At 47.2% G+C, this 53,955-nt stretch overlaps 1 protein-coding gene across 1 annotated transcript; it reads right to left on the reverse strand.

Annotated features, from left to right (window-relative positions):
* Nucleotides 1–7,693: 7,693 nt before the first annotated feature.
* On the reverse strand, nt 7,694–29,089 carry Yy1 (YY1 transcription factor). Its single transcript, XM_041633069.1, has 5 exons — nt 27,962–29,089; nt 16,529–16,691; nt 11,357–11,417; nt 9,529–9,687; nt 7,694–8,854 (listed from the first exon to the last, which is right to left on the reverse strand). The coding sequence occupies exons 1-5, from the start codon at nt 28,626–28,628 to the stop codon at nt 8,672–8,674; spliced, it is 1,233 nt and encodes a 410-aa protein (XP_041489003.1). The 5' UTR covers nt 28,629–29,089; the 3' UTR covers nt 7,694–8,671.
* Between the last annotated feature and the right edge of the window lie 24,866 nt (nt 29,090–53,955).

A 53,955-nucleotide genomic window follows, 5' to 3' on the forward strand; every position in this document is an offset into this window, starting at 1 on the left:
GTGCATGGTTTAAGACACAAATGTAGGCAAAACATTCATATACCTAAAGTAAATAGAGCTTAAAAAAAAGCTGAAACAAAAGATTGGTGGCTATCAAGCACAGTTGAGATTTACTCGACAAATACTTGTGAATTTATTTTCTGTTTCAAACACGGTCTCAGGTAGCCTCGGCTAGCTTGGAACTCACTATATAGTCAAGATTGCCTTTGAACTCCTTGCTGATGCCATGCTGGAATCAGAGGTGTGTGCCCAACTAGTAATTTATTGCAATTTAATAAATTCTGACACAGGGAGACACAATGTGTCCTCTAATGTTTCTGCCTGGGCTATTCCTGGCTGTTGGGTTTTTCTGCTCTCCTGTGAAGGATGGTGGGGTGCTGTAAGGCCTGGGAGCCCCAAATAGCCCCCCCCCCAAAGATGACCTTCCTGCAAAACCAGACTGTGACACCTTGTAAAGCTGTTGAGAGAATATCACATGCCAAGCTGCTGCTCCTACCGTCCAGAACTCGCTAGTGTGGGGTCCTATGAATAGCTTGCTTGCATGGCACAAGGAGGTTATGATTGGTTTTCATGAGAAACTACTCATTGTAGGCCAAGGCACAGGGCAGGCGGCTCCAGTGCTCCCTGAGCCAAGGCAGGGAGACATAGGGCAGGATGCTCCAGTCTTTCCTTGGCCTAGCCCTTCTGCTCTCTGCTCTCCAGACTTTGTCTCTCAAATCATTTCTCTAAGAGATCTGGGCTACAGCCTTGCCCTTTCATGGCCCTTTAACTCATAGGACCGAGGAAGGAACTGCACAGAAGTTTCCAGATTCTGTCAGTTAGTTTTGCTCCCTTTTTTTGACTGCACCCAACACTTCCAGGGTTGCTGCTTAACATCTGAAGCATTTTCCTGCCCTGGAGCCTTTCATTTCTGGATGCTGGGAACACTGTCTGCCCTGAAGCATTCTAGGCCGTTATGTATGCCTGCTCAGATACCCCAAGCCTCAGCCCGCACCCTGATCTGCTCCTATGTTCACTGGGCCCACTACTCTGGTTTTTAAAGCATAGACCGGGATCCTATCACTTCCCTAGATAAAACCCATCCGTGGCTGCCAGATGTGACAAGATAAACACCTAGCTCTGCCAAGGGGCAGTGCCAAAGAGATGACAGTTCTCTCACAGGCCTACCCAGGCCAGTCTCTCTGCTCTCTGGGGTTTCTTTCAAACTGCAAGGTCAAGAACAAGGTTGGGAGTCAAAAATGAAAAGCAGGGTACACACCGGGCTGACAAAGCTTCCTCATAAGTCCCAGCCATTAACTTCAGTCCACCACTAGGCTACCTTGGGGACTCATGCCCACAGGGCTGCAGAGAAATTGGCACAATGAGTCTTCTTGTTGTTTATTTTCGTGTCCATACATTTGGCCTGCAAGTATGTGTGTGTACTCCGTGCAATGCCTGGTACCTGAAGAGACCAGAAGAGGGACTGGGGTTACAGACAGGTGTGAGCCCCATGTGGGTACTAAGAATCAAACCTGGATCCTCTTTAAGAACAAAAAGTGCTTCTAACCACTAAGCCATCTCTCTAGCTCCTCTCCCTACCCCTTTGGTGTTTTGAGACAGAGTTTATGTAGCCTTGGCTGGTCTGGAACTCACTATGCAGACAGGGCTAGCCTCAAACTCATAGAAATCCACCTGCCTCTGTGGTGGTTACTTTGAGATGCGGTCTTGCCATGTAGCCTAAACTGCCCAGAAACTTGGGTCTTTCTGGCCTTCCTCAGTCTTCCAAGCTCTGGGTTTATACACGTGCCGTTACACCCGGCTTCAGATCAGGATTCTACTACAAATGCAAAGCTAACAAAAGGAAGATTCTGCCACCTTCTCAAATACATGGCCAAGCTGCGGCCAGAGGTGACAGATAACCTGGAGTGGTAGGTGGTTCAACCACCAGTAGACTTTGGGAGAAGCCAAGACCTGCTGCATGCTTTGTTGTTTCCTACTGCTTACTGACCTCAGAACTCGCGGTACCCACCTAGGCTTCCTGACATGGCAGAAGGGAGAGAAATGGCCCCCTCAGTTCATATTCACCTATGGTAGACAGAACTGGGATTCCATGAGAATCACATCAACCCTTTCTTCGAGACACAGCAGTGAGGAAGAAAGTCAGCTTGGTTCAGAGGGCCTCAGAACCCAGATCCCTTCCTTCAGACTCACTTGACCTCACCCTCACCAGTTCTTAACCTATCTCTACTCTAGGACAGCAGGCTCTCCCAACTCATCAGGGACAGCATTCCACTGTGTTCTAGGGGTGCACATGGTACAAATCCACCCCAGGTCACCCGGCTACTGCTTCTTACGTGAGACTGGCCCACCCACTTAGGGGTGAGAGGAACTAGGTCTCCATTTGCCCAATCTCCTACTCCTCCCATCTAGCCTCCACACATACCCAAGTCTTGAACTGGCAGGCCTGCACCTTGCTCATTTATAGCTTCTTCGGTTGCTGAATGCACTATGGCCCAGTGTCCTCCTACAGCTGAAATGGGAGGGCAACTGACTGGCAAGTAGAGGAAATGTCTAGGATTCTGAGTGGACCAAGGCCAGAGCCTGGAATGTTTCCTGGTACAGGAGGGTAGGCCCAACACGTGTAAAGGGTGAAGGAAAAATACTAGTGGGCCCTACCTAGTATATAACCCGTGGCAGGAACTGGAAAATCCCCAAGTTCGTATGTGCCTACTGTTCTGCCTCCTCATTCTCCCCAAGCCTATACTTTTTCTTTCTTCCTTCTTGTTCTGTGTAGCCCCAGCTGTCCTGGAAATTAGAGATCCACCTGTCTCCGCTTCACAAAGTGCTGGGGTTACAAGCATGTATCACTACTCGCAGCTAACACTGCACTTTTCATAGCATGACATTTACTGTTTGTCTCCTTCTACTAGGTAAGGTACAAGTGCCAATCACGTAGGGCCATGATTTCCTTAAACAGGATATGCACGTGTAAACATTAGACAGACACAAACCTGGCAATCCCAGCAAGGCAAACCAGGGTACAGTGATTCCTCTGGAGGTTGAGGCATAGGCCTGGGTTGAGGCTGAATTGAGTGCTACATGGGAATAGGCCATTTTCCTGTAGGAAATGGGGAGCTACTACAGATCTGGTGCTGAGTCCCTGGCTGCTTACAGTGCAGTCTAGCAAGGCCAGCAAGGCTCAAGTGGGGGCAGCTGGCACAGCTTTCTCATCTGTCCAGAGCAGCTTATTGTTCTGGCTTAGAAAGGCCCAGTTGGGACAGAAAGCCTCATGTACTGTATTTGTAAAGGGTAGCCAGGGCTTCTCTAAAAGGAGGTTGGAAGAGATAGGCCAACGGACCACAAAGTGAAAAGCTAAAAGGCTGGTTTTTCACTCTTAGTACAATATGAATGTTCCCAGTTCCTCCAGTGGTTGGTTTGGAGATGAAAAGGTATATTCACCTGTCAGTCATTCACTCAGAGAAGCAGGCCGGTAAGTCTTTGGGAGTATCTGCAGAGAACAGCCCACTTACCAGCCAAAGATGTAGGAAGGGATTGTTCATCCCAGCTGCTCAGTCTTTTGTGGCCTCAGCAATTTTGGGGCTTGGGCCTTGCCACCTCAGCAACATTATGCCTGCAGCCCCATTTCGGTATGGGGATGGGAGGGGATGGGCAGGGAGCCTTGCTTGCAAGCACCATAAGGCGCCAGGGCCACAGGCAGGCAGAAAAGCACATTCCCAGCCAAGTCCTGGACAGAACCATCTCTTGATTCCTGAGCTTCTGAGGTTAACACTGGGGATCATAAGCCCAGCTGCTCGATAAACACTTGGCTGTGCTCTTACTACAATCTCTGGCCTGGGAGTGGAACATTTCTTGCACTTGTGACACTGTTCCTGGGTGATAAAGGAAGTCACTGCATCTTCCCTGGGAATTTAGGATCTCTCACATCAGGTGGGGGGTTAGGGTACTCACCTCCTGGCTTAAGGTGTAATGACACTCAGCAAAGTGAGGAACAAACAAGAACCACAGGCATTAAAAAGCTTAACATTAGCGTTTATTGTTATTGTATAGAGCCATGTTACACATGCTTGGTGCTTCAAACTGAGTTATGTTTTCCTGGATGCGAAGCCATCTGATGCTTGATGCGGATGCTTTAAATACTATAATATTTCTGTGTCTATGATCTATGAGCTAAGGAAAAACCAAGGACAATTTCAGAACAGCAAAGAACACTTAAAAGATGTACATGACACACAATGCAAAGTCCTTGAGCCAGGGCCTACACAAGTTCCCAGAAAATGAAAACACAACTTTTCCTGTCATTTGTAGACACCAGGGTCTAACAGCTGCTGGCATTATAAGAGGCGAATCTGGTACTGATGCCTTTTCCCTCCATTATGCTATATATGTAGACACCATGTGGCCCCAGGCAGGAAGACAAGACAACCTGGCACAGCCGTCCATTCCCAATGTCATTTCTTAGGGTGTCTGAGTGGCCTTAAGTAGTATCATCAAACCTGCCACTCTATGGAATGCCAAGCAATGTGCTGCCAATTAATACACCCCTTTCCTCAATGAACTCCAGAATGCCGGCTGGGCACACCTTGTACCAGTTTTGGAAGGTGCACCCTGCCTGATAACCTGCTGCCAACATTCAGCTCCAATGCTTCATTACTATTTTTCTAAGAGACAGACATTTGTTCACAACTGCCACCCACCTTTCCTATAAAGTCTAAATAATGTCCCAGCTGGAGGATGATCTTCCTGGCACCATACTGACCAATTAAGCAAAAAGAAAATGCCAGGAAGCCTCTTAGCCACACACCTATCCTCTCCCGCCTGGTGCCACTCATCCGAAGGACTAGTATTTAAGCCATCTGAGGCAAGCAAGGCACCTGAGCACACCCTGAGAACAGCAACAAGTGGTGGGAAAAGGTCAGTACTTTGGAGACCTAACCAGTCTGGTCAATGCTGCTGGGAAGTGAGTGATTTGAAGCATGAAGTACCTTTTGTTCTGATCAGTCAAAGAGCAGGATATGGGGTGTTCGCCCAGAGTTGCATGCAAGCACACATGCCTCAAAGTTCTGACTTAATAGCCTGAGCTGAAAACTTAGGTGGAGTGCATCTGCCAGGACCTGCTAGGCCTGGACTCTGGAAGAGGTGCTGAAGTCACACTAACACCAAGGGGTTGCAAAGCCAGATAGGAGCCTCTTAGGCCAGAGCCAAACAATCTGGACTAGAAAAGGAGCTGGCTTTAGCAGCCAGTAGGACTGCTAGGACAAAGACTTTTAGTAGTAATGGCATTTACTGGCAACTGTGTGCTCACCCCTGGTTCTGACTCCTAAAGTTCCTGCTCTTTTTGTAGGCTAGATGTTGAGAGAATAAAACATGAACACTGCAGACTGACAAAATCATGCCAATTCTGGAGCACAGAGGGAAGGTAGAAGCAGTCAGGTCTCTCTGCCTGTGGTGGGGAGTGGGTAAAATTAGGGACAAGACTTCCTGGGTCATAGACATACACTCCAGTGTGAGTGATCTGAGGTTGTACCACAGGTGAGTCCTGCACAGTGGGAAGGTGGGTGGTGCAAAGTCAGGCCAGCACCATTATCACCCCTGGAGCACCACACACCTCACTAACAGTAGGTTCTCATCTGTAAAGACACAAGCTACAGGTCTACCTAGAAACATGGGCAAGCACACACCATCCCCTCAAAGGGTCTTATATTCCCAAACTTAGCAAAACAAGTGGCATTCAGAAGAACCTGTGCATGGAAACCAAATAGGGGGAAAAAGTCTTGGGTTTTCCTCAGCTCCTCCGGCCTGGAGTCTGGGCAAAGCACACACATCGCATAGGACCATCACGGTGCGAGCTCAGCATCTCTGTGGGAGATAAATGTCACCCTAGAGTGACAGCTCTGTATACAGATAATATGCCCCCAACCCCACTACCAAAAAGGGGCAAATAACAAATTCAAAAATAGAAAACAACATCTTATTAGGTGTAAACTTATCCTCTGGAGTTTTTACATTACATTTGCTAAAAACATGCATTTATTTCTGCTCAGATGTAAGAAAATATGTCTATCAGTATTACTTACAAATCAGATTAATTCTCTAGACAATGGACTCACTGTTAGAACACCATTTCTTCAAATTTTAGTAAATTACATCTATAACAAAATAATAAATTCTAACAAGCAAAATGGGTTTAAGCCAAAGCCAATGAGAAGCAGCTTTCCCCTGGCCACTTCCACTCATGTTAGTTCCCTATGCTGTTGGCCTAAGCCCAAACTGTAGTCAGCAAGGACCTGCATACCAAGCTGTCTTTGAACCCCAAATGAACTCCTAACAGAATTTAACTGCACACTGAGAAGACAACGCTAACACAGGAAGGGTGAAGACGATGACTGTTCCACTCAGACAAAAAGGGACAGAAGAGATGGACGAGGGCATCTCCCAAGGTATCAAGGCACAGAAGATGAGGCCTCACTCCACACAAAGGCCTGACTCTCAGGGTGGCTGGAAGGCCTTGCCACAGCACAGGTTTGCTCTGCTGTGAAGCCTTGGGCAAGGGTCTTAAGGAAGTGCCAGGGCCAGGCTCAAGGGTGGCACAACATTGGGTGAGGGAGGGCAATGTGGCTCTGGACTCCTACTGCAGGGCAACTGGGAAAGCTCAACCTGATGGGAGGGAGCAAAGACCTGGGTGCTCACAAAAGCACTGGCGAAGCTCTGCCCAGGCCCGGCAGAGAATCACACGGGGCACTTGGCTTGGAAGGGGCCCCTCCTTAGGCTTACCTCTCTCCTGACTGCCAGGCACAGCAAAGCCTGCCATCCAAGCACAGCTGGGTCTGCTGATGAGCTCAGTCCCGTCAACTACTCATTGGATAACAGATTCTGGACGAATAAAAACAAGTGTCCCAAGTTACGATTTTCATTTATAGTTCAGAAGGCACTTCAAAATTCCACAGAGCCACAGGGTCACTGTTTCTAGGTCACCAATCCTCCTGGTGAGGCCATAAGAAATCGAGCTAAGTGTTCGACCGGTTGGTCTCCCGGCCTCTTTGTGACTAAATCTGGTATTGGTTTTTGTCATTTACCTTATAGTTAAGCATTCAGCACAGAAAGACAGACAGTTAGGTTTGCATTTTGAATAAATGAGATTTTGATGTATCACGGCAGTTTATAAAATATTTAACAAGTCTGGTATTTGACTAAGTAAAATTCAAAAATTATAGTCATACATCGAAGAGGTCACAACATGACAAGTCAAGTACTCACTGAGTACAACTTTCTACAACAATAATCTAATCGCCTTGCCGCTCTGCCCTTAGTGTGTTTACAAGCATCAAACTGCTACTGGCACTCAATTGCTACATCTGCTAGCATCTAATAAGGACTGCACTGGATTTCCTATTGGACAAGCCAAGGAGCCACTGCCCTTGAAGGCAGCCTGAGTGATGAGGAGGCCCATGCTCCCTGGTGCACTCATTGCCAGTTGGTGCCTCCCATTCAGAAAGCATCAGGCCCCATGCAAATATATCACTCCCACACGCACCAGGATATCAAGGGCAATCTTGTCGGACATGGGCCATCTGGTGTACTCTGAGGTAGTTCCTTAGCTTGGGGTGCCTACTGCCTACTCTTCCGGAATTCAGGGCATGTAGGAAATATTGTCTATGCACGGATCTCATCACAGTCACTGTCACTGAGTGCAAAATAAAGGAAACTCGAGTTGCTTTATTTAGCTTCCAATTTCTGGGAGGCTCAAGAATTATAAGTATTCTGGACAACAGAAGAAAATAAGGCTGTGCTTACAGATCTCTTTCTGCCATAATCTTTCTTTAGGATCGCTATTTTATTGTTGCCCTTTCTGTTACACGGGATGTACACATCAGGTGTTAAAAGGTACAATACATTCTACAACTGAGCACCACTTTCTGTAACTGAACAGGCAAAGAAATTACACTGAACATCAGCATCTGGCAGTATTTTTTGGAAAAAAAAAAGTGACTAAAATGGGTTTAAATTGATTAACACTATTAAATCACATCTAATATTTGATACTACATGATTCAATACAGCTATACGATACAATTATACAAAATGTGTTAACATCAAAGAATACAACCAAAATTAAGATAGCAAACAAAACCTATATAACTTTTTTTGTACAGGAAAATACTTTTGAAGTATGCATGTAACTGCCCATTCTTTTAAAGAAAATCTACCGCAAGCAAAGTTATCAACCTCCAGAAAAATCACACAGCATTACTAAGCATATCCCCAAAAAGTGTACAATATGCACACTTGGAAAATACAAAATTAAAAAAATTGTAAGCAACAGGTGAGCTTCATATTTATAAGAATGTGAAAAGAAGTCCCATTTTTAGCACTGTTGTATAAAGAATTGTCTTTTGATGCGAAGTTCATGAACTGTCCTCCTGTTGGGACCACACTTTACAAAAACACCTTGTTTTTGAAACGAGATTACAGAGCAAGATAGAGCATCTTAGCAATGTCATCTTATTAAAGTATTTTTTTAAATTTTACTACTTTATCAAAACATGTCCCTTAGGTGTGTAGGATTCATTTTTAAAATTCTTCCTAGAAATAATATACAAAGGAGAGGCATATTTATTCCCAATCACACTCCCGAAGATGCTTCCCATGTTTGAGAAGGTCTTCTCTCTTCTTTTCACTGGTTGTTTTTGGCTTTAGCATGTGTTAAGATGTGAGATTTCAGGTTAGTTGACTGAGCAAACTTCTTATTACAACCGTCGAAGGGGCACACATAGGGCCTGTCTCCGGTATGGATTCGCACGTGCGTGCGCAAATTGAAGTCCAGTGAAAAGCGCTTCCCACAGCCTTCGAATGTGCACTGTCAAGGAAAAATCAGACATCAACCCACTTGGCAACTGGGACCAGACCCTAGGGGTCAATAGTACATTGCTTGGATGGACCCACCTATTATTTTACTGAGCTGGTCTCCTTCCTCCCCTGGAGAACCTTCTGGGAATATTCTAGAACTGACAGACAGGGAGGGATCTCTGACACTACAAGCCCATGGCTAGCTCTTGTTGTGCTAAGTGCCAGTTTAAAGTTCTAGTATGTCCGAAGACACCCCAGAAAGTAGAATACAAATGATTAAGACATTTAATGATGCCAACTGTCACAAAGAATTGTGTTACAGACCCATTCACTTCTATAAGCAGCACTGAGTGTCACCTGAGGCACACGTAGCCACAGCACCTCATAAGCACTCCATCAGTAATTCAACATACTATTCACTTCCAAAACATGGGACCTTTGAATCTCTGTGAACACACTAGAAATTTAGTATGGGGTTACTCTTACATAATCCTGTTTTTCTCAACAGACAGCACCACCCAGTATCCAACACTCGCAGTCACACACAGTCACCAGGAACTCAGGCAGACCTTCAAGTAGCCATACCAGGAATGGGAATAAGAGTCCACCAACCCCCACCTACATAACATCACCACCCTGCCCAGTACCCTGACCTGTAGTTTGGGGAACAGGAACTGGCTCTACCTGAAAGGGCTTCTCTCCAGTATGAACCAGCTGGTGTCGTTTTAGCTTTGAGCTCTCAACGAATGCTTTGCCACATTCTGCACAGACGTGGACTCTGGGACCGTGGGTGTGCAGATGCTTTCTCATAGCAGAGTTATCCCTGAACATCTTTGTGCAGCCCTTAAAACAGAGAAAGAAGCTTAGTGGTTCACACTGCAAACTGTGAGAAAGGACTCAACCACTCAACAGCTTTTACTGATGTTTTTACAGCAAACAACCTCCCCAGCCCCCCTTTAACTTTACTTAGCATTACAGAACATTAAGCTATTTGAGGCTATTTAAGACAAAAATAAATAAATAAATAAATAAAAAGTAAAAGAAAAAAAATCAGACAGCTGAGAAAAAGGCCTTATTATTTATGGCAAACCCGTGCTTTACAGATGAGGAAACTGAGGCTTAGAGATGTATTGACGTAGACTTGCCCAAGGTCACACTATTAGCAGAAGCCAGCCAAGCTGGGAGTAGAACCCAGCACCCTGGCTTCCAGCTATACCACAGCCGCCTCACCCAACTACAGTCCCCAGATGAAGTAACAGAAGCACTGAGAAATAAACGGAGTTAAAATGACGGTAGTCCACCACTACCTTTGGTGGGCCCCGTATTCTGTGCTGCAACAATGGGCTGTCATTCTCCATCGCCTACTGTTCCCTCTTCTCTCTTTGCCTCTTTCCCCTTCTTGACAGAGAAAGAAGCAAGAGGGTCTCCAAGGAATGGCAACTACAGAAGAAATTTATTTGGTGAGACACTGGGAAAAGAAGAGGCAGGCAAAGCGATACCAGTGCGGGGGAGGCAGATGGATGTGTGGTGCCCGAGAGCAGCATGTCCTCAACAATTTCTTCTGCAGTTGTTGCCCATGATGGAGTGAGTGGGGAAATGGTGAGACAGCATGACAGAAGGACAGCACAGGTCACCACTAGACAGCTTCACAGGCAAAAGGGAGGGGAAAGCCAGTTTTCCACCTTGACCTCTAGCTTCAGCTCCCATTTATACAGAGAAGCAAAGAGATCCCGGCACTTATGGCATAACAGTTTTCAAATGCGTCTTAATTTTGACAGATAAAAGCCACCATGCACCCTAAACCTCCATACTACAAGCATTTACAAGGAGTACAGAGACTTTTAAGTAGTCATCTATCAAAACATACTTATTCTTCTTCAACTGCTGATTTGGCAAATTCTTTATTCCATTAATGGTTTCTTCCCCTTAGTTTCTAAGCATTTATATCTTTTTCCCCGTTTAAACCCAATCAAATTTGAAAACTGACCACCACCCCCAAACACCTCAAACTGCTTTTCAGTCACCCCCCCCCCCTTTTACTTTAAAGACCAGAGCTGCGTTTGAAAACGGTTATGCACCTTCCTAGTAGCACAATTAACAAAGTAAAAGTAAAAAGAAAACTGAAAGAAATTACCAAGTTTTTATTTGGTCTATTCTAGCAACATTCAACATAATCTTCAAGTTTCAGTCATGAGCGTAGAGTCTTGTGAAGATTTATGGGTGAAAACAACCCAGTGTCTTAAGACAGACTTGTTAATGATCCAAAACAAACAGACCTAACACAGCACAGTCAATATACAGAATAAGAGCACTGGCCCTACAGCAGCCCCACTTAACATATTTAAGTGTCCTTTACTAAACAAAACAAAATTAACTGTCTTGTGTTTATAAACCAAAAATTCTAATTCCTCGCTCTGTTTTAGTTACAAAAGTGAAAATCAAAGTACATATTCCTTACAAACTGTCTGAAGCCTAAGCAGCAACTAACCAACACTCCCCTCGCATTACTTACTTTATGAGGGCAAGCTATTGTTCTTGGAGCATCATCTTCTTTAATTTTCCTTGGCTTCATTCTTATAGAAAAAAAAGAGAAAGAGAAAGAGAGAGAGAGAGACAGATTTGTAGGAGTGGGTCACACTAGACAAGCATAAATCAAATAGTCCCGAGACTGCTCCTTGTAGCACCAACACTAAGCTCATGGTACTCCCCTTCCACAAAGGGAAAGGACCAAACTGCCTAATCTGCTGAGCCAGAAGAGCAAAAGGTGCTCTTCCGACATCCTAGGTAAGTGCTGGTACTCCAAAAGGCTGCATCGCTGCCTCTTGAGAAGGTGGTGCGGCTTAGAATGGTACCATCAGCTCCAACATCTGCTCTTCCCACCTAACCCCGTTAGCAAAAATAAATAAATAAAAACCCCACACAGATTGACAACCCCGACAACTTCAGACTTATCACTTAGTCAGGGTGGGGTCATGGCAAGTTACCCTAAATCATCAGCTGCTTTTTTGAGGAAGGAGTAGGGTTTCAAGATGGGGTTTTTCTTTGTAATAGTCCTGGCTGTCCTGGACCTCACTCTAGACCAGGCTGGCTTTGAATTTATAGAGATCCACCTGCCTCTGCTTTCTGCACGCTGGGATTAAAGGCATGTGCACCACCAGTGCCTGGTGAGGAACTGCCACTTACACTGCTTCTAAAGTATTCATTTTGGTAGTAATAGGAGATGACAGTTTTTACAGAATTTTTAATTTTACTTTGTTTTTGAGACAGGGTTTTGTCACCACAGCTATCTTATTTTTACATTGCTGGCTGTGGTTTGGGAGCTCTCCATGAGAAAAGAACTTTGGTAGTAAGACAGCTAGCTGGGAGAACCCCAGGTGAGGCTACTATCTACACAGCTTGCCAACGAAGAACCTGCCCATCTGCAACTTCCTCAAGCAGCCTTGGTTTTCATGAAAACTTTCTCTCCAAACATTCCCTACAAGTCTATGTATGATCAAGGGACAAAAAATGAATTCATAGAAAACTATAAAAGATTTAAAATTTAAAAACAGAGCTTTTAATCCCTAGCTCTGCCACATCATACTCTTCCATGAAAGTTGATATCTAAACATTAACTAAGCCAATGGTATCTTAACACTAACAACAGTGTACCAACCAAAGTGACTTGGAACAGTAACAGAGGCTCAGGTTACTCTTTCTACTCAAACCTGGGGAGAGGGTAACTGGCCCTCCCTACACTGTCAAACCCTGCAACCTGGCCCAAACCTTCCATGCCTAGAAAAAGAGGAAGCTTCTACAGTGCCTAATGATCAATCTCAGAATATTCTTCCCAATTCCAACCCTGCAGACAAACTTTAAGTAGATTACCAGTATGCCAGTTAACAAGCCATTACTTAAGTGCCTACTCCTAACTAGTCTTTGCTGGTCTCAAATGCCTGTCTTCACTTAAGTGCTAGGATTACATCGTGTAATCTTCACCAGTCTCTGTTGCTTTAAATGCCAGTAAATCTTCAAGTTTGGGGTTCAGTTCAGAGTAGGGTAGCCCGGTGCTACTGCGCCACCTAGAGGTTAGATCAGCCTGCCTCTGCCTCCTGACTTTCTTTCCATTCTTAATGAGGTGTTTAGAAACGGGCTCTCGGATACATCCCAGACTGGTCTTGAACCTGCTGTGTAACACAGGACTGGCCTTGAACTTGTGACCTTCCTATTTCCACGTGTTAAGTGTTGGTCACAGATGTGTTACCATTCCCAGTGGCGTTATTTTTTTCCCTTTAAAATATCATTTTCAAAAAATGTGTGCTAACATTCAGTATTAATTTTAGAATGAGAATTTACAATGCATTTGGACGAACCCAAGACTCAGAATCAATGAAGGACTTAACCATCCATAGCAACAGAGAGGGTCTTTCCTCAGAGAAGCTCTGCTGTGCAAGTGAAGAATGACGGCCACTCCCACCCCAACCCAGCACCTCGATGTGTTTTCTATCACTGACTGGGATACTTTACAGAACCAGACATGATGAGGACGACGACAGAATGGATGTGACTTGGAGTTGGCTTCTACTAGCTTCATGACCTTGAACAAATCACTCAACTTCTCGGCCTCAATTTCTTACTCTGTAAGCAGGCACAATGCTCCCTACATCAGAGCTGCAAGGCATCAAAGACAACACACTAGACACCTGGGTAGTGAGAGTCACTACTATCACTGGTCATGTGGCTAGAAATAAGTTCATTCTTTTGTTCCTTTGGCTTTGGAGACAGGGTTCTCAATCATATAGTCCAGACTGGTCTTAAGTCAGTCAACCTTTCGCCTCAGCCTCCTGCATGGTAGATCTATAAACACCCGCTGCCGCACCCAGCAAAAATGATTTCACTCTTTAAAATTACCATTTCACTTTTGCTCAACAATCCCTAAGGTTCTGATATTCTGAACTATCTTTCAATCAAAAGACCAAGAGACAGAAACAAAACAGCACAAACAGAAAGGCACCATTAGGAGTTTTCTACTCTAATAAACTAGAGGGCAGCATGGCTGGTGGACTGGACAGTACACCATCCTGTCACACATGGAAGGAGCACCACCACGAAAAATGGGACTCCACAGCTCACCCCTACAGCAATTTCCCAGACACAATTTTAACAGAGCACTGTTTAAACCAAAGTCCCAACTAAGTTGATGCACAACAAACTAGTCTAAAGCCAGCAGGCAGGACTTAAGCTGCTAAAACAGCCTCTGCTGCCATGCAGCTATATTCTGCAAGCACCAGGATCTCATTAGGAAGCACAGCGTGGCCTTGAATTTGCAATCCTCCTGCCTCTACTTTTCAAGTGCTGGAATTAAAGGAGTGCACACACCACATCTACCTTAGACTACAGGATTTCAGTGCCAGCACCTCTAAGAAAATATACAAAAAGAACTGCCTACTTAATTAGGAAACAACTTTCTTCACCAGGCCCCGGCTTAAATAGGCAACTCAGTGAAGTATAGACACCCCCCACATGGCACCACCTCAAAATCAAGACTAAACTTTTTTTTGGCAGGGGAGAGGGAGGGCAGGGATTCACTATGTGCAGCCCTAGGCTCTCATGAAATCACTTTGTAGACCAGGTTGGCTTTGAAATCAGAGAGATCCGCCTGCCTCTGCCCGCAAGTGCTGGGATTAAAGATGCGTGCCACCACTGCCCAGCACCTCGCCCCCTTTAAAAGACAGCATTTCATGTTGTATCCCAGGACTAGCTTCAAATTCACTATGCAGCTTCTCCTTAGCACTGGATAACAGATACACAGTAGTCAACTTACAGACTTACATGGTAAATCTAGAGTTTCCGTCATGCAAGGCCAAGCATTTCTTTTAAAAACTGAGCGATCCCACCCCTCAGCTTTAAAGACAGGACTCGAATAAATTCACTGTAATTTTTTAAACTTCCATCTGTCTGTCTATTGTCTAGGTGGAGTGTAGCAGGTCTGAGACATTCTTTGATCAGCTCCACGTCCAGAACAGCATACCCACTCTGCCACAGGATGGAAAAGAGAGAAACAGGAACTTGCAGCCATAAGCTAAGAGCAATGTAGCTCCCCCATCATAGCACAGAGGGCCAGAAGAAGACCAGAAGAACAAGTTTCGTCGTAACTGGCAGAGATCATATGATGTGGCCACCAACAGGGAAACTTGGTATTCTATTGTCAGAGTCCCAGCTAAAGGCCTCCAGAAGACCCTATTCCATGATGACAATAAAGTCTTACAATGCGGAGACCTGAAAATAACAGGGCACGTAGGTTCAGATATTTCTCTCTACCACCACTGTCGAATAAGTCCATGTAGGTTAACATGATTTTTAAGGGATGTAATCTAAAATGGAACTGAGTCCAATCCTTAGTCCACCTTGGTGCCAAACTTTTTTTTCTTTAATTTTTTTTCATACTAGCAAAGTGAGCAAGGTAACACCCAATTCTAATACAGAACCAAAGTCCTAAGAGCTGACTGTAAAAGAAAGACTGCTGAGGGTTTGGCTGTAGTTCAGCAGCATTGCCAAGCACGCAAAAGGGCTAAATAAAGACTTTTAACAGGGAGTGTTCCTCTTAAAACACCAAGTACTGTCTTCTCATCACCTACCATGGCCATGGCATTCATGACATCATTCTCTGTAAGTGATCTTCTCCCTAAGCTTTAGGCCCTTTATCTTTGGTGCTTTGAGATATTGTGGGGGAAAGGGATCAAAGCAATACCAAGAGTCACCTGTGCCTAATTTGTACTGCTCACAACCTATAGCTTCTCTCTCTTCAAATTCTTTCCTCAATCCTCTTTCCTGATGCTGAAGCAGTGCTGCAATGTGTCGTGGAGATGGGATTCCTCCCTCCCCTGGTCTTCTACAAGGCTATTCATTGGCAGTCACGCTGCTGCACACATCCATTTCAAATGATTCTCTTCTACTCTCACTACTTCCTTTTACTCTCTAAACATAAGGATTTCCCCAAACTTCCCTTTTTAGAACTTCCATAATGTCTCTAACCCCACTCCATTTTTATGTCCTCACTCAATTCTAAGCATCAAGAAAGATCTGGTTAACTTCTTTAGGAGCACAATATTAAACTCAGTCATAGCATTTGTCCTCATAAAACTGCCTACAACACTAAAAACTAACTAATATAAATACCAGAGACTTCTGCAGGAACCCATCCTATTTCAGGCAAACAAACAAATATCAGTGAGTACAGATCTTGACTGCTCAGCCGGGGCAGCTATAAGTTCCAACTTAAATTAAGATAACACCAGGAGTTATATTCATCGTATCTATGAACTGGTGAAATCTCTGCTGTGATCAAAGCATCCAGGATAAATCTGGACACACTGTAACACGCTTGAACTAACAAAGAAGCACAGAGGTGATGTGCACACCCACCTCAAAACAAATCATGTGCAACTTCCTTAACTTCACAGCAACACCAGTTGTGGAACCAAAGAATATTTGCCTCATCTCATAGTCTGCAAAGCTCTAGAATGCTGCCCTTCACACATTAACAGCATCAGCTATTATCAAAATCAAGAGTGGCTGTTTTGTTTTCAGAAGTGTCCCTCTAGAAAGAATACAAACCATCACTGTCACTTGGAAACAAAGAATACAGCTGGCAAGATTCACACACTTCCTATAACAGAAAAAAAGTAAAGTTCTTGTAACTTACCTAGCAAATTCTGCCAGTTGCTTAGGGTCTGAGAGGTCAATGCCAGGTATCCCTCCAGGAGGGAGTTTCTTGCCTGTCATATATTCAGAATAATCAGGAGGTGAGTTCTCGCCAATGATCTGCTCTTCAACCACCGTTTCATGGTCAATATCTTTTTTTTCATCTGAAACACATGAGATTGATCATCTTAACTAGAAAAATACACTGAATATAAAAATAGCTTTCAATGGAATCTTAAAATAACTATAGCTACTGCCTCAATTTCTCAACCACTCATTCTGTGTTCTCCAAATTTTGAACTCCTGATTCTTCTCCTGGGTCACCCAAACCTTCATGTCAAGTCCCACAGACCTTCTTCACACTGGAGTTCTGAGTTGGCCTACCAGGAATAGTGAGCTCTCCATTAGTGTACTGTTACACTCTCTCTAGGTTTACCTTTCTTGTCTAACTGGCTTCTCCCATGTTTCAGTTTTGCCTTTTTACCTATTTCACAAACTAGTACAGGAAAGAAGAAAAGAACACTCTTAGAGTCCAGTAATCATTACAAGTTCAATCACTCCCAGCAAGGAGACACAAAAATTAATCACCTCTCTAACCTTCCACAATTGTTTTTATAAAAACATGTTTTATTTTGTTTAAAGAACATCCTATTTGCTAGGCGGTGGTGGCGCACGCCTTTAATCCCAGCACTAGGGAGACAGAGGAGGGCAGATCTCTAATTCAAGGTCTACAGAGTGAGTTCTAGGACAGAAACCCTGTCTTGGAAAAAAAAAAAAAAAGCCAGGCAGGCATTGGTGGTGCACACCTTTAATCCAGCACTCAGGTCATCAGGCTTTGTGCAGTTTACCCGGAAGATCAATGGGTCTCACTGCCCCTCCTTTTTCTTTCTTTTTAAAAGAAAAGGACAGAATATAAATGAAACATTTTTATTTGTCGGGTATAAACTCAAGCCTAACCCTGAGACCTGTGTGCTGAACCGTTTAGCCCAAGTGTCTTCTTAGGAACTAGAATGAACACACTAATTCATCTATGTATTAATAAAGATAAACATCTACGGATGGATGAAGGGTCAATTAAAACAGTCTAGGCGGTGTGACTCATTAGCAGTTACAGAGCTGAGACTCCTCAGTCAGATATTTTCACTTCATTTCTAGTTTTCTGTCCTCAGCAAGGTCAGTCTCTCACCGAGATCCACCACCACACCACACCTAACTGTACAGAAACAGGATGGCAGGCAGGGAAGCTAGTGTTCTACTTTCCCCAGCTCCCAGTCTTACTACTAGTCATCCCAAGCTGGCCTTGAAGTTGTAGTGATCACCCCCCTGCTGGGTCAGTTTAGACACATTTCTGATACAAAGATTAAAACAAAGGGTTCTATGGATGTAGATCAGTTGGTAAAGTGCTCGCTAAGCAATCAATGTCCAGTACCACATAACTTGTGCTTAAGGGCACAGGCTTATAAACCAGAATTGGGGGGAGGGGGTTCAAGGTCATCCTCCAAATTCAAAGAAAGTTTTAGGCCAGCCTGGGAATATATGATGAGTGTCAAATCCACAGCACAAAGAACTCCCAACCTAAACCAACCCCTGTATAGTTCCACATATATGAGCCAGGGCCTTGATGCCTGTCCCTGGCAAAGTTGCCAGAGACAATAGTCTACCCTCAGGGAATACACAAGGAAGTTAAATGATGAAACACTCTTATGGAGCCACATCTCCAACTCAGAAAACATTTTTTTTTAAAGGATCAGCTCTTACTACACTCAAAAGTACAAAAACCCAAAAAAGAGGGGTCAGGGAGACAATCAAGTGTTCCACAAGCCTGAGTTCACTCTTCACTCTCCAGCACTTGTGTAAAACAACAACAACAACAAAAAAAAAACCCCAGCAAAGTAGCATGTAGAATCCGAGCTCTGGGGAGGCAGAAAACATGCAGATCTCTACACGCAGATCCCTAGGGCTCACTAAACACCAGTGTAGCCTACTACTCTGAGGATCCAAGCCCCAGTCCAAGGCTGTCAAAATCAAGGTAGGACTAGGTGGAATGATACATGCCTTTAATCCCAGCATGGAAGAGGTAAGGTAAACTGAATGAGGTCAGTCTAATCTACATAGTGAGACCCTGTCTCAAAACGAAAACATGAGATGACCCAGTGGGGTTAAGAATGTGTACTGCTCTTGCAGAGGGCCTGGACTTGAGTTCCCATTCCCAATAGCTCACAAATTACCTGTTAACTCCAGTTCCTGGAGATCAGATGCCCTCCTCATCCTGACTCAGCTGACACACGCACACACCTACACATAAATCAAAAAGTACCCCTACTTTATAAACAAAGTTGTTTGTTTATACAATCCTTTCCACTTCTTTACAGGCCACAGATGGCTGCTTTCCTGATGCAAAAACATGGGGATCTGATTGGCTTCAATAAATAAAAAACACAAACCCACAAAACCCAGTGTTATTACCTGGCCCTTCATAAACTTGACATACAGATGACATTTTACTTAGAGAAAAGGGGATTAAGATATTTCTTTTCTGAGTAGGAAAATCACTAATTTTTGAGAAATGTGATTTGGTACCAAATGAATACATTTCTAGGAGGTCCTTAAAACATGGTAAAGATTTCTTTTGAAAGACTAAACCATAGCTTGGTAACAAACTAGATCACTTTTCTTGGAAGATGGTGGTGTCACTTGCTCAGAAAGCCAAGTGTGGAAGAGATGATGAACAATAACAACAAAATCTAGCTTCTCTTTGCTTTGCCATGCCTATGTAGGCTATTAGAAAGCAAGTACAGGGAATACAAAGGAATCTAGTTGAAGAATGGTGTCATTTATTGGCATACAGACTTCATTTATAGCCATACACATATTGAACACACCCACTGAAAATAGAAGGGTCCCAGAGCCACCCTCTAATTCTCCTTGCAGAGGAGATCAAACACTTAAGAAGAGGGTGAGACACAACAAGTGGAAGCGTATGGCAGGGCTGCACCATCAATTTAGTCATCACCATATGCCCACACTTCTGCAGTGTCAGCAAACTTGGGCCCTCTGCAAAAGCAGTAAGAACTCTTAGCCACTGAACTACCATCTCTCTAGCCCCATTTTGGTTTTGATGTTAGTTAGCATCTTATGTGGTCCAGGCTGGCCTGTTCTCATGTTCCTCAGCCCCATCTCCTTACGGTGAGTGTCAGTGTTGGTTACGGGTATGCACACAGCACATACAACCTTCTGCACTGGCTATTATTATTTTCTTTTAATCTTATAATACTGAAAATTATTCTGTACAGGAGAATGTGAGCTGATTCACTTTGAATGTCAAATACACTATTGATTTCTCCGAACTACAAAAGGTGATACTGTACACAAGTGTCAAGGCAAACTATGTTCAGGAAGCAAATTATCTAATGCTAGTCTAAGATAGTGCACCAGACTCAGGGGACATGTCCAATCTTTGGCCACTGTCATGTACAAATGTGTTAGGTCATGTTCATAGATATATATATACTCTATGGCCCATGGACTTCAGGTTGGACACACCTGTAAGAGATTCATTGCTAGAGTAGCCTTTGAAGGGAAGGTTAGCATGGAACCTGATTTGACAAGGTAAACCAAGGCCTATTTGGAAAAGGCTGAGAACATAAGAAAGTGACTGAAACCCAAGCGGTTGTGGGGACGAGGCAGAAATCCTTAATAAATAAATAAATTTAAAAAAAAAAAAAAAAAAAAAAAAAAAAAGAAAGTGACTGAAAGGAGTGCAGCGACAAGAATGCCCTGTTGAAAACCAAGCTAAAACTGCCCTGTATTTCCACCAAAACATTATGGCCGAATGCAGATGACCCAGAACTACCAGAGCAGAGCTAGGCAGCCCAGGATGCAGTCTTGAAGAAACCACGTCTAGCCAGCAATGTCTGTTAAGTGAGCAGAGACTGAGCTACTCATCTACATTCAACGTTCTCTTTCTGCACATAGTATGACCTGAAAGTCAGGAAGGTATACAGACTAGTCAGTCCGTCCTGGTCCATTTCCTGGTAGTTCAGTTCCCTTAGCAATGATCACTTCCAGTTTGATTATAAGTAAAGTAGTTGAAAACAACCTCTAGTCACTAAGACCTAATCAAGGAAGTTATAAGAAAGAGCTGAGAACACTCCAGGTCTAGCACTCAAAATAAGTCTCCTCTACCCAATGTGTATAAATCAAACAGGTTTTCTCACAGCTTGCTTTTGGTGCCTGATAAAAGGCATTTAATAAACACACCTTTCCTTGCCTGCCTTCAACACCTAGAATGAAATCTCTTTCCTCCAAGGCTTTTGGTTCTTACATCTCCAGCCACCACTCATAGCTTTGTTTTTGTTTCCTCACTAAATAACAAGAATACAACCTACTTTACAAGACTGGTGGCATGTTAAAATGCCAACTTTTTATCTGAAATGTAATGGAGCTGACTATACAAACATTTTTTTGTTGTTATTTTTTAGACAGGGTCTATCTCTGAACAACATGGAATCAAGATTTGATAAGATAAACCAGGGCCTACTAGGAAAAGTCTGAGAATATAAAACACTGACGAAAAAGGAGTGCCGTGGCAAGAGTGCCCTGTTGCAAAGGCCAAGCAAGGCCGACCTTGAACTCACTAAGATCCACCTGCCTCTACCTTCCAAGCACTGGGATTAAAGGCGTGTGCTACTATGCCCATCTTTAATCCCAGCACTTGGGAGGCAGAGGCAGGTGGATTTCTGTGTGCAACCTGGTCTACAAAGCAAGTTCAGAATAGCCAGGACTGTTACACAGAGAAACCCTGTCTCGAAAAACAACAACAACAAAAAAGGAAGAACATGGCATGGTGGCTCACACCTTTGTTTCCAGCGCTCCGGAGGCCGAGACAGGAGGATCTCTGCATTTGAGGCTACCCAGTCTGCAAAGTGAGTTCCAGAACAGCTAGGGCCATATGGAGAAACCTCATCTTGAAAAAAACAAACAAACAAACAAACAAAAAACCAAATAGGAAATTCCAACTAGGTAATATTTCAAGTTTTATACTTTTTAGACACCTCTGGCAGATCCAAAAATCATTGTGAAACCAGGTTGATGGAAAAAATACTTTTCTTTTTATCATTTTGTGTACCATCTTCTCTACTCATACTTCCTTTCTTTTTTGGAAACAAAATTGGGGTTCGTTAAGTTAGATTTAAATATGAAATTTAAGGAGGAAAGCAAGAAAAGGATAACATGAAAGCACTTGAGTGTGAGTTTCTCAAAAGAGCCAATTTTTCTTCCTTCTTAAAAACACAGGTTACTGGGGGGGGGGGGGGGGGAAGATGACTCAGTGTTAAAGGCATTTATTTCCCAAGTCCAGTGATCTGAGTTGTATCCTTGGAACCCAACTGACAGAAAGAGAACCAACTTCTGAACATTGTCTTCTGAACTCCATATGCACTGTGGCATGTATACATACATGTAATCCTCCTCCTGCTATGAGCCTATAAGTGCTCTAGTTACACCCAAAGGCCTACCTTTTTTTTTTTTTATCTTGGTATCAAGTAAGGAGAGTGTAAATTTCCTTTTTCATCTTGATTGCCAGAAAAAAAGCTTGTTAAAGAGCTGACTCCAATGATTCTGCTTCTATTTTCCTAGTTTACACATTTACCTACTCATGTACTTTCTGTCTGGATTGAGCCCCCATGCCTCCCATCTCTGGCCATTCTGGTTTCACTTTCATCAAAGAGCCATCGTCTCAGCCCTGACACCATCCAAATCCACACAGTCGTGTTCACTATTCATGAACGGTTAGCACAAGAATTATCTTTAACCACTCTAGAAACCACTGTGTAATGCCAGGCAGTGGTACTTAATCCCAGCACAAGGGAAGCAGAGGCAGGTGGATCTCGTGAATTTGAGACCAGAAGGTCTACAGAGTGAGTTCCAGGACAGTCGAGGCTACAGAGAAACCCTGTCTCAAAACAAAAAACAGAAATAAAGTTGAAGTAACAGGATGGTCATCTTACCTTTGAGGGCAGGAGTGTGGCTCAGTAGAGAGAGCTCTTGCCTATTGAGTGGGACTTGGGTTCTTCCCCAGCAATGAAACAGAAGACACTAAGTATATATGGCTTCCTAGTAAACACTTGGTCATTTGTAAAGAAGTACAACTTCTTTGCATTAAAGATTGAAAATAGAGACCAGGTAGGGTGTGACTAAGTGGTAACTGTGTTCATTTAACATGCACGAAGCCTTTCATTTAATCCTTGGTAAAGGAACAAAATAATCTTAAAAAATTAAGCTCTGTGTGTGTTAGTGCACATTTATAATTCCAGGACTCAGGAAACTAAATCAGAAGGATTGCCATGAACTTTAAGGCAGGTTGGGCTACACTGAAGGATCGTGTTTCAAGAAAAGAAAAAACAAACAAACAAAAAGACAAGGTCAAAAGCCTTGGTCAGTGCTCCCTAGAGGGCAAGTATGATGTGGTTACTAGTAAGGTTCCCTGAAACCACTGGGCTGTTAATGAAAATTAATCATAGGACTGAGCTATAGCTCAGTGGGAAAGTGCTTGCCTAGTGTGTGCAAGACTCTGCCTAGAGCCCTACACCACAAAAAGCCATAATGGGCCTCACTAACAAGTTACTTCAAATGAGGAAATGACCCACCTCATGTTCAGAGACCACACATAAATACACACCAATAAACCAGTCAAGTAACACCTAGGATCTCCCTACCATTTCTTACAATTCCAACTTCAAAACAAGCAGAAATGCCTTGGGTGTAACCACCCTTAGGTCCAGTGTAGGTCTGTGTCCTCTTTTTAAAACGTGTTTTAAATGTTTTGCATGCATGTATGTTATGAGCACCAAAATGGAGATACAGACAGTTGTGAGTCACCACATGGTGCTGGTATTCAAACCTGGTCCTTCTGAAAAGTGACCGGGGCTCTTATCCACTGACCATCTACAACCCCAGCTTGTTTTTAATATCTATTCTTTCAAAAGCTTAAAACGCTCTGGCACTAGATAGAATAGGAGATGGGACTGTTCTTGAAAGGGACTTTTCTGCTCCTGTTGGCAGAAGAGAACAGTTATCAGGGGCAGCTGAAGAAAAGGTTAATAACCTGCAATGAAGAGTCAAAGTTCACAGGCTTTTTTTTTTTTTTTTTTAGCAGGCTGGGACTCCCCCAGTCACTAGATCAGAACTGGGTCTTAGGCTGAGATTGCCTTATGTAGGGCATATAGTTGACAGGATTGCTTTGGAGAGTTTTGGGGACTTTGTTCTGTGGAAATTCATGATTATGGTCTCTTTATAACATGGTAACATTACCACAAAGGAATGGCAAATGGCCATTACTGAGAAGCCCCGAGTTTTTCTGAATGTATAGAACAACAAAAAAGTGTAACACACATCTGGTTTTATTTCAACTTGTTATTTATTGGTTGTATTCCAGGGTCACATACTTTCACTCAATTGAGCACAAAGCCCTTCCATAGTTGGTTTAACAGAAGACAGTTAAAGTCATGTAGATTTCTCTTGAAGTCGGATGCTTTTGCTAAGTGATTTCCTTTATTATTAGTTATATAAAAATAAGTCATTCCTGTATGGATCTGACGACTATTTCCAAAAACAAACAACAAAACCAGCTCTGTCAATAATAAAGGAAAAAACAACTAAATGCCAATCTGAAAACTACAAATATTTCAAAACAGACAAAGTATTAAAAATGTTTAGGAAGCTTTAATTTGATGCACAAATACATGCTAATCTAGACACAAAAAGGCAAATATTGTCTGATTCTAGCAGTATAAAGTATCTGGGACAGGCAAACTCAGAGACAGAAAGACTAGTGGGAAGAGGGGTAGAGGGGAGTGACTGCTCACAGGTCTGTGATGATGATTACCACCCCAATTTTGGCCAAAATGTTGGACCCTCGCCTCAAAACAAAACAAGTGGCAGATCATGGTGGCACATATCTTTAATTTCTCTGAGTCTGAGGTTAGCCTGGTTTACATAGTGAGTTCCAGATAACCAGGGCTATATCAAGTCTCAAAACAAACAAACAAACGAACAATAAAAAGCATCAAAAAGTGACAATCATTTGTTGTGTAACAATTTCTTAGAGACTGAAACATTCCATCCTCCAAAAAGCTCCTTAAAACAGGACTACAAACTCAAAAGATTCAGGAAGTCCCCGAAACTAAGCAGAATTCCTAGTCCCCTCCTGGCCAGAGCAAACAATAAAAGCTGAGTCCCCTCAGAAAAAAATGCAGTTGAGCTGCAAAAGACTCTCACAGTAGATCATCTGCCTGCAAGGGGTTTGGACCAAGGCACTTGGAAAGGACACTCCCTAAGCTGTTGAGCTACCTGCAGGCTGTGTTGTGTGGTTCAGGTTCCCAGTCTGTGAACTGTCACCCATGCTGGGGTGGGCTTTAGTGATACAACTGTCTTTTGAGTCATTTCTGCTTCTATAAATACTCCAATAACACTAGTTCCCCAAGTTAGACTTTCCGGTGATATGCACACTGATCTGTGTGGGTTCCCTATCTAGGGTGAGCAGCCCCGTGTGTTGCATCTTCCCAGGAAAAGTTTTGTCACTCAACATCACTGAGGTACTACTGGGAGATAGACAAAGTATTGAACTGTGAGAGGTGAAGGAAAGGGGCAGTCCTCTATGCCCTCTACCAGTAAGAGTTACAGTGCTTTGCTACTGTTTCATTCAAAACATGACCTCCACAAACAATGCTGTCACTCTAAAGTTCAAAGAGGTAACAACAGAGACCTACAAAACCCAAATATCTGGCTTCCACAAATTCCTACTAACATGTATTTAAACCAAACCAAAACCTCCAAGAGGCACAAAAAAATTTCTAGTGTATTAAGACTATCCCTAATCTTTTTTTTTTTTTTTTTGATTTTCGAGACAGGGTTTCTCTGGAGCTTTTGGTTAAAGGCGTGCGCCAACTATCCCCATTCTTGCTCGGTGTGGTGGATCCAGCCTTCAATCTCAGCACTTGGGACGCAGAGGCAGGAGGATCTGAGTTCAAGGCCAGTCTGGTCTAAAGCGCTAGTTCCAAGACAGTCAGGGAAAAACACAGAGAAACCTTGTCTCAAAAAATAGTAAGACTAACCACATGTATAACTATTTTTACAAGGGCTACAGGTAATGAAGCTTGGTGCTTATGTAAATCTGTGGCTTCCTAGTTTAGCTCACCTAAAGCATTAATTCAATAAACTATACAACGTGGAGTGGCAACTCATGCCTAGAATCAAATGAGAACCATTCCTACTACAGCAACATCACATACATGACAGACTTAATTTAGCTAATCTCCTTGCACTTCTTCGCTTATTGCATGGCCTTAATTCAGTTCTGAAGATTAAATTATTTTCAGAATCTGAACTTGGGACATGCATAGTTGACCACACACCACTTAGCTCCTTTTTGGTAATAACTGCAAGCCACAAAGGCATGGAAGAAGGACCATTTACCACCAAGACATTCAGAGGAAATAGGCCATCCCTTGCTATTGTCATCAAATATTTATAACCACTGTTTTTGCAAACTACTCAGTAACACACCAATTAAGGTTTTAAAGAAACAGACATTAAAATACCCCCGAGCTATTCTATGTGCCCTTGTACAGCCAGTAACACAAGGGAAGTAATGACTAAATGCTGACTTAATTGTAAATTAACCCACATTAGCCAGGTCCCTCACTTTCTCCCCAAACTGGCTGTCTCAATACACACTGCTTCATAAATCAATATCACACACACTATCAAGTTTTTCCCCCCCTGTCTAGAAAAGCAAGTTATCACTTTGGTAAGATCAAATGCCAAACAAGTAAAAGCTGTTTTATAACCTAAGTTTTGTATGGTTAACGTACTTGGCACCCCAAATTTGGTAAATTCATCTAAAGCCCTAAACCTGCTTTTTTTGTTGTTATTCCATTTCTACTAAAAGGGGGAAAAGTTTCTAAAGTTTAAACACATCAGTATACAAACTATTTGTTACCTACCAAAACGTGTGGTAGGCAGCGTTTGATTAACTATTAGGTAGTGGCTAATTTCCTTTTATGTAAATATACAGCTCCTGATAAAAACTCAAACTGCTCAGCAGATTCTACCCAGAGATTCATTCAGTGCAGAACAGCGTCCTGAACACTTCCTACTATATTTCCGTAGAGCTCTCTCTCCCTCCTCCTCTCTGAACCACAGACCCATCAAGCTTCCTGTCATCTTGACACTACTAGACCAGCTTTTCCGTTAGGAACCTTCATGTATTTCACGAATTACTCTGAATTTTAACAGTTTAATAAATAAATCACATCATATTGAGACTCTGCCCAAATATGAGAATTCAGTAAAACGTAAAGGCTTTCAAACTCAAATTTTATCATCACAAGGGCTACGTGAACTAGCTAGGGTGTGATTATTCTGTCTAGGTAGTACCCCAACAATGAATGTTGACGTAGTATTGGATAAAACGAATAGTCAACAGCTCTTCCGGAGCTCTAAACAGAAAGGATTTCTCTTTCAATATAGGCTACTTGGGGCCCTACAGGGTCTTCCTGACTTTCGCTAAAAGCTGTTTAACATAGTAGAATTAACCACTTTTTATAATTCTTTTCATGAGGAAAACAAAGACCGCTTGTTTATAAAGTAAAAAGGCTACAGATGTGGGAAACTCCGACTTTTATTAGTTGATGGCAAATATTCACAGCTGTGCAAACCAGCCCAGCCTATCCGCATAGGGCCCAACACTTAAAAAACAAAACCCACAACTCGTCAAGACTCAAGAGACCAGTGAATGCTCGGCCCTTCCTTCCCGAACTCCCGTTCCGGGTCGAGCAGGCGAGGGAGCGCGCTGGCAGCGCGGGTGACAGGCTCCAACCGCCGCCGAACCCGCACACGCGAGCCCTACGTGCCACCCAAGTCCCGCCCCGCAGCGGCGACCGCCCCGGCCAGCGTGACCGCGGGCCAGCAGCGGCGGCCTCTGCGCAGCCCGCTCGGCGAAGGGCTTCGAGGAGACGCTTCGCGTCCACGGGAGCGGGGCGGGGCCGCGCCACCCCCAAGGGGACGGCGGGGGAACGGCGCACGTCCGGCCCGCGCCGCGGCCCTGTCAACGCCCGGCGGGTGGCCCGGCGCGGGGCGGCGCCCTCAACCGGCCCGCCGCACGTCCGTTGGCACGGGCGTGGAGGAGCGCCGGCCCCTCCCTCTGCGCCCGCCGCCACAGCCCGCTTCCGCTCGCTCAAACTACGCCATTGCGGCCTAGCCGGGCGCCGCCCCTCCCCCGCGCCGCCATCTTCGCGGCCCGCCGCCCCCGCCATCTTTTGGGGCCGCCATACTTGCCCGGGCGGAGAAGATGGCGGCGCCCATCACACACATAAAACATGGCTTCCCTTCAAAACAAAAACATCCCGAGCAGCGGCCCGCCGCTGGCACTCACCTGAAGACCACATGGTGACGGAGAACTCGCCCTCCAGGGTTTTGATCTGCACCTGCTTCTGCTCCCACTTCTTATTGCCCGGGTCGGCGCCGCCGCCGCCCGCCGCGCCGGCCCCGCTGCCCAGGTAACTCTTCTTGCCACTCTTCTTGCCGCCGCCCTTCTTGACGCGGCCGCCGCCCGACGAGGACCCGCCGCTCTTGCCGGCCGCCGCCACGGTGACCAGCGTCTGCTCGATGTAGTCGTCGTCGCCGCCGGCCGGCGCGGGCACCGGGATGAGGATCTGGTCCTCGAACCCGTCCTCGGCGCGCAGCCCGTCCGAGTCGTCGCCACCCACCACCTCCTCGCGCGTCTGCACCAGGATCACCTCCTGGTGGTGGTGCACCTGGCTCGGGTCGTCGGTGACCAGCGGCTGCAGCGCGATCATCGGCGGGTGGTGGTGGTGGTGGTGGTGGTGGTGGTGGCCGGCGTGCCCGTGGCCGCCCCCGCCGCCGTGGTCGCCGCCGCCGCCGTCCTCGTCGTCTTCATCGTCCTCCTCCTCCTCGCCCACCACCGTGGTCTCTATGGTCTCCACCGGGATGGTCTCCACCTCGATCTCGTGCAGTTCCACGATCTCGGCGGGCATCTCCGAGCCGTCCGTGGCAATGTAGAGGGTGTCGCCCGAGGCCATGGCTGAGGGCTCCGCCGCCACGGCCGCGGCGGCCTCGGCTCCTGGGCTGCGGGAGGGCGGGCGAGGAGGCGGCCGGCCGTGGGGAAGGAAGGCAGAGGGAGGAAGGCGGCGAGCGGGCGGGGGGGGGGAGGGGGCGGGCGGCGGGGGAAGGGGCGGGCGCGGCGGCCGCGGGGCTTCCCCGCCTCCCTAGCTCGGTGCGCCCCGCGCTCGCTCGGCCGCTGCTGGTCCTGCTCCCCGCCTGGCTTGCCTAGCCTCGGCTGCCCGCCCTGGCCGCGCCTCCTCCCGCCCTCCGGGCCGGCGTTACGCTGCCCCCTTCCTCTTGCGCCTCCGCCTCCTTCCACACAAATACCAACTCCTCAACCCGAGCCCAGATCTCGCCGCCGCCGCCACACTCTGCTCAGGCTCGGCCTCGCGAGACTTCCGCGAGGACCGCGGCCCGCCCCGCCTCGATCCCACTCGCTGTTCCTGGCCCTGGCTCCTCCCTCCCCACCAATCGCGCTGGCCCACTGGTCCTCTAGGCCCCGCCTACTCACCCGGGCTCCTCCCGATTGGGGGCCGCTGGGGTAGGGGGCGTGGTGGCCTTCACGCGCGCTGGCTGGCCCCCGGCGCGTGACGTCAGCTCCGCGCCGCCGTCGCCTTACGGCGCTCCGCGTCGCGCGGACCCCGCCTTCCGCGTTGCAACAGTGACAAAACTGCCGCTTGGGGCCGGGGCCACCTTCGAGAGTGGGCCGTCGACACTGCGCCTTCCGCCTCAGGAGCCGGCGAACGGTCCGCGTGACCCCGGCGCACGGTAACTAGAGCTGGGCTGAGGGGGGGCGCGCGCCTTGGGCTGCTGTGTTGCCGGCGGAGCGTGCGAACAGCGGCCGCGTCGCCGCAATAAAGTCTGCTCTGACGAGAAACGCCTGTGCTTGTGTTTTTTGTTGTTGTTGTTGTTTTGCGTTTGTCCTTGACTCCTGGGCTTGATTGGTGGCTCGGGAGTGAAGGACCGAGGGCAAATCCCGCCGCGGGTGCCAGCCCGGAACTCTGCGGCTCTCGTGCCGGTGCGCGCTGGGGCGACCGCGGCAGGCGGAAGCGGCGCGCGCAGCCTAGGGTTCACCGTTGGAAGTATGTCCGTTATTCTTTTATGACCCGCGGAAACCGGAGAGCGAGCCGTTGGGTGCCTGTTGGAACTGAGGGTCTCGGCTGCTCCAGCAGTGGACTCCACTATTGTAGCGTTCTAAAATTCTCCTGATACCTACCTTAGGATATCTTGACACAGGCTTCGCCTATTCATCGCTCTCATAAATATTCCTTTTGCCCACAAGTCTTTGCATTTGCCTCCTTGAAAATTGTGCCGCTTTCTTTTGTGCGATCCCCTTTATAGCTTTGACGGCTTGTATTTCCCTGGTGCAGATCAAGATGAATTGCTTAAGATACATTGTACCTAAGTGTTTCGGCGCATCCTTTCAGGCAACACAGGATGGCTTGCTTTTTCAAGAGAATCAACGAAAATTTGGGGAAGTGTGTAGTTTACACTTGTTTCTACGTTTAACGACCTACTTCATCTTTTGGACATTCTGGTTTACTCTTACCTACTGGAGTGTAGAGACCAGAGAGTACATTACATACATTTTTGATCAAACTTGTTTAAACAGTTACACATCTTATACTTTTGTTTGTTATTTTGTTTTTTTTTCGAGACAGGGTTTTTCTGTGTAGCTCTGGTTCTCGTAGAGCTCACTCTGTAGGCCAACGGGAACTCACAGAGAATCGCCTGCTTCTGCCTCCCAATTACTGGGCTTAAAGGTGTTTGCCACCATCGCCAACATGTTATAATTTTGAACATAAAGTCGAAACAAGATTTACTTGTGCATTCTTATAATCAGGGGGAACGGACATTGGACAGAAGCTTAAGGCCAGTCTTTGCTACAGGTATACCTGAAGTTCTTTTCTGAACTGAATAGCTCCCAGTATGTCTAGAAATCTTGCAGTTTTCTGCCTGATTCCCAAGTTTGAAGTTACACATTTGTGCCACCACGTCCTACCTCAGAGTTCTTTATCTTGGCATGAAGACAAATGGTTATTGACATGCATTTAAAAAGGTATTTCTTACACCAGCAATTGCATGCTGATTTCCTCCCACCTGTATGAGCAGGGACTTTGGCTGACCTGTCTACAGTGTAGTGCCTGGAGTGATTATTTCACTTTTGGATTCTTCCATAGTGAGGTAGAAGCAGAGACTGGAGTTCTGTGTGATGGTCTTGGCCTTTTCGTAGTCCTTCAACAGTTCCAGCTTGCTCCAGATCTCCATTTGCTGGGGAGGTAGACCAGAACAAGCACAGAAGGAACAAGACTGAAGGAACTTCCTAGTGTCCTAGAAATCAGAGCTTGTTAACGGTTGAGAAATGTGACAGCGTGTAAAGAGTGTTTTCTTTGGCCACTTGGCCAGGACAGCAGCAGAACAGAGTTGTGGCCTGTTAGCTGAGAACTCCTTTTGATGTCTCTGAAATTGCTGTTATTTCCCATTTGTCTGAACCTTACCTTAAATGCGTTTAAGGCATGTGTATGCGTGGAGGGTAAGAGTAGGCAGAAAGAAATGTCAGTTAAGGGAACCTGATCCCTCTTATCCATGCTGTGTTCAGCGAGAAACTGCTCGTGTGAGTCATGTATAGTAGGCAAGCATTTTACCACACAGCTACAACTCCAGCCTGGATGCCTGCCTGCCCTCTTTACTTTTTTTTTTTTTTTTTAGCAGGATCTTTATTACCTCTGGCTGTCCTAGAACATGCTATATAGACCAGGCTGACCTAAAACTCTGAGCAATTCTCTGCCTCCAAGAGCTAAGATTCTAAAGGAATGTGCCCAGCCCTCAGCTTCCTTTGAATAAAATCAAACCAACTGTTAAATATGTTTGCAGACAAGCACTATGACTCACGGTTGTAATTCCAGTGCTCAGGAAGCTGAGACAGGAGGATCACTGAGAGTTAGAGACTAGCCTGGGTTACTAGACCTTGTCTCAAAACAACCGTACAGTCTGACTGTACCATACTCTTACCTCTGGTACCTTTGGGTTGGCTCAGGCCTAGACTCTTGCTATCCTCTTCACAGCCATGTAGTTTGTCTGCTTTGTGAAATTTCCAGGGTTTTTTGTTTTTGTATTTTTGCTGTTTGCAACAGTTTTGTTACATAGTGTAGGCTTGTCTTGACCCGTCAGCCATCCTTTTGTCTCAGCCTCCCCAGGGTTGGGATTACAGTGGGCACACCACTGTACCTGGCAGACTGTGCTTTTAGGTTAGTTCTGATGTCTAGTTATTTTGTAGTTAATTAAAATGGGAATTGGGGGCTTTGTTAAGAATTGAGACTATTAGAGCTAGACAGGAGAAAGTGGAAGGTTTCTTTTAGTTGTAGGAAGTGGAGATCCTTTTTAGATCCTAACATCTGGACTGTAAGAGAGATATTTAGACCTCTGAAATTAATACATATATTAGGTTTGGAGTTTTTTCAGGGTGAAAAAAATCTAACTGTACATGAAACATCCATGTCATGTCTGTAAACCAACACCATTTACTCAATAGTTCATTTTATTTCTTTTTGTACAGCCTTGCTCAAATTCTTTCTTTGAGGTCAAATGACTTGTGAATGAGTCTATGACTGTTGCTCATAAAAGTTGAAATTTTGTCATAAATTAGCTTCTATTTTCTTTGTTCAGATAGTGCTTTCCACTATTGGGCAAAGAAAAAGAGAAGTAAATACATAATAGGTTTCACATGACATTTTCATACATACACATAATGTATTTCAATAAACATATTCCCCTCTATCAGTTTCTCCACTCTTCCTCCCTCTTCCCAGCTAGCCCCTTACTTTCATGTTCTGTGTGTTCTTATGTGTCTGTGTCTATCTTCTGATAAGTTGCATGACCATGGTAGTGTTTGTAACCACATTTCACCACATCGCTGTTGGAATACGAAATCGTAGGGAGTGTGTGCGTGAGGCAGGTCAGTATGGTAGAGTGGGAAGAGTTTGGACAGGTGGGAGTTGCCTGGTCCTCTGCCAGGGATTTTGTGCTTGATAAGGGGTTAAGAGAGTCCAGCACCAGAGGGATTGATGCTTTGATAAACAGGCAGCCTTTGTGCCAAAGAGGAGGTTGGCTATGAACAGAAAGTTCACTGGTATTTACTAGCATTTATTTATTTATTTTATTATTATTAATTATGGGGGAATGTGGGGCACATAAGTACAGGTGTCCACAGAGGCCAGAAGTGTCAGATCCCCTGTGGCTGGGTCTTACGTGTAAACAACCACCAATAAACATAGGTATTGGGAACTGAACTCGGCAAGAGCAGAACATGTTCATAATCACAGAACCATATCTCTTGAGCCCTCCGATCTATCTGTTAGGAAGAGCAGAGAGGCTGGAGACAGGCTCCATCCTAACTACCTGGAATAGAGATCTCCGAGAAGGAACATTCCAGCTGTGACTTGGAAGTGCTTAGGCCAGTGTTGCTGCTGAGTAACCTTCAACATGGGCTGTAGTGTGAAGGAGTCATAAAAGTCAGTAGATGAATTTACTCTGTGAAAACATCATCAATTAACAAGTTTACAGAGACTGGAGGACAGCTAAGTTTCTCAGCACATTAGGCCATACTTTTTTTTTTTCATTTTTATGAGCCATTTTTTTTTTGTTACAGTTGACACTTGAACTTTAGGGGTTAATTATGGAAATTAGGCTAGAAATGAAATTCTCATATGTGCTTAGCATGTGTACGGCCCTGGGTTCTATCAGGCTCCTCCCCCGAAGACTACAGGCCCTTATGGTGGAGTTAAGCAGTTAGCACTTAGGAAAGCAGCTGCCCAGAGTGGTGAGACAAGGAGAGAGGAGATGTCACTCATGTCGCCAGAGAACTACATTGTAGTAGGCAGCTGCCATTAGACAGTCTTTCTTCCCTTGTGTCTTGTATAGTTTGAAATGGGCATTAAAGGGTGGGGGAGGGGAGCAGGGACTTCATTGTTTAGTGCCAACTTTTGAAAAGATTGCTTAGTGTTAGGAGCCAACTTGGGTAAAAATGAGTTACCATCTTGAAAACAATCATGGCATCCTGTTACTGCCTGAGGAAAGGATTAGGGGTGTTCCTGCACTGTTTTTCATCAGTGGCATCTTCACTGTGCTAAGAATTCTATTGTACAGTGCCTGAATCTGTTCCTAGTGATTTTCTAACCTAACCATACCAAAAGCAGCCCCCCCTCCATGCCACCCATCACCTGCACGCTCAGTCTTCGCCTCTCGCCTAAGCTTTTCCAACCTTGAGCTAGCTTTAGTCACCTCTTATGTATGCTTGTGTTTCAGTATGCACACATGCATGCAGGTGCCTGCAGAATCCAGGAGAGGGTTCAAATCCCCTGGGATTATATGCAGTTTGAACTACTCTGTGTGGGTGTTGAGAGCCTAATTTCTCTGCAAGATCCCCAAGAACTCTAAACTACTGAGCCATCTCTCCAGCCCCACCATCTTGGCAAACTCCAGTGGCCTTTATTATCACCTCTTGTCAACTTCTGTATCTTGGTCCTTATCATTGCTAAGAACAGTTTCACATCCAGAATCATAAATATCCTGTCCTTCCCAACTGTTACACCTTCTCTCAAACTCTCCCTTTATTGTACCCAAGACCATCAGTAATGTGATTGTCTCTGTGGCCTAGGTTGGCCTCTTTCACTGTGTAGGCCAGACTCGGAACTTTCTTACCTCAGCCTCTGGATGCTGACTTGACAGGTGTGAGCCACCATACTTACCCCACAGGCCTTCAGTCTTCTACTCCATCTTCCTTTCCTAGACTCTAAATTTATCACCCTCTTCTTCTGGTACACGTACCTGATAAACTTGAACCCTTGGACCACCTTACCTGTCTTTATGTGTGGAATTCTGGAATCAGCTGGAGAAAGCACGCGTGTAGGCTTTTACCATAGCTTATCAGTGGCTCCAGTACCGGCTGAATAAAAAAAAACTGTTTGGAGAGCTAAGGATGTAAAAGAGATTAATTGGTAGAGTGCTTGCCTAGCATGCATGGCCCCACCCCCCCCAAAAAGTTTTCTTTTTTTTTTTTTTTTTTTTTTTTTTAAATTTTCGAGACACGGTTTCTCAGCTTTTGGTTCCTGTCCTGGAACTAGCTCTTGTAGACCAGGCTGGCCTCGAATTCACAGAGATCCGCTTGCCTCTGCCTCCTGAGTGCTGGGATTAAAGGCGTGCGCCACCACCGCCCAGCTAAAAAGTTTTCTTTTTGTTTATTTAAACGGTCTCACTTAGCCCCAGCTCAGCTCAAACTCATTTTGTCATGGAGGATAATGTTGAACTCTGACCTTTCTCTCCATCTCCTACATAGTTGGATCACAGACCTGCATCGTGATATCAGTGTTTTCCTGCAAGTTCTTAACAAATTTGCTTAGACCCATTTTCTTAACAAAGTCCATGGCTTTCTGCATGAGGGAACTTGGAGGCTGGACATGGTGGCTTGTCTGGGCTACCTAGCCATACCCTTTCTAAAAGTAAAATCAAATGGAAATCTTCAGAATTCATCTCCACAAATACCAGCCGTTTCCGTTTCCCTTGTGAGCTGACAGTCCTTTGCTCTCAGGCTGTGCTACTCTCCTGGCACTGCCTGCTGTCCTGAGTCATTTCCCCGGCCCTAGCATTAGCAGTCACCTGTGTGCTGACCACTGTATGCTGGCTCTTTTCAGCCGGCTATGGTTTGGATGAGCTCCTGGCTCTGTGTCCTATTGGCACTTGCACTGAGCCTGCCTCCTCAGCTCAGCGTCGACATCTTCACTTGCTTCTTCTCAGCAGTTTCCCTTACTGTTTACCCCTAATTGCCCACAACTAAATTCTGTAAGTTTTCTGTTGTGTGATAACCACTGACCGAACGCAGCTTAAGGAGGAAAGGGTTTCTTTAGCTTACACTGAAACTTTACAGTTCATCAGGTCAGAGCAGGAACTCAAGAACTGAAGCAGAAGCCACGGATGAATGCTGTTTAACTCGCTTGCTTTCCGTAGCTTTCTCAACTTGCTTGTACCAGCCAGGACCACCTGCGCAGGGGGTGCCACTGCCCACAGTGACCTGCGCCCTCTCACATCAATCGTTAATCAAGAATATACCCCATAAGAATGGCTATAGGCCAGTCTCTTGGAGGCAGTAGAGGTACCATCTTTGACTCCTTCCCCAGTTCCCCTTGAATGACACCAAATTGGTAAGTTTACCTGAGAGCTATTTCTCAAATTATTCATATCTTTTCCTGTTGCCTTCATGAAGGCTCAAAATCTGACTCCCATAAGTATCCACTCCTTTACAAAGACTTCCTTATTTTTTCTGACATTATTATACAGCCTCATTGCCTGTTCAAACCTTTCTGAGATTTCCCAGGGCCTCGGTAGAATAGCTCCTCAACAAACATCTGAGCCTCAGGCCTCATTGCCCTACTCTCTTGCTCCATGAAGATAGTGTATACCCTTGTGTAAAGGCCCTCATCTCCTTCAGCTTTCTCTTGAAATGTGGTTTGGATGACGTCTCTCGGAAGCGTTCTTGGAAAGTACTTTTGTATCACTGTTCAAACTGTTGTCCTCATACTTAGAAGAACATGCTCAAAGTGTCTCTGCTTTTCCAAAGAAATGTGAATTCTTTTTTTTTTAACATGCATGGATGTTTAACCTGCATGTATGTGTGTGCACTGTATGTGTGCCTGTTGTCCACAGAAGTCAGAAGAGGGTGTTGAATCCCCTGGAACCGGAGTTATGGATGGTTGTGAGCCACCATCTGGGTGCTAGGAATCAATCCTAGTCCTCTGTCAGAACAGCCAGTGCTCTAAACCTCTGAGCCATCGCTCCACCCTGAAATACACATTAATTGAGGGCTGGGACAGATTGGAAAGAACCAACCTAATTCTGGACACAGTGGCCTGTTGGAACAAAGACAGTTGACTGGGTTGGGCCATCTAAGGCAGGTCTTATCTTTGTTTCTGTAGCTCTCCATGGTTCTGAGCACTTGTGCTGGTGATGAGATGGCAGCCTCCTTTGATGGGGTTTCAGGTGAAGAAAACAACTGGTTCTTTCAGGCTGAGTCTGGAAGGAACCAGCCCTTCTGAGAACATGGGATCTTCATTAGTAAGTCCTTATAGCCGTGCTTGTAAGCAAACAACGAAATACCTGAAAATTAGACAGAGCTCTAGAAGGTCATTTAAAACACTGAGAAATCACAAGGCAATGGTGGCACATGCCTTTAATCCTAGCACTCAGAAGGCAGAAGCAGATGGACCTCTGAGCTTGAGTCCAGCCAGGGCTCCATAGAGAAACCCTGTCTCAAAAAGAAAAACAAAAGCAACAAACACACTGAGAAATCATGGGTCAGTTGGGTACTTGGCTTGGTTGGCAGAAACTGGTCTAGCATGCTCAGAGTCCTGGGTTCCATAGCCAGTACTCCCTAAACCAGTGTGGTGTACCACAGGGAGGAGGGGAAGCTCAAGGTTATCCTCTAGCTACTTAGAGTTGGAAGCTATCCTGGGATATGTGAGCCTTTGTCCCTAAGCAAACAGGACTAGAAAGATGGTTCACAGGTGAGTACTTGCTGCTCTTGCAGAGGATAGAGTCAGTTCACAATGCCCACATCATGGCTCACAACCACCTGTAACTCAGTAACAGGGATCTGATGTCCTCTTCTGGCCTCCACAGCTCCTGCATGCCTGGTGTACATTCATACACTCAGGCACACACATAGACATGAAAAAAGTATTAATAATTAGAAATCTCTAGTGTCGTTACTTTGCCCTCAAACTACATGTAAGTGATGTCTATTTGTGTTTATTTTCTGAAAGGCGTATTCCAAGGAGAGAGTCAGTCCTAAGGGAATCCTAGAAGTAGGCAGTGCTTTGGGAGAGAATTGGGCAAAGCTGGCACAGTCTTTCTTTCAGCCCTCCCAAACCAAACACTCTTAGAAATAAAGCCTGTCACAGTTACCACCAGGAAGGAGCCCATTTCCTGTGATAAAAGTGTGGTAAGGAATTCCTAGGAATGAAGTATGGGGTCTCACATGTCCAAAGCAAGTCCTGCCCCACCCCCAGACAGTTACATTCTAAAGTGCATAATGTTTTGTTCAAACAAAAACCTGTGTGTAGGGGGCGTGGGGGGCAGGCACGCGTGTGCCATAGTGTGTATGTGGAGGTCAGAGGACAGCCTCAGCTATTGGTCTGTGACGTCTGAGACAGGATGTCTTTGCTGTTCAGCTGCTGCACACACCTCGCTAACTCGCCCCAAAATTTCCTATCTCACTGTAGGAACTCTGCGATTCCTAACACATGCCACCACACCCATGTTTACATGATATGCTGGTAGGCTTGCGGGGGGCAGTGATAGAAGAAAGCAAACTAAACAAGCCATGAGTAACAAGCCAGTAGCCTCTGCCTCATTTCCTGCCTCCAGGATCCTGCTCTTAGTTCCTTCCCTTCATGGTGGACTGTAAGCTGTCAGTTTAAGTAAATCCTTTCCTTCCCAAGTTGTTTTCAGTCATGGTGTTCATCAAAGCAAACTAGGACACATGAGTTCTGGGAACTCATACTCGGATCCTCGGAGCCCAGACCCCGGATACCTTAACTGAGGGGTTAGCGGGTCCCAGGCAGACAGAAGTGCCCGTAGGTTCACTCACATCTCTTAACTGAGGGGTTAGTGGGTCCCAAGCAGACAGAGTGTCCATAGGTTCACTCATGTCTCTTAACTGAGTGGTTAGCGGGTCCCAAGCAGACAGAAGTGCCCGTAGGTTCACTCACATCTCTTCTAACTGTTCCGTGGTCATTTTTCTTGAGTTCTGCTCATTTCAACCTTTTCTTCAAGTTCCTACTGGAATCATTCTAGATTCCACTTGGAGTCGATAGCTGTCCAGCAGCGCGACCCTGCTGCCAGGACACTGTGCAATCATGCTTTTTAGTGTGCAGTACTGCAGGCTGGGGCTGGGGGCTCAGTGAGAGAGACCGCATGCTTAGTGGCGTGGCTGTGGCCCCAGAGCCATCCTCAGCCTGGGAGGGAAAGATAAAGCTACAGTTCGCAGATGAGCCACTGCTTGCGTTCACATGTGTGTAATTTTAAGTCATGTTTCCCTACCGCTTATTAGAACAGTTGTTTTTAGAATCCAGATTTAGGAACTTGAATGTGCCATAGTTAACATGTAAACCTTCATGCCAGGGACTACTGTAATGTGGAAGGAAGGTCGTGGTTGTTACCAGTTTAGTGCAGCTAACTGTAATTCTTGCCATTCTTGGAAGAACTGTTCCAAGTACATTCATTAATGTACAACCCTAAGTCATTAGTACTGTCCACTCTACTGTATGGCTTAGGAATATTCAAAAGTGCCATCAGTAGGTGGATTAAGGGATGTTTTCTGTCTCTAAACAGTATAAACTTGGGGCATATGTTAGTACGTTTGTGACAGGTCTTATGTTGCCCAGGCTGGCTTCAAATTTGATATGTAGTGGAGGATGTCCTTGAATGAGTCCACCTACTTCTGCCTCCTGAGCGCTGGGATTCCGGGGGTCTCTCCACCATGGGTAAGCCACCCCACTCCACCACCTGCTCACCCCTGTAGTGTTGAACCTTCCAATGTGCACGCCCGAAGTATGTGAGCCAAGTGGCTGTGGACCTCTAAAATCCTCCTACACGGTGTTTCCTGAAGACAAATGGCTTCATAGTAGATGCTTCATTCCTGCTGCACATCCCCTTGATGCAGTTGGCCATCCCTCTTCACATGGCTTGGGTTTTTTCTTTTCGGGTAGTAGGTAGAAGTCATTGTGGGTGTTTTCTTTTGCAGTGCTGAGGTTGAAGTCAGAGCCTTGATTCTAGGCCCTGAAGCACATCCCTAACCCAAGAGTAGAAAAACTTCTGACCCCTTGATAGGCAAGAGAATGTACTTAGTGTCATTTTAAAATGGTTAAGGCAATCAGTTTTGTTATATATATTATGCCCCAGTAAAATTTGTTTGTTTTGTTTTTCTTTTTGTGTTCCGAGATAGGGTTTCTCTGTAGCTTTGGAGCCTGTCCTGAAACTCTCTCTGTAGATCAGGCTAGCATCTAACTCACAGAGATCTGCTTGTATCTGCCTCCCAAGTATTGGGATTAAAGGCATGCACCACCTCCACCTGGCTTGCTAAGTAATTGTGTGTGTGTGTGTGCAGGTGTGTGTGTACCATGTGCATGCAAGAGGCCAGAGATCATTAGGTGTTCTCTATCATTTCTCTAGTCCCTTGAGACAGGGTCTTTTCTGAACTTGGAACTGTTTTTTGGCTACAGTGGTGGTCAGCAAACACTCTTGCCTCTGAGCCATCTCCCTAGCCCCTTACTATGTTAACTTTTTAAGTGCATATTCGGTTTACGCTATACTAATGAACATAAAAGCCAAACCTAAACCCTGGTTCACAGAGGCAAACTTTTTCCAACGTGCTTCTCAACTCTTTTAGTATACTGTTTCCCAATCCAGTCAGGGAATGTCCCACATGTCTGCTTAGTCATACTGTTCTAGTTATTAGAGTTAGCTCTAAAAGCTAGGGGTCCATAATTCCATGGATTCCACATGAATAAACTACAAAATTCGCAGGAATAGACACCAGCCACACAGAGTAATTCTTTTGATCCTTGCCCCGGTTCCCACAGGAGTATTTGACGGCTGTCGGTGGCCGCTAGTCAGGAGGGCTGCTGCAAGGCACTGCCCCACCATCGTGAGTTCCTGTGATCACACCATCGGCCTCTCTGCACTGTATTGTAAGAGAATTCTCCATCTGTTTTCCCAGTGGCCTGTACCAACCACCAGAACAGTTCTTTCAGTGACTGCTGCCTGATGAACTGAGGGGCTGCTGTTCCTGTGCTTCTCTGTCCTGGAATGTCACAGCTCTGCTCACCTCCAGGGAGCTTTTTGCCCCCACTTTCCTATAAGTAAAGCCTCCCCTGAAACACAGCCCCTCTGCCAGGTGTTTTCATTCACCGTGTATTGCCCACCAAAGCCTTCTGGACATTCAAGCCTTCGCCTTCCTCGGCCTTCTAGTGTAACAGGAGCCTCCCTTTGGAGCCACCTAGTTCCCTGACCTTCACGTTGGGTATTCCAGACAGCTTCAGGCTTTGAACTGGACTTTGTATGAGATAACACCTCCACTCCCTCCTGTCTCTGTTTCTGTGCTATGAGAGCATGGAGAAAGCCAGGAGAGAGAATAAAGAGTGAAACCTGACTGCCAGACTCCTGCAGAGGTAGCTGAGTGAAAAGAGCATCTCAGCTGTGACATCCGTGACTCAGAGCAGAGGAACCAGAAGCCAGGTGGACAGAGGAAACCAAGCCCCTCCTCTGCCTGTGACTGTTCTGCCCACTCTATGGCCCCTCTCCGACTCCACTCCTTTGTTTCTCCTTGTGCATTCTGCCTCCCTGCTACTGCTCCTGCCCCCAGCTGGTTGTCTCCTCTCCTGTCCCTCCTGTGTCTCTCACTCTTCCCACCCTGCTTCACTTCCTTCTCATAGCAGAGAGCATTAATGTATAGATTTCACACTCGTCCTATTTTTCAGCGGTGGCTTCATGTGTTATTAATAGAGCCAATAGATGAGCCTTCCCCTCCCCTTCCTCCTAAGAATATTTCATCATACTTTTTTTTTTTTTTGCTTCATGGCTTTTAATTGATTTTTCTTCCCCTGGATCCTCAGGCTTCTGTAGAAAAACTCCTTGTTCTCTGAAGCAGGGAATTTGGAGCTCTGCACAGCACCCCAACAGTCCTCAGCGGTGTCACCTGTCCTGCCTGCACCCCAACAGTCCTCAGCGGGTGTCACCTGTCCTGCCTGCACCCCAACAGTCCTCAGCGGTGTCACCTGTCCTGCCTGCACCCCAACAGTCCTCAGCGGTGTCACCTGTCCTGCCTGCACCCCAACAGTCCTCAGCGGGTGTCACCTGTCCTGCCTGCACCCCAACAGTCCTCAGCGGTGTCACCTGTCCTGCCTGCACCCCAACAGTCCTCAGCGGTGTCACCTGTCCTGCCTGCACCCCAACAGTCCTCAGCGGGTGTCACCTGTCCTGCCTGCACCCCAACAGTCCTCAGCGGGTGTCACCTGTCCTGCCTGCACCCCAACAGTCCTCAGCGGGTGTCACCTGTCCTGCCTGCACCCCAACAGTCCTCAGCGGGTGTCACCTGTCCTGCCTGCACCCCAACAGTCCTCAGCGGGTGTCACCTGTCCTGCCTGCACCCCAACAGTCCTCAGCGGGTGTCACCTGTCCTGCCTGCAATCCCTCCAACAGTCCTCAGCGGGTGTCACCTGTCCTGCCTGCAATCCCTCCCCCCCACCACACCACTGCACAGCACCCCAACAGTCCTCAGCGGGTGTCACCTGTCCTGCCTGCACCCCAACAGTCCTCAGCGGGTGTCACCTGTCCTGCCTGCAATCCCTCCCCCCCACCACACCACTGCACAGCACCCCAACAGTCCTCAGCGGGTGTCACCTGTCCTGCCTGCACCCCAACAGTCCTCAGCGGGTGTCACCTGTCCTGCCTGCAATCCCTCCCCCCCACCACACCACTGCACAGCACCCCAACAGTCCTCAGCGGGTGTCACCTGTCCTGCCTGCACCCCAACAGTCCTCAGCGGGTGTCACCTGTCCTGCCTGCACCCCAACAGTCCTCAGCGGGTGTCACCTGTCCTGCCTGCACCCCAACAGTCCTCAGCGGGTGTCACCTGTCCTGCCTGCACCCCAACAGTCCTCAGCGGGTGTCACCTGTCCTGCCTGCACCCCAACAGTCCTCAGCGGGTGTCACCTGTCCTGCCTGCAATCCCTCCCCCCCACCACACCACTGCACAGCACCCCAACAGTCCTCAGCGGGTGTCACCTGTCCTGCCTGCACCCCAACAGTCCTCAGCGGGTGTCACCTGTCCTGCCTGCAATCCCTCCCCCCCACCACACCACTGCACAGCACCCCAACAGTCCTCAGCGGGTGTCACCTGTCCTGCCTGCACCCCAACAGTCCTCAGCGGGTGTCACCTGTCCTGCCTGCACCCCAACAGTCCTCAGCGGGTGTCACCTGTCCTGCCTGCACCCCAACAGTCCTCAGCGGGTGTCACCTGTCCTGCCTGCAATCCCTCCCCCCCACCACACCACTGCACAGCACCCCAACAGTCCTCAGCGGGTGTCACCTGTCCTGCCTGCAATCCCTCCCCCCCACCACACCACTGCACAGCACCCCAACAGTCCTCAGCGGGTGTCACCTGTCCTGCCTGCACCCCAACAGTCCTCAGCGGGTGTCACCTGTCCTGCCTGCACCCCAACAGTCCTCAGCGGGTGTCACCTGTCCTGCCTGCAATCCCTCCCCCCCACCACACCACTGCACAGCACCCCAACAGTCCTCAGCGGGTGTCACCTGTCCTGCCTGCACCCCAACAGTCCTCAGCGGGTGTCACCTGTCCTGCCTGCAATCCCTCCCCCCCACCACACCACTGCACAGCACCCCAACAGTCCTCAGCGGGTGTCACCTGTCCTGCCTGCAATCCCTCCCCCCCACCACACCACTGCACAGCACCCCAACAGTCCTCAGCGGGTGTCACCTGTCCTGCCTGCACCCCAACAGTCCTCAGCGGGTGTCACCTGTCCTGCCTGCAATCCCTCCCCCCCACCACACCACTGCACAGCACCCCAACAGTCCTCAGCGGGTGTCACCTGTCCTGCCTGCAATCCCTCCCCCCCACCACACCACTGCACAGCACCCCAACAGTCCTCAGCGGGTGTCACCTGTCCTGCCTGCACCCCAACAGTCCTCAGCGGGTGTCACCTGTCCTGCCTGCACCCCAACAGTCCTCAGCGGTGTCACCTGTCCTGCCTGCACCCCAACAGTCCTCAGCGGGTGTCACCTGTCCTGCCTGCACCCCAACAGTCCTCAGCGGGTGTCACCTGTCCTGCCTGCACCCCAACAGTCCTCAGCGGGATGTCACCTGTCCTGCCTGCACCCCAACAGTCCTCAGCGGGTGTCACCTGTCCTGCCTGCAATCCCTCCCCCCCACCACACCACTGCACAGCACCCCAACAGTCCTCAGCGTGGTGTCACCTGTCTTGCCTGCACCCCAACAGTCTTCAGCGGGATGTCACCTGTCCTGCCTGCACCCCAACAGTCCTCAGCTGGATGTCACCTGTCTTGCCTGCACCCCAACAGTCTTCAGCGGGATGTCACCTGTCCTGCCTGCACCCCAACAGTCTTCAGCGGGATGTCACCTGTCCTGCCTGCAGTCCCTTCCCCCACCCACTACACCACCCAGAAACCTAGGCATGGACCTTTGCCTACCGTGTGAAGGAGTCTCATGAAGTCCTTTCCTCTCCCCTTAAAGCTGGACCTAAGTCCCCTTCTTTGCCACATATCTTTCAGGGTGCAGACACTGGCAGAATGACACTTTCTAGGTCTCCTCGGCCCCTGGGTTCCCTATGAACTGGATTCTGTCCAACATGCTGAGCTTTAGAGGCTAACACTGGGCATCCACAACCTTGCTGGCATGTTTTTTAGATCACACACTCACGGGTTCCTGGGCCATTCCTAACTAGGGCTTAATGCCCTGCAGCCACGCCCTCCCCAAGCTCCCTCCTAGCTGTCAGTCACTCTGCTCCCTCACTTCCTTAGAGTCAGGATAGTCCTCTCTGGAACACAGAAAACATCTTCCATTCCAGTACTGGGCAGCACCAGCTCCCAGTCCCTGCTTCCCCATTCTCCCCATTTCCTCCGAGTTTTGTTCCCTACTTAAGCCAGGGGCTGCTGCCCAGAGCTGCCCTCTTACTGATAAGTGACAGCCTGAGATCCTGGGAAGGCATGCCCAGCTGCCAGCAGCATATGGACGCTGAGCCAGGTACACAGCTGCCGTAGGGGGCCTCTGTCTTTTCAACTAGCTTGCATTGCAGCAGGCCCCACCATTTCCTGCTTTAAAATGAGCCTGTTATACTGAGGGGTCTTTAAGATGGCAAGTCCTCTGTGTTCATCTAAGTTGCTACATAGTTTTGCAAGGTTCTGCAAACAGCAGGATTCCATTCAGGAAGTCCTCAGCAGGGCGGGGCCTGGGTTACTGTGTCACTCACTGTCCTGGTGGCAGATTTATAGGCTTTCACTGTGGGGAAAGGCTCAGCTCTGCCTCCTCTGGGGCTGGAAGGTCGGCTCTCTGCTGGTTGTGAAAGCAGTGGGGGCTGCTGTGATGTGGCCTAGCTGTCCCGGAAGCTGGGAGTGAGGTCCGCCCCCGAGAGGTCAGAGGGGCAGATACGATAACCAGGCAGTTCTTATTGTCAGCTCTCCTGTGTCTGTCTTTAAAATGACCAGCCATTAGGTTGGTGATAAAGATGGGGAGTTAACTGGTACAAAGACCAGATGGTGAAAAGGAAATTGACACTACAAGGCAGAGGACAGCCCAGCAGCCCGGGCTTGCAGGGCTTCCGGACTTTTCCATCTGCCTGTGACCAGAAATGCAACAGAAGACTTGGGTTGAGGCAGGAGACTTAGGCAGGGTGTCGGAGCCCTGACCATGCTAAGGAAAAGGCAAGGTGAATCGCTTGGCTTCCCAGGGTCTGAGTCCCTCTGCTGTCATGTTCTTGGCTTCCTTCCCCACCTGCCTCTTGAGCACTACACAGGTCGGAAGCTGGAAAGAAGGGCTGGGAACCTGCCTCAGCCTCCAGTGGCAGGTGAACGCAGAGGAGCTTGGCTGGGACTTGGCCTTGTAATTATGGTGGCAAGGACCCGGGATGCTGGTAGCAGAGCTCAGCCCTAGTCCAAAAGTCTTAGAACCAGAAAAGCTCTGCTGTAACTCAGTTCATGGTGAAAGACCTAGGAACTCGGGACGGCTGGGGTTTGCCTGTGTCTAGATTACGAGGCCAGCAAGCCTAAATCCTGACGTCACAGCCGCAGAATGAAAACCTGTCCTCCGCTAGGAGCTCTGATTGCTGAGCCTGCCTCAGAGGGCAGGGCTGCCCTGGAGACACAGACACACCCAGAACAGAGCTCCACCAGCTTTCCAGGGATTTCTTTTTTTTTTTTTTTTTTTTGCAGGGTGAGGTTGAATGTTTATTCAGGGGGTTATGGAGGAGGAAGGGTGAAGGGGGGGACAGAGAGAGGGAGAGAGAGAGAGAGAGAGAGAGAGAAGAGGAGAAAGAAACAGAGAAGGGGGGGGAAGCAGAGAAGTGGGGAGAGAGGCAGAAGCGAAGCTGCCTCTCTGAGAGGAAGATGGAAAAGAGCCTTTCCAGGGATTTCTAATCCATCAAGCCGTACTGACTGACAAGTCTCAATGCCTGGCTTTGGGCATTTGAGCCAGCAAGTAAACAGATGTGGTTGTCGAGGGGAGTGTGAGAAGAAAGCTAGGTAGCTGAGATAAATAAAATCCCCTGGCTCCAGAACATTTTTAGGAAGCACAAGGAAGGATAGAGGAGGAGATCTGGCCTGCAACAGGAGACAACTAAATCCTGCTGTCTCTGGTGCTCACTCCACTGACCTTAGGTTTGAACTATGGTGCCTGTGAAAAAGCCCCAGAACGTCTCTGACCCGTGTGTTTTCTGCTGGTTCCCATGCGGGCTTTACTTGTAACCTGTAGAAGGATCCAGGAGCTCCTAGGTGTGCTTGAGCAAGGCAGGGGGCAAGGCTCACTAGCTTGCTTCTGTGAGGATCCTTTAAGCACCTAAAGGACAGGGCCACCTCTAATCTGTGTCTTGCCAGAGCCTAGTAAAGCTCAGAGATGGCAGCTAAAGGGACAGACTCATGGGGAAACCAGGTCCCAGCCCAGCAGGTTTAGCGAGGGGGTAAATATCTCTCACTGGACAGAAAAAAAAAAGCCAAATTTAAACCACCCAGAATCTGTCAATGTATGACGCCATCCTCCTCCACTCTTAACAATGCATATGAAACCAGAGCTTGTGTACATGCATGGAGGTGCTGGAGAAGGCCAGAGTGGGCGGCAAATCCCCTGGGGCTGGAGTTAAAGGTGGTTGGCGGCTGGTAACCATAGGTGCCGGGAGCCAAGCTGGGGGCTTTCTGAAACAGCAGTATATGTCTCGCTCAGCCATAGCCCACAGGCCCAGCAAGATGTTCTTGATCCTCCTGCCTCCACCTCCCAAATTGGTCGTGCACCTCCCTCATCAGGGTGGAGGAGGGGGAGGTTTTGGTTGGGGAGTGGCATTAATTGGGCCTCTCTGGAAAGCTACTTTTCAGATAACAGTGGAGCAGACTGTCCTTGTTGGGGCTTGGGTTTTCACTCCTAACTTGTCTAGTTTTTGAAGAGTGCATCAATTCTACCTGCTCTGCCTGCGATCTTCATGGCTACCAGGGAACAGAGGTCTGGTTGTTCCTGGACCCACTACCAGCTAAATGCTCATGTGGTCTTGAATAGGTCATTTGACCTCTCTGTGCCCCCAACTTCAACTCTGCCCCTCAGAGCAGCCACAGCAGCCCAGTGTGGACAGAGATGTTGTCCTCAGCCTCCACCACTGGACACTATGCATGCGGCAGCCTCCAAAACAGGAGAAACAATCCCAGACCAGAGTGTGGCCCTGTAGAGTACCAGGCCAGCCCTGGAAGCACCAGTATAGGAGACAGGCAATCTGTGTTCACTGTGATGCACAGGCCTCAGGTACACACAGGAGCCTGCAGACAGGGAAGTGGGAGAGGGTGCAGCTGACAGTCAGGGGCCCAGCTATGAAGTGAATGGGCATGTTGCTTTCCAAAGAGCATTTCCAGGTCCCTCCCTGGAATGAGCCTCTGCGGACACCAAAATAATGGAGGGTGTAGAACACAGAAGCAAGCTGCCTGGTGAAGGCAGACAAGAAGGGAAGCAGGAGTCACCATGTGTGGGAGGGGCAGAAGCCTGCTGGAGAGAGGACATGATGGGTGAACCGAGTAGCCCAGGGGACAGCCCCAGGTCAGCTTGGATGATCAACCCCTGGAGCGCCTAGCGTGGCAGAGAGACCTGCAGCACAAAGCCAGGAAGTGGGTGGCAGGCATCTTCTGCCCACATGGGTGCTGGGAGAGCACAGCAGAGTCAGCTTCCTGAAGAGGGTTCTGAGCAGGGCACCTTGATACTCCCTGCCTGGGTGAGTGGGAAAGATCAGATGGGAGTGGAGGGCATGAGGGGAAGGATGAGTGAGGCTGCCAGGGGCCTGAAGTCGAAGGCAGAGTGAGAACTGAGCTCTGGCAACCTAGCTGGGGCGCCCTACGGGGGCATAGGAAGCTTTGGTGCCCCATGGAGAATGGTTGAAAGGGAATATAGGTCCCTCAAACCTGGCCATGGGATTCTTGCCTAGTGACTTCCTTAGTGGCTTGGGAAGAAGGCAGATTAGGCTAGAACTGATTAACAGCTCCCTCGAAAGAAACCAACGGTGAGTGGACATTTTCCCAACACCCTCTCTACTCAACAGAGGACCCTTTACAGGGACCCATGACCAATGCTTCCCTAAAGCCTCAGTAACTGATAGCTTTATTATTTTTAAATGTGTGTGCATTTAAATGCAGATGGTTGTGAGCCACCTGATGTGGGTGCTGGAAATGGAACTTATGTCTTCTGGAAGAGCAGCAAATTCACTTAAACCCCAGTCATGTCTCTGGTTCCACTGATACCATTGTTGACATGGGTGGGCCCAATCATGCCCTTTCACCCTGTTTCTCTTTCTGTTCTGGACATCAGGAAGCTCTGTGTCAGTGTCAAGTTCCTCTTCCTCCCATCTTGGGCATTTGAACAGGAAATGATCTTTGCAGTCTTGAATACTTGCCCCACCCCTCGCATTTCTTGCACTTGAACTCAGACATATTAGGCAAGTGCTCTGCCATTGAGGTACACGTCCAACCTCTTGTCTATGGTCATTTTAATCATAGGCTACTTCTAATACTTCTTGGGATAAGACAGAACAGTCTTATTTTTGTTTGTTTGTTTGTTTTTGAGACACGGGCTTACCATGTAGACCAGACCGGCCTCACAGAGGTCTATCTGCTTCTGCTTCCTGAGTACTAGATTAAAAGCATGAGCCACACACCCTGCTAGATATATTATTTCCTTAAAAGTCATATGTATTAAGTTGGTGCACAAAGATTGAGGTTTTAGTCAGTGACTTCTAAACCATTATAGCTTGGCATGAACATGTCTTTTAACCAAAAAAGAAACCATCAAATTCAGGATGCTTTTGCCAACAAGAAGTATGTTTATTTAATCCCGGTAGCATGAGAATCCTTGCTTGGGCATTTGAAGGACTCTTGGAGAGCAGCGTCTGCACCCTCCTGGTGGTGAAAGTGAGCAGCATTTCCTGAAATGCTTGAAGAAGTGGTTGTCAGTTGCTGAAAGGTCAGGTGACGGTGGGTGAGGCAAACTCCAGGGTCCAACGTGTCCAACTTTTGAAACTTGGGTTGTACAGTGTGCAGTCAGATATTGTCATGGAGAACTGGGTCCTATAGTGGTATGTTATTTGTGTTTTAATAAATAAAGCTTGCCTGAAGATCAGAGAGCAAAGTAGCCAGCCATATAGGTCAGGGAGTGATGGCACACACCTTTCATCCCAGGGTTTGGGAGGCAGAGGCAGACCGATCTCTGTGAGTTCAAGACCACCCCGGGCTACACAAAATCAATCCAGAAACAGATCTAGGTGTTGGTGGTTCACATTTTAATCCCAGTGTTTAGGAGTTACACTTTTAACCCCAGCACTAGGGAGGTGGAGACAGGAGTGATATGGCTGGGTGAAGAGAGGAACATAAAAGGAAATAAACAGGAACTCAGTGGTGTGGAATCTGAGGATTCATGGAGACAGGATCTTGCCCTTTTGGTCCGAAGATTTGGTAGAGGTAAAAGGTCTCCCTAGTGGCTTGACTGCTTTGCTTTTCTGATCTTCAGCATGAACCCACAATATCTGTCTCTGGGTTTGTATTATTCATGCTACAAGGTCCTTTCTGTTGACCAATGCCAGCCGTGGGCACTGCAGTTTTGGGTGTGTCCCACGGGTTTTGCTGAGTATACTTCTCAGATGTGTGTGCTTCACCAGGACTCAGAAAGCCCAGACACCAGTGACCACGGTAAATTTTGGTGAGACTTTGGCTGTGGGAAGTGCTATGGGGCATCTTCTCTCCCAGCCACTGACGTGGCATCACTGGTTGTCACACACAATGCACTTTTCATGGCACATCACAACCCAGGAGACCTGGTGCGTTGTGCGGAACAAGAGGACGACAATACAAAATGGGGGTTTTTAAAATTTTGGTCAGTTCAAGAGGCACCACTTAGTGGCGTTTTCACCTTTCCAATTTGCTCCAAATGCCAAATGGCCACTGGATGGTCTGTGTTGGGTTACTGGCACCTTTCCCTTAGTGCTAAGGGAACCTGCTTCGGGGACTGCCCTCAGTTGCGTCAGCTGATGGGCAGCCACTGAGGCCTTGTCTCAGGGCTCTGGCTGTGCGGCTCTTGCACAGCTTCACAGCCATCACGGCCATGTTCACTAGAGGTCCCAGGCCAGATGCTTCGATGCTGGGAGGGGCCTGTGGTTCCCAGGCCAGAGGCCGTGGCACTGCAAGCTGTTGCTGCTTTACAACCCATGTTGAATTCAGGTAAGAAAGTTACTATGATTTGCTTTTGTCTAACATTGTCATGGTATAAAATAATAAAATAAGGAGCACATGTAAATCATTAGGAAGGAATTAAAGCATGAAATAAACATTATATGAGTGGCACATAACCATATTTATTAAGGATGTATTATTATTGGTGCTGTGGAATGATCCTGTACACTGTGTGAATATATGTCGCTATGATTGGTTTAATAAACAAGCTGACTGGCCAATAGCTGAACAGGATAAAGTTAGGTGGGAAAGCCAAACTGAAAATGATGGGTTGAGGAAGGGCAGAGTCAGGAGTCTCCAGCAAACCGGAGAATGAGTTGGACACACAAAATGGGAAAGAGGTAAAAACCACGAACCTCAGAGTAGCACATGGATTAATAGAAATGGGTTAAATTGGTTTTTTTTTTGGGGGGGGGTGTTTGTTGTTGTTTTGTTTTGTTTTCCTGTGTGTGTGTGTGTGTGTTTGGTTTTTCAAGATAGGGTTTCTCTGTAGCTTTTGTGAACCAGCCCTGGGACCTGCTCTGTAGACCCAACTGACCTCCACTTCACAGAGATCCACCTGTCTCTGCCGCCCAAGTGCTGGGATTAAATGCCTGCAGTGACCATTTATGAACTTGTAGAGAAGACAGCCCTTTTAGGTGGAGCTGCACCATGGCCCTGCCTCCAGGCCTTGCTCAACATGACGATCATTTTATTTTGTGTGTATGTCTGTGCACCGCATGTGCCTCATGCCTGAGGAGGCGGCTTACCTCCGTGTGGGTTCTGAGAATCAAATTGAGGTTCTTTGCAAGTATCACAAGTGGCTCTTAGCCACTGAGCCAGCTCTCCAGCCCATTGTATTGAATTTTTAAAGTCTACTTGTGCATGTATGTGGTGCAGTGCCCTCAGAGAGCAGAAGAGGGCGATGGATCCCTTGGAGCTACAGCTGGTTGTCAGCCACTGTGTGGATGCTTGAGCCAAATCCAGCTCTTCTATAAAAGCAGCAAGTAATTTTAATCACAGAGCCATCTCTCTAGCCTCATAGGTTGTTGTTTTTTTAATGTGTATAGGAAAATATCTAGATCTGTCAGTTTTCATGTGGTCCTGTATGGAGACCCTGAGGACGGGAGGGTGGTAACCTTAAGAGGTGACACGTGGCGGCTTCCCAGTGTCTGCAGTAAACATGCGTCCTATGTATAATCATCACCTATTGTTCCCTAGGAAGTTCTTGAATCTTGTATGTAGTGTGTCATCATTTACCCCCCAAAAAAAGGGTGACAGGCCAGATGGTGGGTGCCTGTGATCCCTCAGGAGAGGCAGAAAGAGCAGTTCAAGGTCACCTATGGGGATTGAGTTCAAGGCTAGAGACTCAGTAAAACAAAACAAACCAACCTACCCCAACAGGACCAAGCGACTGGGAGAAGAAAGGGAATGGTGGAAATGTGGGACTGGTTACTCTTTGGCCTTTGGTTAATGATAGTTGGGATGGTCGTGTGCCTAGGGTTCACCACAGTCCTCCCTCTGCTCCTGTATGTTTGAGACTTAAACAAAAACATGTTAATAGGACTGGAGAGATGGCCCTGTGGTTGAGAGCAGTGCTCTTGTAGAGGACCCACGCTCAGTGTCGCCACCCAGGTGACAGCTCAGGACAGCGGGCAACTCCAGTTCCAGGGGATCCAACATCCAACGCCCTTTCTGGCCTGCACAGGCTTCTGCATGCACGTATGTGCACAAACACATGCCCGAGTACACAATAAATAAAATTATAAAAAAAATCTTTAAGACTCTGTTAAGCCCTTCAGCAGATGTCACTGCTGGGTGCATTTGGTGTGGTGCGCTGGCACTGTGCCAAGGGCCCCTGTATCTTCAAGGCCTGTTCATCCTCACAGAAGGCAGATGAAAAAGGCTAGGAGTTTTGATTCCCCTGTGGGGACAGGGCTAGGAGTGAGTGTGGTGTGGAGACGTAACAGCTGAGCCCTTATCTTTCAAAGGCCTGCAGTTATTGATAATGTCTCAAAGGGAGTAATTGGTGCTGTTGCGATAAGGCTTTTAAACAGGGAGATAAGAACCTGCAAAAGGGACTGGGAGAAGGCTTACCCAGGAAAGTGCTTGAGGACAATGGGGGAGGGGAGGAGGAGGGGATGAGTTCAACCCCAGCACCTCCTCAGAACCTGGCACAGTGGGACAGACAAGTCTGGAACTCCAGCACTGGAGGGGAGGGGAGGAGACAGGCAGCTCCAGGAGGCTAACTGACTTGCCTGTCTAGCCGAGAAAGGCTTCAGTTAGAGTTGCTATCTCTAGCCAATTGAGGAAGACGTGTGGATATGTAACACATGCACACATGCATGCAGCTATATATACAGATACATAAAAAATAAAATAAAAATGTGTACTTGAACCCAGCATGGCAGCACAGGCCTGTAATTCCGGACTCAGGAGGCTAAAGCAGGAGGGTCACAAGTTCAAAACCAATTTGGGTTGCTTAGCAAGACCTTATCTCAAAAACAGAACGACGTGCACCTGGGCTGGTGGGTGTATCTCAGACGGAAAATGCTGAAGTATAAATTAGGTCCCCAAGACCAAAACTGAAATAATAACAAGTGTGTGCCTGTCACTAATCCCACTTTTAAAAAATTGTTAAGAGAGAAAAAAAATGGATGCACAAAAACCTGCCTGGATTTCTCTGAGCTCAGATCTGAGATTGTGACACCCCTGCAGCCCTGGTGCTGGGAGTGGGAAGCCCTGTACATTCAGAGGGCCCAGCCTCCCAGGAGTGGTCTTGAAGACAGGTAACTTTCAGCTGTTTCTGAAGGCAGTACCTGAGGAAGATGCCAACATTAGCAGCTCGCGAGACAGAAAGGCTCTTTTCATGGGTCTCATCTTCACCCTGCTAGCTGGTCCACAGAAGCTCTCACCCAGCTCAGTGTCAGCAAATAAGTCAGCCTGTACTGTTTGCCACGTCCAGGGAGGAGGTGTTCTGCAAGGCCACCTTAAGGATGCCCAACCTGAGGCTGAGACTGACTCCAGGTCTAGCCCCTGAGGCGCTTCCAACCAAGCCTTGGGCCCTGATCCTTCCAGGCTTTGCCCCTTATTTTCCTTCAGCACAGCTCTAGACTCTCAGCAGACTGGCATGCAGGTGTCCTCAGCACTGTTAACCAGGCCGTCCAGCCTAGGGATCCAGGCCAGCAGTCAGCCTGTGGGAGCTTCCGCGGACCATTCCCGTCTCCCCCCCCACCCCCACCCCCGTGTCATATTTTCTGTCAAGTGACACAACCTAGAATCCCTGGGAAGAGGAAATCTCGCGTTAACCCCATCAGAATGGCCCGTGGACACGCCTGTGGGGGCATTTTCTTAATTGCTGTCTCTGAGCAGGTGGGCCTGGGTGTGTCAGAACGCGTGGGGAGCAAGCCAGTATACAGCGTTCCATGAAGCGTTTTGCTTCAGCTCACGCCTCCAGATTGAGCTCCTGCCATGGCTTGCCTCCATAACTGACCTGCTAGGTTGCTTGTGGTCAAAGTGTTCTTTCACAGCAATAGGAACGCTAACCAGGATCCCAGGAAAAGTGTGCTGACATCAAAAACCCACAGATGTAGTTCCTAAGCCATATATCTAATCTATGCCCGCACAGTGCCTAGGACGTACCCGACCCTCTGCCTGAAGGGGAGACAGCGCTGAAAAGTCAGAGGCACGGTTCAGACCAGCAAGGTGTCGGTGCAGGTGGCAGGAAGGTTCACAGAGCCGAGGAATCCCGAGCTACTACAGCGTGCCCCGCCCAGT

The sequence above is a fragment of the Microtus oregoni genome, unplaced genomic scaffold (genome assembly GCF_018167655.1).
Source record: "Microtus oregoni isolate MIOR12 unplaced genomic scaffold, Mior012 000043F_ref0000047, whole genome shotgun sequence".
Classification (NCBI taxonomy): domain Eukaryota; kingdom Metazoa; phylum Chordata; class Mammalia; order Rodentia; family Cricetidae; genus Microtus; species Microtus oregoni.

Coding starts and splice junctions, on each gene's coding strand:
- Yy1 (XM_041633069.1), bottom strand. CDS start 28,628: ATGGCCTCGGGCGACACCCTCTACATTGCCACGGACGGCTCGGAGATG. Junction 11,418..16,528: donor CAACTGGCAGAATTTGCTAG/GTAAGTTACAAG, acceptor TTTTTCTATAAG/AATGAAGCCAAGGAAAATTA. Junction 8,855..9,528: donor CTGGAGAGAAGCCCTTTCAG/GTAGAGCCAGTT, acceptor TTTCCTTGACAG/TGCACATTCGAAGGCTGTGG.